The 72,089-nt window shown below is 45.6% G+C and overlaps 1 long non-coding RNA gene across 1 annotated transcript; it reads right to left on the reverse strand.

Annotated features, from left to right (window-relative positions):
* Nucleotides 1-15,896: 15,896 nt before the first annotated feature.
* Nucleotides 15,897-58,470, reverse strand: LOC120827769 (uncharacterized). The gene is made up of 4 exons (XR_005713445.2): nucleotides 57,825-58,470; nucleotides 29,401-29,462; nucleotides 18,702-18,767; nucleotides 15,897-16,755 (listed from the first exon to the last, which is right to left on the reverse strand). It is a non-coding gene; the product is annotated as an uncharacterized LOC120827769 (long non-coding RNA).
* Between the last annotated feature and the right edge of the window lie 13,619 nt (nucleotides 58,471-72,089).

Raw genomic sequence — 72,089 nt, forward strand, 5'->3', positions numbered from 1 at the left:
ATTATTAAAGAAAACATTCAGCAGTCACCATGGCGATGGCGGGGCTCTGAGATGGCTGCCGGGAGTGCTGACAGGCCTGTGTCAGAGCAGAATTCCCACCCGGCCATTAAGGATCACTCCGTCTCTTCACCCCTCTTGACATTTCTTTTGTCAAAGCGCTGAAGCTTTCGCTAATACTATATCTGCTTCCTACCCATTCAGGCAGTATATTCAGTGCAATCCTCTCTGTCCATACGGTCCCAACTTGGCAGCACTCCAGTCTCTGCCACACATACGAGTTTGAATAAACACGCACTCACGCAATTAGTTTGTGCGAGACAGGCAGCGGCAGGTAGAGGTGCCTTCGTTTTCACACTCTACCCGGGGCAACAACCATGTCTTCATATCTACCACATAGTCCAATTATTTCACACTAAACAAAGCTGTCATCTCCATAAGCCTCCATGGATCGGACACACGGGAAACAAGTCTGTGCCTGAAAGTACCACAAATGTTCAAGTGGACTCACATGAATGCACCTGATATTGCGGAGGAAATTTGAGAACTGCTGTACCAAATGAGATCAGTACAAAATGAAGCTTGCGCAGTATGGCCCAGTATCCGTACTGTCAATTCTTGTAATGTTTTTCTAAGTAGGCAAATAGGTTGCTAAATCTACTTGTTTGAGCGTGGCAAACTAGTAGCACATACCGGTTTATGTGTCTCACCCACCCAGCACAGTCTACTGGGCACAAACTGTCAGCTTATGAGTTCTGCATGACTCAGATTTTCTGATTAGTGGCCTGTTTGCCTGGATACAGCACAACAAGAAGCAAATAGGGCAGAAGAATATCTAAAGGCACGCACAAACACAAGAAAGGATTTAATGAACCTGAAGGTTGAAAAGTTACAGTGAACTTCTGTAAATAGAAACATGTTTGTCCGTCTGCATGTATGTCAGAGCGACACAGAAACAGTTCAAATGAATACCAACAGAACCAAAATGTCAGTATACACATGAGCAATGCCATTATTTTCCTGCATGCTTGGTTCATATGAAACAGACATTTCTTTGTAAATTACTAAGCAGTGTAATATAATATTTAATGGAGCATGTATGTATGTGCTGGTACATGTGTAATCTACCTTCAACTTGTCTTGCTGTTGCTCTCTTATGTACAGACAAACACAGTGCATATTTTACCGTAACAATGTGTTCAGAGAGCTGAAATCACAAAAGTGGTTCAGAAGAAACTTGACAACTTGAGAAACTTACAAAGCATGTTGTAGTTATGGCAATGTAGCCGGAAAACACTGTTGGCTTATTGCACCTGTAAATGTATTGACATGTTGCTTCACTGAAGTCTCAACCCCAAACTGCTCAGTATGCATCATATATCCCTAAAACATGTACGGCTTTGACCAAATTACATGTCTACGGGGCCGATGAATGGGGATTAAGAGCAGAGCTGTACCTCATTGTAAACAAAACCTGGACAAACAATGCATGTCCATAAGCTGCTTATCCCTTTCGCATATGATGTGACTGATCACAATACTCAAGGGGGTTAAAGTACATATTTTCTTTCTTTCTTTCTTTTTTGTGACCCATCAATATTCAACTTTTTCTGGAATAAGGGTTGGAGACTATGTCAAAGCTGACATAGTCCTGTTTTGTTATGCCTTGACATCCAGGACTATTTTCAAGTCATGGCCATGCAAATGGAGCATCAGAGAGATTTGTCATTGTGCAGATATGCAATTTAGGAATACTTTTCCACCCATGTAAAACTATCACCAGTGGAATTATACGAGCAGGGTAATATCATAAATGGTTTGCACTCCCACTGAAGTTCTTTCTTTTTATTTTCTCATCCCCTCTTGATTTTTTTTCCAAATGCTTAAAGCACATATTAAAAAAGCAGCAAGTAAGAATTGGAACAACTCGATCTAAAGACAGTTTCATGGTGAATTTAGAACGAGGCTCTTTAAGTGATGCACGATCAAATCTGGACATTTTTAGGCATGAATGGAGTTCGGAAACCCTGCTAATGAGCCACAACTGTCAAAATACTGGACGCAGAGCAGCTTGTTTTGTGCTTTGCCAACGTATAAATTCAGGGCATCTCACACGGTCACACGAGCACACACCAACACACCAACACACACACATTATTTATCTCAAACGCTCACCCTCGCTCTCTTACCCAGCTCACTCACATGCATGCCAATGAATGCAAATGTGCAAACAGACACACACACACACACACACACACACACACACACACACACAACATGCACAGAGCCATCCGATTGAGCTGCTGACAGTTACTTAAGACTGATACTCTCCAGCTACAATGACAAGCCAAACAAGTCAGGGCAGTGCACGTTCATATACTTTTCATTCAACACAGCAGGTAGTTGCAGCCGGGTGGGGCTCGCATACCTTTCTCCTGTGGCACCAGACCTGGCGAGGTGGAAACAATACTCATACAAATGCAAAGCTTTGTGGTATCTGGTGCATTGCGTCAAATGTTCAATTGCTTCGTGCTCCTTGACACAAATGTACAGTACCGGTCAAAAGTTTGGACACACTTTCTCATTGAAGTGAATGGGACAATGTGTCCGAACTTTTGACTGGTACAGTATGCACCCTAAATCACTTGGCCGAAAAACTTTGCAAAATACAAGAGAGCAAAGAAAGAACTGTAGCATCCGTAGGACAGACCATAATGTGAGTCCTGACTAATCTTCAACTGGTTGTGTATCACCAAGACAACATCTATAAAGGCCTGTCCTCTCAGTGAACTGTGTCTGTGCCCTGTTGAAGCGAAGGGGAACAACAGCCCTCACGGCTATTGGACAGGTAAATTGCACGGTGAGACAAGAGGCTGTTTGTGTGAGACAGAAACATGACACGTTCTGATGCAGGAAGTGAGTTTTTTTTTTTTTTTTTTACCACTGTGAAATAAAGAATTAAATCCTGGGAAGAAGGAGCATTAGAAACAATACTGGCACCTTTGTGTCTGTGAAGGTGTTAGAACAAGGTAATATATGACTGACAGGCAGTACGTTCCCAAGCCGTGCAGGTCTCATCATGCACTGTATAAAAGTGCAGAACAGTTTGTACAATAAAGGGATATTACCGTTCAACACCGTATAGTACAACAAAATTGCCCTTGGAACTTGCCCAAGCAGTAATTGAGCTGTGGAAATATTGCAGTCCTCTGTGTGCAAATCACTAAAGAGCAGACATGGGAGAAAAATCTTAAGTTCTCATCTTCCATATTTACAATAATGCATGGCATATGTTGTCGCAAAGGGAAACATTTTCGGACCAAATACTCAATAGCAGGATCGAACATGCCTGACATCTAATTTGCATGATTCAGCTATTTTATTTGACCCCATTGCCACTTATCAGTTTCCTCTTTCCCCCAGAGAGAAGTGTCTGTGTCTCTGAACATGTAAACCAACACCCTCACCCGTCACAGTAAATCTCTGTGTCTTTATGCCTGTTTCATAAAAAAATAATTATGTCCAGTTTAACAAGACAGAAATTACGAAATGTAAGAGATATGTTTCCTTCTCAGAAAGCTAGGGTTTGGCTGCAGAGTTGATACCCTTATGTGACATGTAACAGCATCTGAATATGAAATCCCATCTGCCCAACCATATAGCCCTGATTTGGCACCACTGTTGTTATGCTAACATATCACGTCATAGAGCCATTTTGTAATGCCAAGATGGAGAGCCACTAATGATTTGTGCAGTGTGGGAAAGCTGGCCCAACGTTCGTGGATGGGATCTTGAGAGGTTCAAGGATGAGTAATATATGACTATGATATAGATACCATATGTCCGTACAATAAGGGAAGATGAGGTGCTACTACGTCTGCTGGATTATAGAGGACAGGAAAGATATGGAGGAGAAAACAAAGAGGGGATAAGAGGTAAGGTGCCGAGAGAGGTCCAAAGACAGTTCCCATGCATCATGCCAAGCGTTAGGCTTGGTCATACAGTCAATGACCACATTGCTCTGCGGCTGGGTGGAACTGCTCAGCAACCTCACTGCATTAGCCCCATCCACTTCTGTGGTTTTGTTTGGGATGGATCAAGAAAGCCCAAATGAAGCACAGAACATGGAGGTGGGCTGGCAGCCCAAAAATGAGCCGGAGCCAGCCAAGTGCTTGTGGTCGTCTAGTCGGGTGAACCCCAGCCAGGGCAGAACATCGCCCCATCCATCCATAAAGAAGGCTCACCCTGGCTCTCTGGAATGACTGCGTCACAAGAGAGAAGACCCTCTCTCTGACCCAGACCCTTTTTCTGAGCAACCCCCCTTTTGGACAAGCTGCCATGCTGCTGTGCTGGTGCAGATGCTGGAGACGGATCACAGCCAACTGGCAATGGTGGTGGAACCACTACTCCTAGCCTTACGCTAATGTGAAAAGTAAGGCCGCGTGTGAGAGCAAGAGGACGGATGGTTTTGGGAATGAGGGCATAAGACCCTTGGTGGATGAAGTGAAGTGGTTTGAAATGGAAACAAAAAGAGGTAGAAATATTTGAGAAATATCCTGGCCCGGAAAAAAAGGTGTTTCAATGTGGATTCCTGTTGTACCAACAGTGAGGGTGCTTTGGTGACAAGATGCAATGGTGTTTGTATCGCATCCAATTTGGAGCACGGTGTCATTGTAAGAGGAGATACATTTGAAATATGTAGCTTTAAGCTTAATGCCAAAATCATAAACCGGGGATAAAATCATACTTTTGAAACATTTTGCACAACATCTCTGTCTCTCTAAAATTGTGCCTACATACCATCATTACATTAAGTAAAACAAATGTATTTTTCTTGAAAGAGCCTCTAGTTTTATACTAGCTATATATTTTGATATTGAGGTGTAGGCCGGATACCAGAGAACTACTTGTGCAAATTTGAACAAAGCAATAGGTGAAACATTAAATGAGATTAAGTAGATTAGATATGGTTTGGCTAATACAAAGAGTCCATTTGTTTAGCATTATTTTCAAGCCCTGCACATCTGTATGCAATGGACATGCCTTGACAAAAATGTGAGTCTGAGTGTGATGCCTCTGCACCTACTGTATATGATGTTTAAAAACGAGAGAGATTAAGCAGAGTATGTGCGCATTGATTTGTCGAAGGGATTTGTGGCAACATTCTCCTCATGCTCGTATTATAAAGCCCTCTCTCCCTTTGTAACTTTTATTCCTCTCCCACAGAGCTGAACTTTGTCCAGCAGCTCGATCTGGCTCAAGCCAGGATGCTAACCAGACCCATGTGCTGTAGCAGTTAGGCTAACACAGTAGGCCCACCTAGACTGCCAGGCCTTGCATTACACCTCAAACCGCAGGCGGTCCTCACTCAAAGATCCAAACTATAGCATAAAAGAGCTGCAGCTAAATCGGGGGAGTTATTTTGCAAGCACGTCCCCTGATGCATTATAAATCCTTTTACATACCCATCATGCACAATGAATCTGAATCACATTTCTTTGGACTAACGTTGTACTTGTTAAGCCCCCTGTAAGCTTTGAAATGAAGGGATTGCTCAATGCTCCCTTTAAACCAAGCAGCCTCTTTCAAGCCTACGTATATTTGTTATCTTTTATCAATCGTGATCTTGCCGAACCAGCAAGCGGTTTAAAAGAGGTTGTCATCTGAAGTTCCTGTATTATAATACTTCCTATTTCCTTTTGAGGTGTACTGTATGTGTTTAGCTGATACAATTTTAGAGACAGAACTAACCTTTTGAGTTGCTAGTCTGAGTGATATTTTGACTCTTTAGAACTTCAGAAATGTGTCATGGGTCAACAGTTTAACATGGTTTATTCTGTTAAAAAGGAAGGCAAAGCAACGCAGCTGTACTTTGTGCTTGTAATGCTTTATCCCCATTGTTCCTAAACGGTCTGTCTGGTTCGGGTATTCGGCCATGTGGGCAAATATGGTCTGCATATTGGCTCTATGGCATTCTGCCAGCAGTGTGCAGGGGGAACGTGGTTGCATACACAGGCAGGTGAAGGGAGGGGTGGCTACGTGCCTGCAGAATGTTTTTTCACAGGGGAGGGAGGCAGAAGATGTGCTATGATAAATCTCATATACGGTACGCAAGAATCTGCCACCATGCTGTCCGTATAGATATGCCATACGCATTATGCACAAGTGCATACTTGTGCATAATACCAAGAACCAGCTAAAAAAAACATGTAATCCCTTCAGTATCACATCCATCAAAGCCCTCAAGTCCACCTCAACAATACCTACCTCGAGCTCCCTCCAATATCTCCCCTTCCTTCCTTTCCTCTTCTTCTCAAGTTAAAGTGGCCATGAGAGCATTGGTCTTGATGACATCATTTCTTTTCACAGCAACTTTCGCCCCCATCACCCAAAATCCTGTTCGCCAGTGTCATTATCTCACCTGCCATCGGGCCCATTTTTTTTTGTGCTCCCTGCCACGGCCCCCGCATTGCCCTACTAAAATACACAAGCGTGTACGTGCACACATGCATACACACAGCCTGCGAGGCCAGCCTGCAGCAAGCGGGCGCAATAACAACATGTCCCCACACATCCACATTAGAGTTTATGCCTGAGCGGCGGGAGCCACTAAGAAGCCGTAATAAATCTGTTTTCTCATACGACATTTTTATGTCACTTTACATCAGCAACACCACGCGCAATCGCATGCACTGGGAATTGTATATGTCTCCTGGACTTCAGCTTTAATACAAAAATGGTGACACCGGCCGAGGAGATCCCACCCCGCAGCTGCAATGCACATGACGGTGTAAGAAATTATGTAAATGAATCATTGCGATGCCGTAATTCCCTAATTTTTACATGTATGCCTCAGCTGTGTCACTTTATCCTATACGTTGATGATGAATCTGCTGGCTTTAAATCTCTCCTTGCTTTTTGTTGCAGGGTCAGCCACAGGCTAGATGATGTCACCCAACTATGATGGCATTCCTATTGTTGTTTGTATCAGTTGTCATCTTATTGAGCTACGGTTTCCTTCTCAACCCTCATGGAGACAATCTTGTCAACACTCAAACATGAGATCATGAGTGAGAGTCGGCCTATTAAGGTGCAAGTTGGGTATGTCGTCTATGTGTAAGACAGAAAGAGAAGCAGAGATACAGTGGGGAAGTGAAAAGAGTCATGGGAAAATGAGCCGTACAGGCGGACAGGTAGGGGCCTCTGGTGCCCTCAGTCATCTCTTTCACATCAAACATCCATCCGTACATCGTGGCAAACGCAGACAGAGGTCTGTCCAATCATGCACACCGAAAAGGCTACACTGCTAAACTATAAACAACCTAATTAACTGTATTTTAAAGAAATACCGACATCAAATAAAAGTTTTCACACTCAGCTGTGTTACATTCTTAAATATGTAACATGCCACAGGTTCAGTGTTTGGTTCATAGAAATACAAAAATAAAACACTTCAAAAAAGACTTGAGATATCTACCTTACATGTCATCTCCTTGTAAATGCAATTTCAGTTGAGTTCAGTGAGTGATGACAGACTGCGTGGGTGAACAACCGAGGAGGAAGAACGTGAAAAACCAGAATTGTTACCTGTCAGTCACTCGTGAGTTTTACATTTAAAAAAAACAAACAATCAAGCATTTCCGTTCACCTTTGGCAAACATCCGTTCATTTAGCAGAAAGCGTCAGGCCATGGAGGCTGCCGATAAGCAGGAGATCAGAGCGTGGGTGTGTTTGTCTGTGACATAACAGCAAGAGAGTTGAATGCGTACGTAAAATGATCAAATCAATAACCAAAAGCAAAATGTTGCAGTCCTGTGAGTGAAGTTGGTGCGTGTGCCAGGTCCGACGTCCTGCAGGTGTAAAACTAAGCAGCGGGGAGGGAGGAGGTGGGGCTCTGCATGGTGTGGCGTTGCGTGGGTGGTAGGGGTGGAAGTGCAGTGGAGATAATCCCCGGCTTTTGCCCTAAGTCCTGTGCACGCTGGGCAGATCAGCGACTGAGGGAGGAGCGGTGCTACCTCGTGGCAGTCACCCAGCCCCGAGCCTTCCACCTGACCAACCTGGCAACCCCGCAGCCTGCAGGCCGGGAGGCTCAGCCTTCAACTTCCATTGGTTGTGGCCATCTGGCTGAAAAGACTTTGAGCCTGCTGTTTCGCATAACTGTGTCCCAAACTGCCCCTGTCCACTGAGCATCGCCATTGATCTGAGCTTTTCCCGGTTACCCTCAAACAGTTTGTCATACGTCATACTCCAAGTATCCTACTATTTGCAAATGAGTGTCTTGAAGCTTGAAATAATAGCTATTGTTACTACTGAGGGAGGATGCAGTGCCCTTTGTATCAATATACAGGACAGAGGAGGGGTTAGCGGGTTAATGTGTTCAGTATGGCTTTGCTTTCGGCCCTGGGGAGAGATGAAGTTGAGGGGTTAACCAAGGGGTCAAAAGGTCAGGTAACCCCAGTACACCACTCCAGGCCAAGCCCAGATTCAGCTGGACACCCTGAGGAGAGACCCCTTCAACCCACACATTACCCGGGCCTGCAGTTGGGAGCACCAGCTGTTAAGAGGAGCAACGTAGGGAAGGAGGGAGGGAAGGAGGGAGGGAAGGAGGGAGGGGGCGGTAGAGAGCGAGCTCAGCTGACAGGATGTGCTCCAGTCCCAAGACAGTCCTTCACTCCCATCCATCCATTCCACACTGGGTTTGTTATCAATCACGCAATGCAGTTTCTATTTTCTCTTCAAACTATTTTTACGTAGTTAATTAAAAGAGTTATAAATAATGCCTTTAAATGACAAAAAGATTGTTGTAAATTCTGGATGGGAAACCTGAAAAAACATTTTTGTTTCACAGTTAATTAGTCTTCACCCCGAGTGGCAATAAACCGTGTCTCTTCCTCAGCCGGTGGTAACCTCCTGGTAACCCCACCACCACCGGTGTCATTGTGGTCATCACGAGAGCTCCAGTCATGTGATAGATGAAGCTCGGCTTCAAGCTTTGAGGCCACAACATTATAACCATAACCAACCAAGTAAACATGCTCGAGAGATTCTTTAGATCATTGAGCTGAACATTTCCTCATTCTGCACCAAGAAGGATCTCCCAAATCCTTCTCTCTATAACACTGACTCTCAGTATATGCCAAGTCTGAGAACAGTGTGATCAGATTTATTTTCATGCGGTCGCTCAGGTGTACTCTTTAAGAGGGGAACAAAGGTTGTGTAATATAACTTGGTGAGAAGAGGTTAGCTATGCTGCTCACAGTGCAAAGACGCAGACACATAAAGAACGTCAGTTAGAGTACCTTTACGCTAATTGTGATGTCTAATTAGACCAGAAGATATTTGCATTTATCCCATAAGAGGCTGCGCCTGATCCCATCCGGTGCTAAATTACACTCACCTGCAGGTTATCATTGTCAAGTGCTTGTGGAGGAGATGGGACTATTTGCTTCTCAGGAGGATTCAACGTGGGAAGGCTTTTCATCCACCAGCGAGAACAATGAAACATTTGACATTTGCATTCACACAGAGAGCTTATGCTACCATGCAGGCATTTGTTAGGACTGTCCATTTAAACACACCTGACCGAAGCACGCAAAGCGGTCAGGTTCGCTCTGCATTTCCTCATGCTGATCGATGTACAACAGTAGGCAGCGTTTCGGAGTCCTCCGTACAGGCTGGGAAGCAGCACGACCCTTTGTCCCGCTCTCACACACTAAGGTGTAGCGAGAAAACACCAGCCCCCACCTAATACACCAGCCGCTGTCAGCGATTGGTTGTGGACATGACGGATTCAAAACGGGCCAGTGCATAAGAGCGTGTTAAACATAAAAATAATATTCAGTGGGTCTGGCCTTTTGGGGTTTTTTTTGTGCTACACCTGATTGTGTTGCCGCTGCACTTTACCCCATAATGACTGGACGCACCACGCATATTGAATAAGAAATGAAATGATAGAGTTCATGTTTGTTTTCCAGCATATGAATCTCTGGAGATTAGTTCAGTAACTCTTTTGTCGTAGCAAATGTACCGGTCGAGGCGTGTCCAGACATCGGTTTCAATTGCCTTCACAATGTCTACTCAGACTGAGCTACAGGTGAAGAGAATTTGAAAACAAAGGCATTGAAGGAAAAGACTATTATATGACTGTGGATGTAAACAACGGTTTAAAATAAAATTTAAAAATGGCCTCACAAAAAGAAAGAGGAGGCAAATGCGTGCAATGCGACCTGCTGGACACGCTTAATGTAGCGTTATGAGTGACACTGAATGTAAACAGAAACTTTGTTTACCTGAATACAGATAAAAAGATAGACATCTGAGATGCAAACTGTGCAAACTCCTTATCATGTTTATTTACATTGTTCCCCTATGATAAACTCCATGAAATAATGAAAGTAATAACTTAACTTCATGTAAACAGATTATGGATTTCAAATTTGTCAATTACTGTCAAATATTGTCAAAATTAACTCCATAGACTCAAAATACTTATGAAAGCTGTTGACCCATTTTTGCTGAAAAAGGAAGCGTTTTGAATTTCTGGCTGGACAAGACCATCCTGGGACATGCTGATAAGATCCCATGTCAACCTTCTGGGCTACATTTCAAGCCGGATGGACAGGAAGACCAAGTACAAAGAAATAAAAACACAAGCGAAAAACAACTATGAATCTGCAGTATTTGGATCATCCGCTGTTTCAAGATGAAAGCGTGCCCCAATTCTGATTCATGGGTGCCTGCTGGGTTTAACATTGACCATCTTTAGCAGCCTAAATATAAACTAAGTAAAACGTAGACTCATAGCAGGGGTTTGTGTGGAAGTTGAATATTTATTTTGGCCTCTTACACAATCCCTTTTAAGCATATTGAACACCGGTGGATTGAAAGTCGACCATCACAGACCCAGGAATGAAAGGTCTTGAAGTAGGATTGGCAATGTGAGATACATGTTTGTGTGTGTGTATATGTGCAATAACTACATTGAGTTTTACTTCCTCTGTTCAGACTTTGTTCAGTGAGACATGAAAGAAATTACCACGTTGCACACAATGCCACTACTGCATGATTGACATACCAGCATCTTTGTTTGTGCTACATTGTGATAGATGGCCATGTGAGTTCTTCTTGTTCCGCACCCCTCCGCCAGCTCTGCACATTGACAAACGAAATTCAAGTGGTGCATGCAAAAAGGAACTTTGAGAGTGTGGGTCAAGGGGTCACTGCTTTCCTCGACCAGAGGATTGCTGCAGTTTAGGAGGCAGAACACTTCTAGATAGGTATAGACGGAAAAAAATAACGGTATATAACAGTGAAATCACATCTCGCATTAAAATAGGCAATTACAATTAAAACGTATTTAAAATGATAGTTTTATCTTCTTCAGCTTAGAGGTAGTGCTTAAAATATAATTTTAAACATTTAAAAAATATCTAGCAATGAGGTACATTTGTACAAATAATAATGATGATTGTAACATTTCTTTCTTTCCTTCTTTCTGACAGCCTCACATGAAGACATAATTCATTCCTGCAACCGACAGCTTGACACCCTCTGTCTAAATTCACCAGAGGCATAATGAGACATCTCTATCTGACTGTTTCCAAAGTTAACTCCAGAGTACAACCAGACCTTCTAAAGAGGAAGACAAGTGCTGACCTGACCTTTGACACGACCTGCCTTTTCACAACGAGAAGAAATGAGCACAATTGGGAACGCACCTCCGAAAATGTTTAAACTGAGCCTTCCTCTTTGCTAAAGAAGGTCAGGCCACTAAAACTGCGCTGCTGAATCACCCGTAGCTGGAAATTTTTCTGCTTTCCAAATGAAAAGGGGAGAAAAGAATAAATCATTTCTCATAACTTATTTCCCCCGTCAGACAGACTCGGCTCAGCGGCCAGTTGTCAAAAGTACAAACTTGGTGTTCAGCCGGCTTGGAGTGACGTTCTCACCAACCGGGGATAAACCAAAGTGTTTGAGGTGGTCTCTCAGCTGGAATTCTGAATCCAGGAGTGAAATGGCCTGTCAGCGTGATGTACGATGTAGAGGGGACAGAGGGCTGGCATCCTGGACTTGGAGAATGTCGACCAAGCCACATAGTTTCATGCGGATAGACAGGAAGCACACATGCATATGAATTATTTTCTCCCATATCTGTGCAAGAAATGACGATGCACTCGCTTGATTGATGTGTGATTAGGAGGCAAATACTTCTAAATGAATGTTCTAAATGAAGTTGTAATTCTAAAGTATAAGGACTTGCTGCTCATCAGCAATGTCTGCAGTTCCTAAAAAATAACTCAATGCCTAACCTAAAACGAAAATGGAATAGAATGACTTCTTCAGAGATAAAATCATGACCACTGGCTTCACATTTGATGATGTATGGTATAGTTCCTCTGTCTATAAATATTTCTTCTCTGGTGATCACTTCTCTAGATACCAGGAAACGGAAAGGCTGCCTTTACGAATGCTGCTCACATCATCTTTGACGTAAATGTAAGAACCTCTTCATGTTCTCATTACAACCTCTTGGATCCTCCGGTGATTGATTTCCATCTTGGACTGACAACTCCCCCCCCACCCCCCCTTTCCCCTGGTACCCCACTATCCAGCAGGACCCCACCCCCAAAACTCTCCCACACCCCCTTGCCCCCGCCCCTCGCCTTGCGCTGCCTCTTTGCATTGATGCTAATAATTACGAGTGAATGGATCTGCAGATTCCCATGGATGTCAGCGGAGCCTTTGGCCTGTTCTCCTTCTCCCCTCCTCCTCTTCATCCTCTCCTGCTTCCCGAGTCTCCCCTTCCCCTTCTCAATGGGGATTAAGGGAGAGGGAGAGAGGCGCGGGATGGAGAGGGTGAGTGAGGGTGCTTGCCCAGACTGAGCGATGGTTTCCCATGCAACGCTATATGTCACCTTGCCAATCAAGGCAGTCAACGGGAATAAACCAGAAATACTGCTGCGTGTTTTATTATTTTGGGGAAGTACATCCCCTTAATGTCACTATCAATTTGCTATCGCAGTACTGATATGTTTCTTACTTAAATTATGGTCGTTAAAAACTCAAGGTAAATCCCGTCACACGGTAAAAAGTAAAAAGCTTTTGGAAAATAGGTTACCTTCATAAAGCCCAATTGTGGAAAATTCAGAGAAAAGTAGTGGATTCCCACCATTTCTCCTGTGCAAGCAGAGCTGAGTGGATACGTCATTGGGAGCCCACGCACCCTCAGCATGCCAGCGGTAACCGATATCCAGTCAGCGCTCATCCAACCTCAAAAAAACCCACAAAAGTTATGCTTTCTTCCAATAAAGTCCAAGGAGGGGCCAACCCGGCACACCACAGTTAATCACATCACACCACAAAGAACGGCAAAAAGAAAAGGCATGAAATCTGTGAAGAGGTGCACTTTAAAGTGGGTAAGAAACTTGGCACGATGACCTAGATAGAGACAGAAAACTGTACGGGAAGAGCAAAACAATCTGATGACAAAATTATTATTATATAATTCTTTTTTTTTTCATAAAAAAAACAGAACGTCCCAGCGCTTCCTTGCGTCACAAGTCAATTTTTAATGCAATGAAATTTGGACATTTTTCCTAAACCAAGTAGTAATTGTGTCATTCTTTCGGATGCAGCTCCAATTTGAGGAAGTGGTTTGGAGTGTGTTTAAAGGCGACTATTCTGCAGGGGTGTTTGGAACCAACAAGCGTTGGCTCCAGGCTCCATCTCAACCTCACTTCAAATTATCCTCATTAATGACATTTCTAAAGGGTAAACGGCCATTTGAATGTGTGTGATACCACTGGATTCATTCCAGCATGAAAAGTGGCATTTATTAGTCAGGGTCACAGGTTCTACTGAGCTGAGGAAGCCAATAGCAGCTCGGATACTGTGAGAGAATCCAGGATTTGTTAGTTGATGTCATAGACCGACGAATGGAGAAACACCCCAATTACTGCACTTTTTTACATTGTGCATACATACAAAGAGCAGGAAAGAGAGATCTGTATCTGAGAAAGCATGTCATGCATCTTTCTAATTGTGAAACGGGGAAAGTTGAAATCAAACTCGACTGTACGGTATGAAGATGAAAAAGAAGAACAAATTCACCTCGAGTTATGGAAGACTGAGCAGGCAGGAATACTCTGCCTACATTAATCAAAGAAAAGTAATTGTGACGTGTGGGCTGCGCATGAGCCCATGTCCCAGTCAAAATACCCCCCACCCAAACACTTTTTCGCCCACCCCCCCTTCCATCCCACAAACACACGCACTGCCTCCTTGAACTTCATGAGAGCGAAAGTGAGACACAATGAAACTTGCACCAAAACTTGGCGCAGCTTCAAGTGACAGCGCGGCGGCTGACACAAAGCTTGTGCTTGACATTAAAGGTTTGTGGCGTCACACTTCTCACTGGAATACTTTTAACAGGTTTCTTTAAGAATTTCTTTCTGCTTTACACCAATGCTCCCTTTGAGAGAGGTCAACTTTTATATCAAAGACAGTGTTCTGCATCACTCCGCTTCCTAGATCATTTTCCAAGGCTGTTTACCGCAAACACAAGAGTAACATCGGCTGAACTCCGTGTGGAGATCCAAGCCCGCGATTGCCGTGCCAAGTCCTGCCCCAAAGCCTCTGTTGTCTTGGGAACCCAGCATCCAAGAACATGGCGGGGAGGGTTAGTTGTGATCATGTGTGTGTGAGGTGGGGGGGGGTGCATGATGTCATCCTGTGGCATGGAGGGGGCCAATCAAGCCCTGAGAAAATTATGTCACCTTTTGTTGAGCTGGTCCATTCAGGGCTATAGAAGTGCAGTGAATTGAGAGCTGCAGAGAGGTCATTTTTCCCCCCGAGCTGTGTATGTGTGTGAGAAAAAGCGGGTGAGGAAAATAAAGGAGGGGGAGGCAGGCAAGTAAGGAAGTCTATTGTGGATATGCTAATGTTGTTGACCATAAGCAGGGCCATAAAGATGTCATGAAGCTCAACTTCCAAAAACATCAGCGCCGGGGCTTTCACACCCCTTTTCTTCTACAGATGGCGATGACCTCGTCCCCCCCCACCCCCCCAAATTTGATTCTTAATATGATCCCTATGATACTTTGAACAACTTGTCAGCGGCGGCATAAAAGCCTGAGCAAACTGCGATGGAGTCTAACCCGGCCTGCTTTGCTTTATCGCAGAGAGAAAGACGACAATAAGCAACCCCTTCAGGAATAATTACCCCCGTAGCAACTCTGCCTTGCCGCGCTCCCGCAACGACACCTCCGCCCCCGCCGCTCCCCCCTTCCAGCCCCAACCTTATTGAATCACGTCTGAATTTGACACTGAAAGACAGTTGAATGCTGAATTGTTGAGCTCACTTAAAATAAGCCAAAGACAAATGCATTTGTAATAAGCGACGGAATGTGTTTTTGGGGAAGACGAGGAGCTGCAGGGATTTTCAAGCAAGAATTTAAAACTACTTACAGTTTCATTTGTGTTGACATGAACTGTGCCATGAAACACTTCTCTGTGCAAGTTTACAGGAACTAAACTCAAGCAGACGCATTTTACATAATGTCATCTCTTGCAATGAAATGAATTTTTTGGGCAGTAAATTGTTAAACCAGGATGAATAGCCTAATTCCATGATTTACACCGGTAAAGTGTGTACAGTAATCATTTTAAATTGATTTAGCCTTTAAATCACGCGCTTTTTGCTTGAGCAGGAGAGAAAAAAAAAGAGCGAAGCAACCCCCGATAGAGCTCCTGCATCAGACACTGGGCCAACTGGTGATTGAAACCAGTACGGTTAACAACAACACACACACACACACACACACACACAACGAACACAGTGAAAGCAGTTTTTGGCTATTAATCTCTCTGCAGCTGCAATGACATAATAAACGGACAGCAGCTTGATTACACCTTTTCTCTTTTATTTCTGTTCGAGGGTTACACAGACAAGTCCGATGAAGCAATACGTCTTTATCAGATCAAAGAGTTGGAAAAGATTCCTCAACCAGAATGAACAAGACTCCCAAAGAGTTGTCAATAGTTGTATTCATAAGCACCTTTGGTTCAATGGCTTCATTGTGAAGGCAATTGTTGTAATTTCCCTGCTGCTGGACTAATAAAGGATTATCTTTTCTTAATTGGAAGATGTTGAATGTTTATTGATTGAGTAATCCCTGTGACAATTCCTATGTGTGTTAATTAATTCAACAGGAAAACATTTAGTTTGCTCCTTACGAGATTGGTGTAAGTGCTGCCTTCCTCCTGTAAAAATAATAGACCTAAAGAGGAAATAACAGCTGATTATTTTCCGTTTACTGTTCCAGCATTTGTTGATACTGTATCCAGAATAACACAGTATATAAGTGCAGGGAATGAGCAACAGCGGGAATAAACACTGAATATCAAAAGCAGATGTATATACAGGGAAATATTAATCCAGGTTCAATTTAGAAAAAGTCAAACAATGTGTAGATCCATTGTGGTAACCGCGGTAATCGTAGCCTCATAGAGCTGATTTTCCTATCGAGTGCCTCTCCAGACGAGGTTGACCGGTCTGTTCCATAATATCCGAGCAGCAGAATACACTCCACTGTCCTGCTGAGTTTGTGTCACAGCTTCTCCGTGTCCAAGCTGCTGGCGATGCATCCCGAGAACTGGATTGTCGGTGATGGAGCTCATGCAGTTTGCAGCCATGCCAGGAGCAAACATCTGCTGCAGGCGATGCTATGTCCACAGTCCAAACCAGGATTAAGTATGATCCTAGAAGCAAAAGACAGACACTAATGATTCAATGAGGCCAAAATAAAAAAACTTGAGACTTTAACATTGACACATGTTTGGTTTTCTGGCAATATTCCTTTTCAAACTGCTCAGCAAAGTTAAAACAACCAGAGATTTATGAAACACTCAGAACTGATCAACCCAAAGTTCTTCTCCACTGATGTCTTAAGCCGATTTGGCTCCGTTCACAAACTTTTGCCACAAAAAAGGGCTTCACTGTTCAAACTGGTATAAGGGAGATGAAGAGCCACATCGGAAATGATCACATCACGAGTTGTGGCAAAAGACGATACAAATCAGAGAGCATCCTCAAGTTGGAGCTCGACGTACCAGAATTTGAGATTAGATGTCAAAAATATTGCTTTAGGTCCAAAAGAAAGCACTGATTTGAAAGAAATGTTACAGAACGGCACTTTTATCTAGAATACGTGTTCGGATTTGTTTTGGAAAAAAAAAACAGCGGGACGAGTATGTTGTTGTCTAATGAGAGGGCTGCTGATCAGCGTAAAACATCTGCTTCCCCCCCCCATTGACGTCAGTACAACCAGAGGTGAGGTAATACAGGTAGGTGGCCTCTTGACAACCTGTAGCCTGCTTCACCCGGGCTCGTGCATACAACCACCCACACAAGGACATAACGTTTTCTGCCCCCCTCACACCATCCACTCAGCCAAAGCGGCGGGATCGGCCCGTCCCACTCCGCCCTGTGAAGCAGCAACGTGTCAGATGATAAGTAGACATCCATCAAAGTTTTTTTCCCGTCCTCTTTTTCCGCCTGTCTGCACCTCCGAAGGTGGTTTACCTGCGAGGAGTCACGTCCCACCGGTGTACAGGATGGGGCTTAACTCGCATGGCTTTTTCTTCATCTCGCTCCTCCTTTCAGTTCCCTCTTCATCGCCCGGCCCTCACACATCATCATCATCATCATCTCTCCCTCTCCAACCTCCGCCACAACCACTCTTTATTGCTTGTTGTCACTCTCTGTTATTATACATCCTCCTCTTTCGGGTTGCGTGCTCTCTCTCTCTCTCTCTCTCTCTCTCTCTCTCAGCTCCACAACTCAACAATCATCCTTTCACCGGATTTTCTCTATCGTTCCCTTTTACCCTGTATTCAGTTTTATTTCCCTTCCCACGTTTCTCTCCTATGCCTCACCTTGGAGCAGAGCCAGCGGAGCAGCATCAGCACACACAACCGGGTCCTAACCTGCCTATGAGTCTCAGCCTGCCCGTGTGCGCCGGTCTGTGCCGCGGGCCTGTGTCTGAGACCAGCCCCATATCGCCCTCTCTCATCAGCACATTCGCTGTACCTGTCTGCTGGCCCCCTGCCACTCACTCACACACCCGCACACAGTTCCCCCTCAATTACAGAGGGACCCTGAATAAAAAAAAGACACAATGCAAGCCGAAAATCTGTAAAAAAAACCCTACTCATGTTAGGGTCGAGCAAGTTTGACCTCCATCGGGAACACCCACGGCTGCCCCCGAGAGGCACACGTATACAGTACCATGCATTCAGCCTGCTGGCTGCCCCGCGCCGGCCCATCAACAGGTTTCTTTGAAGGGCACCGACTCTGCGGTGGGGCCATCAAAGCATATCTTCATTCATGTCCACCGAAGGGATCTGAGGCTCCTGAGAGACGCGGTGTTTGAAGTGATATCTCTATGCCACTGCATTCTTTACCGCGCTGTCACGACTTGAGTTACACAATCCCCCCAAAAAGAAAGAAAACGCCAGTGCCACCACCATCAGCACATCCCACATATTTGTGAACCACTGCTATCTTTTTGATCGGTGGCTGTTCCATACTCGGTTGTTAATAGCAACTTACAGTTTATAATAAGGCAGCGCTGTGTGTGTGTGTGTGTGTGTGTGATCACATGTCGCACTTGAGCGAAGATCAAACCAAAATCACTCATCCTTACCTGAAGGAATCTCTTGAGATCATGTTTCCATTAGTCAGGCTGTTTTCTGCGCTCACCTGAGATCATCTGAAAAAGATTAAAGATGGGGAAATAAAATGATTTAGAAAGTCGCTCATTCAAGAGTAAACACCGTTGACAAAAAAAGAGAAACCAGATGTAATGGCTCTGTCCAAACTTGCATCAATCAGCGAGTATTTATCTTTCTACGTTGCATTGTGAAAGTTCCTTCATCTGTTTTCACAGGTCAGATGGGGTTACAGTGCAGTCGTCTCCAACCGTTAAGTTGCTAAATCAATTCGAAGAGATCACGAGATGATGGGCCGGATGAAAAAACGAGGAGAATGTATGTGTAAGCAGTGATGACGGGTCGCACACAGTATACACACTGTGGAGGACCTACTGCTAGCACACTGCCAACACCGCAACCCGTGATCCAAGGTTGCAGTAGAGCTCTGCAGAAACTGGCAGGTAAGGAGAAGCAAAGCCGTGTTCTTCTTTTCACTGGCTAACAAGTTACAGGTAGATATTGTATCAAGAAACTTCTCTTGATCACTGGTTTCTTCTCACAGGACGCTTTTAAGACTTGAAGCCGTGCTCTCTGGTCCCTCTCCATCCAGTCACGGACAAAGGTGCTCTCTACTTCCAAGTTTCACTGTCCCAGACCTGTTACCTTGGTAACAAAAGCACTGTTTCCAAGTGACACAAAGCCAGAACCTAAGAACCTCTCTTTGAGGTCGAAGGCTCCAAGAGCTGAGGGGAAAACAGCAATAACAGGACGGCGGGGAGAGAAACTGAATAGCAGTGAATCACTTCCCAAAGTTTCTGGAGGACAAAGTAAAATGATTATTTCTTTCCTCTCCCTTTTTAAAATACCTTTCCCTGGCACCCGGCACCATAGGTAGTTGTGTGCTGTTCTGGTTCCATTTCTTTTCTATCCCTCCTTATATTTCCGTTTTTTTTGTTTCTTTCTTCTAAGTGAGTTATCATGTAGACCAGCAGGCCTAAGCAGCATGTGGCTCGGCTAAGCCTCCAGATGAGGTAATGTTTCGAGGGTTGGCGAGCCGAGGGAGAGGTTGGTCAGGTCTTGATTAGCTCAGGGGTATGGGGCTCTCCAATATTGGACACCCCTTTGTGTGGTGAGATTACCACCTTATGAAAAAATGCCCCTGCTGACACGCCTGATGGGATCAGAGCTTCCTGCACACTGCATCGTCCTTATGAGCTCTCGATACACACGGGAGGGAAAACACACAACTAAACATCAACCTTACACGCACACACATACACACACACACACACACAGGGACAACTTGCCTGCTCTGTGCATGCTTAGTTGTACAGTACAACAAACATTTACACAGACACACCGTCAAGCGTGTGGCCTCGTAGGGCCTCCACTCTTCCCCCTGCGCAGGCTTTTATAACAACCACAACTGATGACCCTCAGATGGAAAACAACCTGACTTTTTTTTAATGAGGCCAGATGACACACAAACACACACTCACTTGCTTTTGCTGTGGTCGTCACCTCCGGCCACTCTGGAATTGAAATCACATGATGGACCACGTCCAGCAAACCCCCCCCAACCCTCTCTGCGCCGCCGCCCCCCTCCCCCAGAGAAAACCCCATCAACAAACAATGTGAAAAAAACAGGATTCGGAGGCAAAGCTTTCAGGGGATTTGAACCCAGCAGTCCACTAAAGAGGGCTGAGGCAATAGGATGATTTCAATTATTTGATATAATTTCTGATGGTCCATTAGTTCAAAATAAAGCTCTGATTATTCGGGATGTGTATACAGAACGTTACAAACAAAACCTGCATCAGAGTCTAAAGCAGAGCTGTACTTTTTCCAGATGTGACTGTTAATAAGCAGTGGCCTTACGTTGATGAAATCTTTTTCCAAAATAAAGCTCATTTAAGAAACGGGATAAATGCAGCATTGTGGTTTCTTCAACCGCATAGCAAAGTTCAACACCTTTCTAGTTCTACTGTTTAGGAGCCTGCACCAACAAATGCCCATATAGCTGCAGTGCACTTTGCAAAAGCAAATTAACGTTTGTAGTTTCATAGTGACAAACATGCAAGCACACATGCATGCATACACACACACACACACACACACACACACACACACACAGAGCAGTTAGGGACATGGCACAACCTTGCGCCAGTGGTCCTTTAAACCAGTCATGTGAAACAACACGTTTATTTCTGCAAATCAGATTACATCTCCAAGCTAAGGTCTGCAAGTCCACTCGCACACATTTAAAGCTTGGAGCTTAGATTCCTGCAACACACACATACAGAGACACACGCACACACACACACACCTTAATCAGATTCTTTCTCTCGTCTTTGTGAATGTTCACAAATTGAAATTCTGCGCCAGAGCCAGGATCAAAGTGTGCACAAACTTATAGCTACAGCAAATATAAAACAGATATTAACTGTATGCCAAAATGAGTGTAGATCAGGCCACACACTCTCTGGAAGAACAAAACTAATTTTCTAGAAAAATCATACTCTAGTGCCGTGATAAGCCTCCTTTCAGCAATAGTTGACTGCTGTTTGGCAGCTGAGCTATGGAATTAGCACATGTGGAAACATGTTTATTGTGTGTCTAGGAGGAATGTGAATGATAAATGATTCCAAAATTACCATTAAGGAGGTCAGGATCGATTGTGAGTTGGCAGATAAAGAAGTGCATACATTGTTACAATAAGCACACTAAGAGTGATACGAATATTGAGCGTGCAAACATTTCCACATTGTCTTCTTCTATGTCCAACGTCTCTGTCTGACTTTTTGGCTCCACCGATCGGATTTGTAACGCAATGTAAAAGAAGCGGTTTGGCTGGCTGGCTGACGCTGGCCTAATTAAACCCAGACAGTTGGAGCGAGTACAAGTCTCTGTCCCAACAGGATCTACATTAAATCTCCACTTTGCTAATCAGAAAGCCCTTCAACTACATCAGCATGTCCCTCTGGCCCAACAAGCAACCAAATCTCATTGGTCTTTGCAACTTCTCGAGGCTGGAAAATCCATCGCGGCTGTCCCTTCGTTCATCGCGAATCATCGGCATCCTAAACGCATCAGCCCCGTTGCTCGTCGTACGTTCTTCTTTTGTGGTCGGCACCACGAAGGTCAGGAGCCGGGAAGCTGTGGGTGGCAGGGAGTTGAGAGGGCGGCGGCTCTGTCAGTCAGTCCAACTCAAGTCCGGCTAAAGCGGGTTGATTCTATCTTCGCAGTGACATCGGAGAAGTTTAGCGACGGAGGAGCAGAGGGGCCGCTCCCCGGGTTACGTTGCACCGAACGCTCAGATAAGGCGACAGGAAAGGGGGTAGATTTGGGCAGTGCAGCAGAAGAGGGGGGCAGGCTGGAGCCATACTGTTACCCCAGGAAGAGCTCACTCATTCCTCAGATCACCTTCCGCGCTCGGGATCCGATTCAGTCGCACTGTGTTACCAGCGGGGAGTCGGACTCATTATAGATTATCAACTGTACAATCAGTTACTGTCCTGGTTGCTTCACATGTAAAAAAAAAAATATATATATATATATACGAGTTGTAAATTTGGAACATTGCAGTAAAATATCTTGCGGAGCGACTTGAACCATAGGCTCTAGTAAATATGATTATTCACATTTACATAAGCTAAACAAGCAATCAATCAATCAAAAATGTTTTTTTAAACTACTGCCATAGTCAACAGCCGGATATGTAAATGCTGTGATGCAACTTGAGAGACATATGGTCGGTCCTGCAGCACACATTCCTGACAACACACACACACACACACACACTGGTAAAATAAACCATGCTGTAGTATCTTCATCTGGAGTGCATTTCCTGTCCTCTGGCTTGGCATATGTCTGCTTGTGGCTCCTTTACAACGCAGCATCTCTCTGTTGTTGCTCCCTACATGCACAGAAACAACTGTCCAACCATTTGAAACAACACTTCCACTTTACAACTTTATAACTTCCACTTTGGAAGTTAGAAGCACTTCTGTTCGGGGGTGTTGAAAATGTCAAAAGGTGAAATTCCTACATCTGGCATCTACGCGGTTGATTGTGTTGGTTTAGGGTACAGTTTTGACAAGCACCATTTCCAGTTTTGCTGAAGAGGAAGAGGGGGGCAATCATTAGTGACACACACTGACCAAAAACTCATTGGTGGACTGAATGTTGAAGAGCACAATAAAGTAACATCAAGCAGCTCTTGACAGCACAACCCGACTACCTTGGTGAACATGCTGTGTAAAAAAAAATGTGTACGTCAAATTTTACAGGGTGAGAAGTGAGAAGACACTTCAATTCAGGAGCCCCGGTGGTTACGAAACAAACGATAATGTCACCAAATGATCCACCAGCACCTTTTTAACCCAGCAGCGGCAGTAACCAGAAGTGGTCACAGGAGCTGTGAAATGTTAGTTTTAGAGTGAAAGTAAACAGCTCCTCCCATGGTGGGCCCGTACCCTACACAGAGTAAGCACATGTTTCCCATTGTGGTTAAAAGGGAAGGGGATTAGAGTGTAGTGCAGCCGGAGCCACAGCCATACACCCCATGGTGGGATCACAGTACGCTCAGGTCTCCCAGTACTGCTGATGTAGCCCAGTTGGAGGTGGCTGGTGAGTAGGGAGCGGCCACATCTATCAGATGGACTAGTCGGAGTCCTCCAGAGTCCAAATATGAGGCCTTTCTGTGGGTCTGGAGGAGGCAGACATGTTACCATGTTGACAGAAGTGCCTGACTGAGGCTGTCAGACACTGACACAAACACGGGCAAGGTAAGGGTTATGAGGAGGTGTTGAAACCGAGCGGATTTCGCTTGTCAGGGGCCAGATTTTGTACCTAAGAAAAATACATCACCTTCTAAACTTTTATTAAAGACAGAAACGCGTTGGAGTTAAAAAAACGATACATACTGAATACAAAACCAGAAATAACTGTTCTTAATGGTCATTGGTTTGGGCTGCAAGAGATGGGGTTTTCACCCCAAGGGCCAAATAGGCCACATTCAGGTGCCACAGGGGACAGTTAAAGCAGGCGACTGTGACTGTGCAGCCAATTAAAGGACACTTTATAAGGCAAATAGTGCAAGGGACATTGAGGAAGACATGCATAGTGGAGCATAACTGCACTGCCAATTAACCAGCACCCCATGAAGCTCAGTTGGACAGTTTCCATGTGCAGCGAGAAAAAAAACACTTTCTGAGCAAGGTAACAAAGCATGTAGATTTAGGGTCAGACACTCTTTGGGGGTTTACTGACCTTGATTAAATATAGAATTTGTACCCGAGTCAAAAAACTTTAAACTTGACTTGGACTAGACTGCTCCAAAACCTGAAAACTTACCTTGAAACTAAGCCAAGTGCTAAGAATCACGTTTTGACTTGATAAAAAACACACACACAATATGGCTTAATAATTTTATGGTCTGGCATGAAAATGAGAAAAGTTTCTGAGCTAATATGTTCATCGGAGTGGACGGGTGGGATGGACGCGTGGACAAACCGGCCGATCGGCTGGCCGACAGACATTACGCCTTTAACCACGCCCGTTGCCGGGGGCATCAACAGAACACAAGCAGTTGCTGGGGAGCAGGGATTTTGTGCCGGGCCTAACGTACGTTTTCGCTCAGAATTGCAGGATGTGCGTGGTCGTGTTTTTGAAACTGGAAACAGATTTATGTAGTGTTAGGGATCAGTTGTTTGAAAGGTCAAACCCGAAAGAAAAAAAACTAGGTCTGCACAGTAAACGCTGTTCCCTCTCCGATCCAGGTGAATTAGGGCCAACAGTTTCGCAAAACACAGCACAGACCCGTAAGCACTCTCACCACTGGATGACATCAGTCATATCCCATTTCCGATGACGGCAAGCTGACATTCAGCATCTTTGATTAATTACTTCCTATAGGGCTTCTTATGTGATTCCTTTGGGATTGAAATTAACTTTCTGGAACTATACATTTTAATATAGTATGCCCTGAATATGCCTTTAGCCACAAGCTGAGCTGCAGAGTACAATGCCTTGGCGTAACATCCGGCACAGTACGAGCCGTTTCTATTGATCACGTCGTTAGATGGGATGGAGTTAAGAGGGGATATCTGTCATACTCCCTTGATTACCATCATCCTTCAGCGACACGTGTGAAATGGCTCACAAACTGAAAGACACATTCATGCATTGACGCACTAGAGGCACGCCACTGCAACACAAAACTCCTTGTGCAACAGGACTGCAACGTAGGAAAAAGGTAGGACGAGGACCACATGAAGTCTAATCCAGCCAGGGATTACGACCGGGCAAATATCACCAATAATAAACAAATGATTAACGTTCCCGGGTCTGTGTGGTTGCAAGCCGCAGGGCTCCAGCTAGAACCCAGAAGGACCCGGACCCATTTCCTGAAATCTTACAATTTCATTTGTAAGATTTTAGTGTCAGGAAAGTCCTCATGCTCAAGGGCAGGAGAACAGGGTTGTATGACAAGTCAACACAAGAAAAAAAAAGCAGAGCAGCACACCAGTTTTGACAAACTGGCACAACATTATTGACAAATATTTATTACTTGCATCTGCATCGCCGCGGAGATTATGGCGGAGGAATGTTGGACAGATAAAGTGATGGGCCATAACATAACATAACATAAGTATTCAGAGGGCTGGTACATTAGCAAAGTGTGATGAAACTGAGATCAAAGGTAAAGCAGGAAAAGGAATTTGTAATTTGGTCAGTAGAGTTTATTGCTACTAGGAAAAGGTTCACAGAAGGTGAAAGTGTTTCCACTGGAACTGCAGACACAGCAGGTTTCCCTTCATTTGTTCTACCAGTGCTTTTGTCCTATGTGACATGAGATGAGATGCTCCAGTAAATCTCTATTTGGGTGAGGCCTTAATCTCACTCTACATGGCGTGTGTGTGTGCGCGCTGAGGGCAATGTCTTCCCCTTTGCTCTAATCCACCTATTTTGTTCCGCTCCACTGTTCAGATTCAAGGTGGAAAAGTGGCGAGACCACAACGTTTTGTCTTCTCCGTCTGTCTGGCCCAGAGTGCTTTACCTTGCTGAGCCCCGAGACTCACCAAGCCTTAAGGACTCTGTTGCTTTAACCCTGTCCCTAAACACGTCCCCGGGCCTGCACAAAAGCCATCTGGGGGTACGCCTCAGGGCTTTAGCAACAAACGAGAAAAAAAAAATAACTCTTTCAATCCGCTCTCCGCATGGTTCTGACTGCGCGGCGCTGGGGTCGCCAATGCCAAGAAGAATCTTCCCTGGACTTCCTCCCCCCCTCCTTCTCCTCCACCCTTCTAATCCCGGCCTACATGACTGACTCCAACTGAAAGCCCCACACGCCAGAGGTGGGAGCCAAAAGCACTGTGAGATTTCAAAAAAGACCACCTGCTCATCAAACTAAATTGCTCTCACTCAAGGCAACGGGGCACAGAGAGAATGAAAAGGAGGAGAGCAAAGAAAAAAAAAAAAGGTAAGAATAAAAAGAAATACAAGTCACTCTCCCTCTGTGATCTTGGCAGACAAAAGAACAAATTGCATTTCTGCATCATGGCACCCGAGGGTCAAAATCGGCATAGGCTCCCTCTCAGTAGTGTTTGTGTACGCGAGCATGCTGATAACGCTTCCATCAGTACGTAAGAGAGCCAGAGAGGTGCACAGGCCTGCGTTGCAGCCTTTCATCTTGGCTTCTTTTGTGTTTCGCGGTACACTCTGTTGTCTCTCTCCTCTACTTGTCGGAATTGACTGTTATTATTCCAAACAGCATTGCCTTTATTAATGCCACAGGTCTCAGGTCTGTGCACTCCCCGAGAGCCGGGTCCGGACAGAGCTGCAGCCAATCTCCCTAGATAAAAGCTCAGCGAGGAGCTGTATGCAAGCCAGACAGCTCCAGCAGGCCTTCATCCTCCCTCCTCGTTCTCAGAGAGAGGTATCGGCCCTACAAAGACTGAGATATTGCTTTAATCTAAGCACTTTTCCGTCAGAAACATTTGAACTGAGAGCAGCTCTCCGGGAGGATATCAGAAGCCACCGGTCACAACAAACAAATTGTATTTTGGTTGAATACACAAAGTAGAATTTGCAAGAAGAAAATGCTCCATAATGAAGAAGTTTTGAAAGCCTGGATATTGAGGGAAATGCTCAGGAGTCGCAAACTGTTCGGGTCATAAGTCATGAAACTTTATCTTGTGGTGTGCTACAGTTTTATGAGTGCGCCCTCCTTTTCTACTTCAGCTTATATTGTCGGCGGCTCGTATGGACTTGTATGGGAGCCGAGGCGGTTTCCCAACGTCAGCCAAGCGTGGCAAGTTATTCTAAAGGTGGTGTGGAGAGCTGACGTGTGGCCGGGCCGGGCCGGGGCAGCGGCTGGGGTCTCGGCTTAGTGCCTCGACCCCCCCCCCCCCCGCCCGGCCGCCCCCGCTCCAGTGGTCACAGAGCATCAGCTCCCGGCCCGAGCCCGGACACTGATTTATGGGACAGGGGGATTACCATCAAACCAGCCATGAGGACCACCCAGATGGTGGCACAGGACGACAGCCGCACAAACGGCCGAGGGCACCCACATTCAAACGCACCGAAAACATCCACACAAGCACTAACATGGAGCTTTTCACACAGATGCCCACAGAAATACAAACACTTAAAACAAACAGTGACTAAAAGGCAAAACAAAAACAAAAAGCTTAATAAGGAAATAAACAAGCATGAAAAGCTACACCATGCCGTTTGTGACGACACTGTTAACCGCTCAAGTGCAGTGGGGGGGATTAGTTTGCGGAGGCTTCCTCGTTACCACAAGGCGAGGGAGCCAACTTTGCTCATCAGGGTTCATATGTATCTACAGGATGTGCCTGTTCAGAAGTAATTCCATTCAATCACGTCATACAGTTTTCTCTATTTTTCAGCCCAATTTTTCAGTTCGCAAAAAAATGCTTGAGAGTGAAGGCTTTTGTAATTTTCTATCTCGACTGACCGAGGTCCAAAACCAGAGCGTTCCATGTAGTCACAGGTGGAGAGCCGGGCTCAAACCCCGGCTTTCATCAAAACCTTTGTGAATTCTCTGAAGCTGGTGGCATCCAACTCGATGACGATGAGCAATTCACTTTCCCCTTTTTCGCTCGATAAAAAGGTCTGGACACATCTCACTTTCACTCCAAATGGGTTTACCAACCTCGAGACTTTTCCATCAAGTCAACCGAGAACACGTGCAAAATACACTGAGCAAGTGAGGAAAAAAAAGAAAGAAAGGAAAGCACATATTTCTCACTTGCCGGGGCGCAGCACCGCTCCATCTCTAGGCACCAGTTGGATGAGCTGAACAATAAGAGTCAATGACAAATCGGACGTGGTGCATTCCTTTGGTAAACAGCCACTTCATAAAAGGAGACGGGTAGGCAAACACTCACCTGCCCTAAGCTAATAACTTGTGTGAGGGCAAACACAAACACCCACACACACACAGATACACACTTGATCTTTGATATATCGAGACAACGACGGGAATCAAACTACTTAAAACTGCCAGGATGTTTTTGTACCAAGGTGAGAAATGCAAGACATCTGTGTGTCTTTGTACTTTGGCACTGAGCTGTGAGTAAGGAAATACACCTGTATCTAATGTACAGTGTATTATACGCCTGCTCAGTTTAGGGTATTCATCATTGGAAAACTAAACAGCATTGTAGGTATTTCAACCAAAGGCCGTCACACTGGACGCAATTTTTTTTCAAATGCTATTTTACTTTACGAAGCTTTCTTCAAGTGAAGTGTTTCCATTTTGGATCTTCTGTTTAAAAAAGTCTTCATGCTTGTGTGTGTCGGGAAATCGTCAATGACTGGTTTGACTTTTCTGCAAAACAAATTACACACATTTTCCCTCCCACAGCTCCAGTGACAGCAGTGCTTCTCTCAGTGGGATGCACCCTCAGCACTTCCTGACCATGTGACTTCCTTTTAGCCGCCCTTTAATTGGACGCGGCGACGAGGATGAAGAGAAGAGGGGGGGCGTTGTGGCGGGCTGCCGGTTGGCAGCAGACACATGGGAGAAAACAAATTCCTGCACCCATTGCCATGGCGATGAGTCAACAGCAGGTCGGGGGGGTGGGGGGGTCACAAGCTGACCTGCTGCAGTTAACAATTCATCCCCGTATCCGGTTCCCAAATGATTGGGCAAACACGGAGTGCTGCAGAGTCAAAAGGGACCCAAGGGGCTGGGAGAGGGGCATCACCCTGGGGTGACATGCTGACAGGCACACACTGGTTGGTAGAGGGTGGACTATTTGAATGAGGGAGCAACGGATAGGGGGCAGTGGTGGGGAGCGTGAGGGGGCTGATGGGATGTGGGAGAGGGGCTTTAGTACATTGGGTACAGCAGGCTGGAGGATAGTCACAAAACTGTCCTAAAAAAAAGCTGCGTAGTAAAATAGTTTGTGTTAAAAGGCCACTTTGAGGAAGAGGTTAATCTCTTTGGCGCTTCACAACAAATATCCCACATGTTCTTCATGTTGAGCTAAATAATTCCTATTTTGGCTCCCAGTTGTTAGATATGTTCGTAAAAGTAGACCTCACCATCACCTTAAGGCAGCTAAGCCGGGACACATAAGCCCCCGGACAGTGTTCTTGTGCTGTTTTAGTGTTTCAGTAGACTATTTGCATTTTTTTAGAAACATATGGGCTACTCACCAGAAATTCCCTGGAAAGCAATTAAAGATTGGCCTCTCATTCCATGAAATGGGATTCCTTCACTGTGAAGAAAAAAAGAAATACAAAGAGGACAAATGTCACTTCATAGGCCTGCAGCATATAGTATTCGATCGCTAAAACAGCGTTAGAGCATGTAATCAGAGTTACAAATGGAAAACATTGACCACAGCGGAGCAGAACGGCGCTTAACAACAATAAGTCAGGGACAGAAATATCAGATGGGCGCCGGGCGGATCTCATCAATTTTACATCGAGCGGAAGAAGAACCACAGAGCTTAAACACTGTTATTTAAAACAGGCTGGACTCTGCAGTGTACGACTTTCTCTCGGCCAGTATGAGCTGTCACCTCATGCGCCGTCATGGCTCGGTTTGCTCCCGAGAGCGGCAAACCAAATCTCAACATCCAACTGGCTTTGAAGGGTTGAAATGCCACCATTACAACGGACCATTCAGCGGTCTGAGAAGGGTGTGTTAGCAGAGCGGACGCATTACTGGTTCTCCGCCGCTACTCACGTCAGAGTACAGGGTGTTCACAAACACCGCGTAAGCATGTCATTCCTTTAGTATCCTGTATTTATTAATACACCCAACAAATCTTTTAAATGAAAAGCAGGACCGCATCACTTATAGCGTCTCTCAGAAAAGAAAAAAAACTGAGGAGAGAACGGAACGAAAACAGTGGAAAAAAGTAAGATTGTGATAAAAATAGCAGATGTTGAGAGTCACTTCTCGAAAGGTGTGTCATTCAGGGAGTTTGGGGCGAACTTTTGGCCGCGGCTGAGCCCTAATTTTAGCACATTTACAAAAATAAAAGTGAGTTCAGTCGCTGGCATTGGAACTTTCTACTCCCCGTTTATGAGCTCAGTGGCGCAGCCGGCGTCACTTGTGACGATGTACAAACCATATAAAACAACAAAAAAAAGACCTCCTCAAAAAACCCTGAGCACACGAGGAAATAACCACAATTTAATGTCCCTCGTAGATGATCTCATTATTGCAGCCCAGGTCCAGATCAACAGGATAATATGGTTTTGCACATTCTAAATTTAGAACAGAGTTTGGCCACAAATTTCCTTTTTACATAACAACCCCTGAAACAACAGCCTCTTGTTCGATCTGCAGCCATTAAGAACTGCAGCAACTCAACTTCCTATGAATGCACCCTTGACTGTATGAACACGAACTGCATGAACGACGTATGAGAACAGCTACTGTGTTTATTTACCGTAGTTGCATACGTGCCGACAAGCCTGCGTATGTGTGCGTGTGCGTGCGTGTGTGTGTGTGTGTGTCGGGCTCGTCGGCTCACGGGGAGGACGCCCCTGGGCCGGGCCGAGGAGTAAGTGAAGCAGAAGAGTATCAGGCCTGTAACTAAAAACACAAGCATAAACACAGGCGATGTTAGGGATTACAGCATGCAACATCGCCGCAGGAAACCACAGACAAGACACAGGTGTAACCATCCATCGGCACGGACGCATTCTTCCCCATCTCCGCTCTGCCTCTGGAGGTCTGACTGACAGCTCATCATCTGCCCTTGTTGGCTGTGTGAAACTTGTGTAAACATCCGTGGGCGTTCGTGTGTGTGTGTGTGTGTGTGTGTGTGTGTGTGTGTGCGCGCGCGTGTGCAGTGTGGGGCCACAGGTGAGGACACACACACTCCACAAATCTTTCCTTCCAAAAACTGGTTTATTGACTATATTACTATATTTTGTATGATTTGTCTCCCTGAGAGTTGAATCTGATCAGATACTAAATCAATTTAAAAAAAAAGATTTTTGCTACTGTAGAAGCAGCAATGATTCCTTTTTCTCTAGAACACGAAGAAACAGATTTAGAGAGGGGGCCAGGGTTGAATGACTGTACATTTCCTCAGTAAACAGCTCCCTCTAGAGCAACACCCTACGTTCAACTCTGCACCCCCTTACTCTTTCAAAAATGTAGTACCAGAGATGTATATATAACAATTACGTCATGTAGAAATATTGCACATATAGCTGATTGTTTAAATGAAGAAAAAAAAGAGTCAGGCTCAAAGGTTTATTCATAAGCAGATTGTCTTATTTCTGAGCCACAAATGAAGGATTACAGCCGTGAGGTCAAACCGCAAACGTCCCCAGTGCGAGTCGACGGCACGCCGTTATGGAGGTGTTTGCTTTAATCGTGTGCAGGGTTACGAGGGGCGGGTTTACCGTACACAGGAGAGATCCACACAGGCCACGCATGACGGAAAGGCCTGAGGAAAGCAACGATAAGGCAGCTACCCACAGCCGTGAAGCGGGCTGAGAAATATGAGCGCGCAGTAGGTCATGAAACCCGGCAAGACAAACCTCTCCCTCTTTCTCTGCCTCATTTGCCCTCTCTCTGCCTGTTCGCATCAAATCGCGTTACACAAGCAGAAAGGAATGCCTCGTATATCGGAGACAGATTTAAAACAAGCGGAAAGAAGGAGAACAGTAAAGAGAGGATCGCACGGGGACCTATAGAAGCAGCGGGTGTTGTTTGGTTTCTTTTTGAATAAAAGGACAACATGGCCGGGAACTTGGCAGTACTATAAAGACACACTGCAGTGACACACAAGTCCAGACATATACGCACCTAACTACTTCACACGTGCTTACATAAACTAAATCAAACCGAGAAAAAGTTGTGCGCACAAACCAGGGAGCACTATATGCTTCCTCTATGTTTTTCCGTGCCATAATGAAAATAGACACTGCACTGTTTCGCACTTGGAAATCTATCATTTTATGAGCTTTCCCACAGAATTCGTACCCCATTATTTTCCGTGCATTTAACCCAAATACATTAAAGTAGCACTCAATAAGGTCGACACGCTCGTATGCTGCTTCGACATGACAAATAGCACCCACCACCCAAATTAACGAGACCTCTGTTTTTTAAAAGTCTATTTCCTGAGACATGGAAAGTGCTTCATTAAATATTATAAGAAAGAAAGCGTTGTGAAGTGAAGCCAAAACCTAGCAGGAACACACTTTTATCAGATGGATCCACACTTATGTGTCAGCATTAGGGGTGTAACGATTCATTTTAACAACGATTCGACTCGAATTCGAAAGAATTCGATTTGATTCTGATGACGTCACAGACAGGCAGACTGAATCCAGTAACGTTTAACGTGTCTAAAGTGCTAAAAAACAAATAAACAAACACGCATCCATGCCGTTTTTGTACTTAAATCCAATGTGCTGTTTCCAAGAACCGATACAATCGATTATGTACCATTTCAATCGATTTGTAATCGATATATGTCGTCCGGAATGCCGATTTGCAGAGCACAGATCGATTCAATTGGATCGCAGGAATATAAATCGATTAATCGATTCAGTGAATGAATCGTTACACCCCTAGTCAGCATACATTCACTCATTCAGTTGCACAACTAATAAACCACCGAAAACCTGAGATAAGTCTGACTGTGCATCTGTGTGTTTGTGTGTGTGTATGAAGTTAGCAGAAGGTCACAGTGGTGAAGCATTAGCGCGCTGTTTGCTCTCTTCCATGTACTCTTGGGGACCAGCCTGTTTGAGAGTTTGAACAGTGACGTGTGAAACCCGTGAAAACAGGACATAGCGCCGCTCTGTTTGTCTAAGAACACCCAAAGAATGGACTGCCATTACTAAACAAATCCCCGAGCCTGCATTCCTCCTGTCCATCAAACCCTACCTGTTGAACAAGATCTGACACAGAGCGGAAGAGGCTGTTACAAGAAGTCTTAGGGAAAGGACTTTGCAATTTGTCAGCAATATTAATAACTTTGGATTGTTAGTCAGATTGGCTTTTGAGACATTTTCTATGCTAAATAAGAAACATATCATCAACAAATTAAAGTGTAATGTTTTTTTGTTTGATCTTGGGCTTTTTTCGATGAACCGATTAATAGTTTGACAAACGGGTCAAAACCACGAATATTATTTCATCTGCTATAATGCAAGATAAGGGGAGGAAGAAAATGCAAAAACTTGAAAAGCAAACAATGACTTTTGGCTACGTTTTGAAAAGGATATCTGACCGATTATAGCATCCAATTGCTTTTTGGGCTAAGTCTGACGTAAGCTGCTCTCCACACATAAAGTGGAGAAACGAACAAGCTTCCCCACAAACCGCATTATGCATTTGGAAAAACACAGAAGGCAAAAAACAGTTTGATACCGACTGGCTTCTGTCCAGTATTTCTTATATGAAGGCTTTAATGATATTTTACACTTGTCATTATGTAACATCATCCAATCATTCATCCAATGAAAACAAACTGATGGAAAGGACAGTTAACCTCCATCAATTTGAACGTATGAAAGGGGAGAGAGGCACCACAGGATGCACGCCCTCTCGCCTTCCTGCCATCATCCCGCCATCATCCTGCCATCATGCCATCAGAGGAGCCATTCGGAGAACTGGATGTGATTTGTATGTGTGTTTTTGAAGAGGGGTGCTCATAAACAGCCATGAAAGGGGCCCCTCTATTCAGCCCGCAAGCAAAGATGCGCTTCATTGGGCCGGTCTTTTGTTTTGCGCTGTTCACAAAAAACTTAAGCACAGAAAAAAAAGTGGGGGGGGGGGGGGGGGGTTGAGTCTCTTGATGTGTGCTGGCCCAAATGATGCCATTAGATTGGTGCCCGCTTTGGGTGAAAAAGGCTTCAGTAGCGCTTGAAGTGATTTAAAAGGTGCAGGAGAGAGCAGCTTGCAAATCCTGTTTGGGAATAACACTGGGGGGAGAATGGGGAGGCAAAATGCCAAGCTAGTAATCATTCTGTGCTATGCAAAAACGCTCTCAACTCCATGAGTGCCGTGGGTGTTAAAACAAAAGATGCGGTACATTCCTTTGTCACGTGATGAGGGTCACTGTGCTGCAGTGGTGCGTGGGGTCGGGAGGTTCACCAGAGTTCCCACGATGCCTCACACCATAAGATCTCCGTTAAAAGCCTGCAATAATCTGCATTTAATGGCACGGGGAAGGTTTTTTTTTGTCCCCGCAAACGCCAACGCCCAAACAAGTCATGAGCCATCAGAAAGAAAAAAAAAGAATATAGGCTACCGCATGACAAGGCTGAAGCGCCAAAGAAGGATGGAACAAAAAGTGACACAACAATCAAACAGCACAGCTCATCTAGTGATGCAGTTGCACAAAAATATTTATAACTTTTTTCCAGTCAAGCAACCGGTGATAGTGAGACAATAGTGTGACAGTGTGGCCAGCCGGTAGCATTGTGCAGGCCATGTCATGGTGGTGCCGTTCGAGGACAGCGGCCTGACAGGCATGAGAACCTTCGCAGTGTCAACAAAAGGGACAGCGCCAAACCAAACCACTCTTCGAGAGCGAGAGGGCTCCTGAGCGGGCCAGGTCCGGTTCCACGGCCTTCATTTACATTATTTACATTTCCTCCCTGACAATTCAGCTCATCAGGAAGCTTTCTTTTCTTTTTCTTTTTTAGCAGCCAACAACGCATAATGCCATGTTCTTCAATTCCTTTGAAGTTTTATTTGTTTAAACAGTTTGGACTATTTTGTTGTTTTGGTTGTTCACTAACTTTATAATTGCAATATTTAAAAGTAATAAGCAAGAAGGTAAAAGTAATGAGTGGTTGTCTCATTACTGGTTTTATGACTATTAACATGTAATTAGTCTTGTCATTACTTGACGGTTACCGCATTCCACTGTGCATGAACATCATGTCGATAGAAAAAAATGTGGTAGGAAAAGTGCGCGTAAAAACATCAATTATGGTCCCTTTCATTCCCCGGCTGCAAAATGTCAAGATGGCGACAACTATGATCCAAGGTGGCAGAGGTGACAGCGTTTCCAGAAACCGATGAGTGATGTCACGACCAACTCTATACTCGATTGTTTCAATTCAGCACCACAGTTGTTTGATTTGAGAAGCTAATCTTATCACTGTCCCCAGACATGTGTGCATCTGTCTGTCCACGGTTACTCTTGCACACTACCGGACCCAGGCTGATGGGTCGCGGTCCTTTTACCCCAATTTTTGAACAGACCTGACTGACTGTTTGAGACCATCATTACTGCTGACTCATCATTACTGCTGACTCGAGATGAACGATTGCATCAGTTTGGAATCTTGTTTCCGCCATAATACGTTATGCCCCAAAAGTTCGAACATCTTTCTCTCCAGCTGCTGGGCAAAAGTGAAGTGTGCTGCAGACTAGGTAGAACTATAGTGTGGAACCTATAGGCCATGACGTAAGCGGTAAGGCTTCACCAGGATGCTTGCTACTGCTCCTGTGGGCTCCTGCCGATAAGATTGAGGAGCAGGTCATTAGGAGACGCTCAGCCAAGTGCTAACAAGGCTGCCTCTGTCTCTGCTATCAGGCCACATGTGGGCTACAGCCGGACTAAGGTAATCAGGGCTACCAGCTCTTCTTGCAGGAAACCATAAACCACCATCTTCACCCTATTACGCTTTCTATACTGAACATAAAGGATAGAAACTTGTGCATGAAGACATTTTGTGATTTTTATTGGTAGGAAACAAGTCAATTCCAATAGTAGCTGGGCACTTTTGCAAGGATTCACCTTGTGCTTTGTGTCAAGTAAACATTTCCCGCTTGTCCTCTCTTAAGGGACCCTCCTTGCACAAGCATCGCCAGAGACTTTCTGTCGAACCGGTCGGTGGAGAAATCACTGTTCCTTGTGCTGTCTGTTGTCGTGGATACACCCAGGTGTTGCTCAGGAGTCAGAGCAGAAGAATCAGCAAGCCGGGGTGCGCGCTAATCCTCCGCCATACCAAAGTGTGTCAATAATCAGGAATGCACTGCATAAACTAAGCTATTGTTCCTCTGCCAAGAAAGAAATCACAAAAGTAAGTGCTGACACTGACTTCTGGGCCCGTCTTCTCCGGGACTGCAAAAGAAACGCGCTGAAGAGAAATAAACATGATTCAAAGATAGAGCAAGGAAGTTTTAAAACCTCTGCGGACAGCTTAATACGATCTAAATCATGAACCTTTCATCTACAGTGCGTGGGGAGATGCATAGTGTCGTCCTGTCGGGGATTGACTAAAGCTTCTTTTTTTTTCATATACAGTTGGACCCTGAAGTCGGAGCTCCTAAGAAGACCGGCTGCTGTTAACAGTTGGAAGGCTTTGAATCAACACTAAGTCCTCAGACAGCGGGACATGTCCTCTTCCTTTCTTTGAACTCAGCCCCATTAGAGATCAATTCTGAACACGAAATGTAATAGAAAAATAATCTCACAAGGATTTCTACAGACACCCACTACAATAGCGTCTGATCTTTGAAGGACAAAGAACTCGCTGATACCTGCAGTTAATCAGCTATGGAGTTTGTTTTTTAATTAATATGCCCCAGAGAATGGAATGTGCCAAGTTGCCTTGTTCGGAGTGACAGGGGACACTAAAAGTGATGTGTCTCCTATGTCTTTGCTCTAATGCAGCTCACGTTTTTGCTTGGTTGAATGCATGCAGACATGTTAAGGAACCACCTTGACATAAAGCACCAGCAGCAACAACGGTCTTAAAACCACAGCTTATTCTTCCAGTCCACCATGTGTAAGAAAAGACAATAGCTTGCCTGTCATCTCCGCTCTGCACACGTCTGTGTATTTCAATGTTCGCGATATGACGGCACAGAGAAGCGGTGCGGCTGCGGCTAGAGTGGTAAGACCAACGTGGAACGTCCCGGCACAGAAAAAGGTCCTCCTGAGAGCTTTACTGTGCGGGGCGGCTAGCCGCAGCAAGTTGTGATGGAAGGTCTCAGTGCAAGCCCCAACAATGAGCATCTTTGTGGTGCGACACTATTATCTTCTTTCCACATTACTGTAAATGTGGGTTGAAGAGCCCATTTAATAAGCACCAGGTATGTGCTTGTCATAAAATGAGAAACTAATCTCAACATCCGCAGCGCTGAGCTCGGGGGCCTCGGTTGTCAAAGAGCATCTGCAAAGCTGCTCCTGCAGAAAAGCCTTTTTGTAGCAGAAAATAAAGTAAAAAATATAGCATCAAAAACCCCTTTGGGATATTAAACTGGGATCTATGGGGAATAATCTAAATTTAACAGAATTTGCTGTAATTATAAACTGTTTGGGTTGGCGTTTACAGGTGAAACAGGTTTTGAAAGCAGAGGTTGTTTAAATAGACGTACACGTTACTTATCCATTGTGCAGCATTTTGGTAGCCCTTCCTGTAGTACAAACAATTCAACCATAGATGTGTCACTGTGGACAAACATTTTATTTTCAATAAAGCTGGTGTGTGAATCCAACATTTCACACCACAACAAAGAGAAGAAAGGCGCACTAATTCAGGAAGTTTTAAGAAGATGTAATGTTTCTTATCTGTGCAGATAATACATTATAGAGACTGGTTGAATCATCCAATTGATTGAATCATACTTGGTGCAAATGTAACTGGAAGAGGTATCCTGCCAACACGTGGAAGACAATCAAACAGGCAAAAGCACTTGACCCGCTCTGCTTGATTATAGCTCAACCTGAACTTGACCCCCATGTCACCCAACTTAAGAGCCTGCATTTCAGACAGCGCCGGTTGGTTGAGGATCATCTGACCCCAGACTTGTAGAACTTGCCTCCTCCTCTCTTGGCAAGTGCTCACTCGCCCTGATGTCATGCGTCTAATTGCTAACGATGCGTTGGATGTGAAGTCTGATATAAAGTACGTTGTTGACTGTGTGCACGGACTTGTGTATGTCATCAGGAGCGCAGCTAACGCTCGCCTGCGGAAACACACACACACACACACACGTCTTCACTCGCCACAACCTATCATTACCGCTGTCACGGAGCCACCTCCGCAGCAGGCCGCACAAGCCCCGACGAACCACCGGCTCACACACCTGGAGGGCCAAACGCTAAGTTTCCCAGCCCTGTGCTTCGTAAACACACACACACACACACACACACACACACACAGAACTATTCATTACATCCTGCAGCCTCAGCTTCTAACTCGGCCTTTCCATTCACTGGAATGTATGTCTGACTTTTATCCAAAGTATCTCTACTTTGGTGCCGTTTCATTTATTTCCCTTTGTTATCATTTTCGACACCAGCTGAGTGAAACCGCACGCAGACTGCAGATACAGGCTGGCAGCTTCGCCCCGGCTGCTCCTGTGAACAGACACACTACAAGTCGCGGTAGTGCGCTTAAAAGCAAACGCAGTATGGAGAATTGGGGTGGTGAGAAGCTGAACGGCCCAGTGGAACAAAGGAAAAGGAACTCTCTAATCCAGTTTCGCCTCAGCAGATTATAATTCCTCGAGCACGACATTCAACTGCAATTTCCTCCCGCACTTGCGTGTTCATCTGTGTTTGCTTCAGCCGGGGAAACGTTAGAGTGTACACGGTTGAATAAACACACAAGACCACTGAGCAAACATGTGGATGCCGTTACACACCTTTGCACACCTGAGCGCAGGCTGCCCGCCACGCATGCGTGACCTTTACAGGAGCTGTCACCGTGACAAATCAGAAAGAGGAAAAAAAAAAAAAAAACTTTGGATGATCCCGGGCTGCCAGTTCAGGGCGGCTCAGCACAAACAGACACTTGAGTCAAAATCAACGGGAAGAACAATGCAGGGGCCACTGGAACGTGTTACCCCAACAGACGCCTTTGAAAAAGACAAGAATCAGTGTGGTGTTTACCCTCCTTTGTCTTGTTACATGGTTGGCTTGGGCCTGGGCTTGCTCTGCACCCTGTCCCATTCAGAGAGGGCTTAGCGTGTAGCAGGTTACTCCGATAGGTGTGTTGCAACCTGAAACCAGCAGGCTTCAGAGGCAAACTGTGCAAATGGAAAATCCTTAATGTAGATTATCTAGAATAGCAGATGAAGAGAAAGAAAAGGCAACTTGATAAGATGTTGAGATATAACATTATTTCTGGTTTTGCTGCATCGGCTTTGATCGCCTAGGTTTAATATCATTATTATATATGTAGTAATGCAATGCTAAGTCCTTGTAATGCTCGTTTAAAACCACACTCCGTTTTATAGATTCGTCCTGACTGACACAAGACGCATGTGCAAAATGAGGCCTTTTTTGTCGACCTCGCTTCTGTGCCCACAATTATGTTTGAGCTTGAGTTGCATGTGTGCGTTTATGCGCCTGTGTCAAATGACCTCATCAAACCAAAGAATATACAGCAGAGGGGTCTGGGGAACATCAGGTTCAAGATTCGCCACAGTGGGCCGACGGGCTCGGCCCGCTTCATATACATACAACAATATACAGGTCCACAGCCCACTCCCAAACACACATACACAAACCATTCACGGCACGCTGAACTCAATCTCACTCAGAGAGATTCTGCACACCGACGAGTGCGCGTGCACGTTTGTTTGTTCGCGGGCAGAGGAACCGGAATGGTTCCCAAAAAACATGGAACCTGAATTCAGTGTGGACGAAGGGAGAGCGTTAGAGAGGCATGTAGAAGGACGATGCAGCGGTTTTGCGTTACAAAATCCATTCAAAAATCAACCTTGTGGGTTACAGGGAATTTGTTTCCTATATTGTGGTAACTTATTCAAATAATATGAACACTGATGCAGCAGATTTGCCCCTTTTCTTTTAAAACTATGCTTGAGAAACCCAGATTAAGTGACACGAAACGATAACATTAAAGAAAATGTGGGCGAATTGAGATCCCAGGAGGAAACTACGGGACATTGGAGAGGTATGCAGAGGTGTACCCAGTGGAAGAGACTGAGGAAAGATTCAGCCTAAGGATGTGTGTGTGTGTGTGTGTGTGTGTGTGAGACTCAGGCATGATCAAACAAAGCACATCCAGGTACAGTATGCCATTTGTACTTACCCCAAGCTCCCCAAAAATGCACCCCCCCCACCCCACCCCCCCGTCTCCCCTCCCCGCCGCCGTATGCCGTGTCACAGTCAATGAGGCCTTGTCTAAGAGGCTAATCCTTGTGTGATTAGTCACTTCGTCTTGATTAAAAGCTGGCAATGCTGACGCGCCCCCGTCCCTTAACCCCAATCCTCAGGTGGAAACGGCGGCCCACAGGTGTCCATACAATCTCACTCATTAGAAACGAATGGGCCGAGGAAGGAGCCGGGCCCTTAACAACCCTGCAAACAACGTGACTGCAGATGCAGGAACGACAATACGTGGCAGTCTTTTGTTTTTGTTTTTTTTATGAAAAGAGAGTGAAAGACTGAGTGAAAGAACGAAGAGGCACATGTGCTTTTGACAGATTATACTCAAGTCAGCCGGTGTTTTCGGTAAACAACGTATTGACTTGGAAGGATTGAGAGCAGACGGGTATTTCACCTAAATCAGCCTAAATCAGATACCTCATCTTAGGGGCATTCCCATGTCAGGACGTGCCGGCGATGACTACGGCAACTTTGACGACACTGAACACACAGTGGGATGCTCGGAGGGAGCACAAAGAGACAAATATACTTTCTTTGTGTTTAAATACATTTTTTTGCTTTACATACGTCAATCACATTATGAAGTTACATGTCTTAAGAGTGTTGAGGGATGTGTACGAGCTGAAGGCCCTTATTTTTTAACACGAAAGAGGAACGTAGCCTCTCGCAAGGTAAGATTAGCAAATGATTGTTGATAAACACACGTAATGATGTCTGACTCAAGAGTTAGTCACCATTTCTGATCAGCGTATTTAGTTACTGTGTAACTGCGTAACTGTGAGTGGCTTAATTCCTCCTTTGTCATTGTTGGTTTAAGATATTTTTCTTAATCTGCTCCTAGTTAACCTGTGGCAGCTTGAGTATCAGGAAATGACCTTTGGCCCTGGGGACAGACTACTGTACTTCCCCAATCACATCCATCGTGTGCCTAAACTGCCATGAAAGGTCCAAGCGAGAGGGAGGGGTGCGTCTTCGGAGACCGGATACAGAGAGGAATCGTTTACCACTTTCCCCAAGAGACCCCAACGGAGTTACACAGAGGGGGGATTCAAATAACAATGGCAAGAGGGAGGGACTTTATGTTTCCTGAGATCACATGTTGTTAAGAAGACCACAGAACTGGCCAGCCAGCCGAGGCGAGGCCGGCTGTGTGCGGAGGTCCACAGGGTGAGAAACACACATGGTTTGAGTTTGACTCCGTGTAGGACCGGGAGGAAAGAAGGGGCCTGGTAAGAGGAACCCTCCAATTCTCACTTCCTGCTTCTGCTGGAAAGGCGATATGCGCGCCCGCCGTCCCCGTCAACACAGGGCGCAGTGTGCAACCGGCAGCCGAGGGGATGGCGCGTTCATCCGCAGGGCACCCCATCACGTCCAATCAGCCTGTCGGCACGCCGAAACCCGGCCTGGTGTTCCCCTAACGAGCTGGTGGTGCACGAAGGTGGCGTCAATCCTCTTTTCCGCCTCAAAGCCGGGTTAAGTGACATTTCTCTTCACGGTGATCATTTTTAAAGCATAGAAGTTGGTCATTGAATCTGTATGACGTTAAATGAAGAGCTAACAATTAAATCTTGAGCACCACGAGTACAGCACTAAATATGAAGTACGACTGATAATGACAGTAGAAGGAGACGGTGTACATTGGTGACGCATGGGGAGAGGTCATAATTATAGGCTTTTGCAACAGTCTTGATTACCTTTACTACCTGAAAGCCAAATTAGTGTCACTTAACTGCTCCCACAGGAAAGAACTCCGGCTGACCTCGCCGTCCCTCCTTAACAGCAGACAGTGACTCAACTCAGAACACCTCAGGTTACATTTGGTCGGTTAAACACGCCACAGCAATAAAAGCACTCGAAAGGACGCACGATCCTGCGCAAATGATCCACGTTTGAACGAATGGCGATAAAACAGCTGCGAGCTGTAACCACGAGGCTTTAGGAAAATTCTGTGAAGCTTTCGGGCAACAACAATAGTTGTTGTAAAGTGTGTACTGTTGTGTGTCCATGCGTGCCGAGGCCCCGATGCTCCATTGTTTATGCTCTGCTGTGCCTAGGTCAGCAGGGCACTTGACGGAATTCTTGCCCCAGCGTGAACAACGTTTTAACGGTGTTTTTGCAAGAGGAGGAATGATTACATTATAAAAATACACCACACCATATGTCCCGGTGAGAGCCCCCAAGCCCGCGATGACGTAATGTAGGATCCTTTAACCCTCCTCCTGCACCTCACTACCTCACTTTGTGCGATCCACTCACCTGACGCCACGGAGGGACTTCCAAGACACCAAATGCGTATTCTGCAAGGGGCAATTTCAGCATAAGAAAGCCTTTGGTTTGCCTTATTGTCTGCTCTTCAATCACTTAATTTCCTGACCCCAAAAGTTCATAATCAAACCAAACACATCAGCAGCAGCTAATTCTAATTCTATTTCCACACGTCAGCTGAGGTGGCGTGGTGGGTGAGGGTTGAAATATGCTCCTGGGTCTGGACTATTAAGCCACAGACTGAGCCACTGTGGAAACGGTGCCGGCAGGGACCAGTAAATGCAAAATGTGGCTTTGGCAGCAAAGGTCATCGGCGCTACTTCACACATGCACAAACACGGTAAAACCAATTTAGAGATGGCTGCACAGGTTCTGCATTCAGCGCTGCTCCCTCTGTGTGAACCTTTCCCACACAGGATTACGCTGGTTTGGAGCCAGCCGGTTAGCTCGAACAGAACCTCGCCCTCTTTCTGCACGTCTCCATTTCACGCTCTCTGTACTCTCCTTGTGTCTCATAACAAGACGTAGCATGCTCACTGTAAACCTCGTGGGGGGTGAAAGGGATTGGGAGATTACATTTATTTTGAATTCCATCCCCTAATGTGGCAATTACCCCCCCCCCCACCTCTCTCCCTCACCGCTTCTCTGCTCCCCAGCAGCAACAGCACAGAGCCTGTTCCGAGGCACGTCTCGTTAATGTTTTGTACACAAAAAAAAAGTATTTATTTCACCCCCCCAGCCGTATCTCAAACTTCACAGCCGAAAAAAGGGTATGCCAGTCATTCAACTTAAGAGCGGCTTAGATGCACCTCTATTGCGGCAATAGTGAGCCCTGAGAATGAATCCCGCAGTTTGAGAAGGATAAGGAAAGATACGACCAAAATGATTCAAAAGAGTTCATTTCACTTGTTGGATAATATTTTGAACTGGTTCTTGTGCTTTTCTTACTGAGACGAAAGTAGTCGGCTAAAAGCCTTAAAACCATCTTAAGCACCCATTTTTGCTGCGTCATAACCGGGGTCATTTGTGTCTAATCTTAGTAAGCAGATCAACAGCCGTGCATGAGTGTGTGCGCGTCAGTTTGTAAGGTGTGCGCAGCGTTGCTGTGACGTTTTCGGCATCCCGAGACAAATGTCAGAAATCCCAATGTTGCCAATGCTACACTTACAAAAGAGTCGAAAAATCTAAACCACTTGTGTAACAAACCCCAGCCGAGCATGTGAGATTCCTCGGGCCAATTTTTGTGACACTTTTCAACACTCAGTGTTTAACCTCTCAGAGGCAACACAGACTCTCCTTTGGTAAATGAATCCCACAGAAAGGCTCCATTTCCCTCTTTTCTTTGGTCGGATTTTCACATATTCAATGCGTCCAAAAAGGTCTCGTTTTCTATCAACTAAGCTTCTTAATTGACCCTTCTATATAGGGGCAGGGGGATTAGCAGATAAGAGGGGGTAAAGAAAGAGAAAAACAAAAAGAGGAAGTAAACGGTCAGTTGGAGGGAGGGGGTGGGGGCCGCCACAGCAGAAGTTTAGCCCATGTCATCTGTTCTGGGATAAAAATGCATCCTCAGGTGCGCAGGGAGAGGGAGCAAAGACCTCGTGAAAAAAACGGGTGCACTTCGGAGGCACCCCGTCTCCGGGAGAGAACAGAGGAAGGCCCCCCCCCCGCGGTGAGGATTCAGTATTTCCACCCCCAGCAGCTCCAGGTAAAACACTCCGAGGACCTGGAACTCTTTCTGAAGGCGTGCCGAGAGATTGGCCCACGTCTCTCCTGCTCACTGGTGTACTAAATACACACGTCGTGCTGCAAAGCAGTTTCCATTGTCTGCAGAGTTGCCAGCATGTTCTACGACTTTAAACAAGGAAAGTTGAGTTGTAAAAAAAAAAAAGGTTCCATGCTGTTAAGAGATCTCCAAACTCTTAAGAGCAAAGAGTGACTCAGTAGAGCAGGGACTGATATGGTCTATAACCTGAGTACACACACACACACACACACACAGTCAGACTGCCAGCGGTGCCACTGACGTAGATGGAGTCCGAGTATCAGGCCAACACTGGCCTTTATAAATCCCTGCTAGATTTATAGGTGTGGTGCCTTGTGTTCTATATCTAATTACAGATTTTTAGAATGATCGCATGTTCAGCGAAATGAATTACCAGAGCGTAAGAGCCACTGGCCTGACCTCGGCAGAGCAGTCTGCGAAGCCCTACCTTTTCATTTCGCCATATAGGGTTTCAGCAAAAAAGGGCTGATAGGCTTCCTCCTCAGGGGTGAAGCGGTAATGTCGGCAGACAGGAAGGTTTTTTTTGCTTCTGTTTTCTGGCTTCATCTCGTCATTCTGTCTAAACTCAGCCCCCCTCTTCCCCCTGTCCTCTTGTTCTCTTCCTCATTCTCTCAAAAAGGTGAACCTTCATCTCGTATTAGACAAACAAATGTGCCATGAAGCGGCATGCCCTCGAACAATATTTCATTAAACAACTATAAGTGGGTCGACTCCAGGGAAATTCCAGTTGGGGATGACAGGGGCTGCGGGGAAGTGGGAGGGGCTTTGGTGATGGGGGGGTGGAGCTGTGCGATAGGAGTCGAGCTCCCTCGCGTTTCGAGGGATTGGTGCAGACACTGGGAAACCGGAGACGTTTTTCGTTTGACCATGCTTTCCATATGCACAAAAATATTTTAAAATCCACCAGTGTCGGGAGAGGAGTCCGAGGAAAGAAAGAAGGAAACGCTGTTGGGGCCTATTTACGCTGCGGAAAACACACGAACGCACATGCACACCCACATAAAAACCCACTTAAAGCAGCTACCACATCTGTCAGTTGCTGTCGAAGTCTTCAAACTGGCGATCAGCAAACAATTCTAAAGCCGTCAAGCAAGCAAATCCTGCTAGTGTTGAATTCAGGATAAATAGGCAACGAAGTGGAACCGAACCACATTGTGGTTGTTTTTTCAATTTTTTACTCATCTCAGATTTTTCAAAAGAAGCATGTATTTTACCCCGGACGAAGAAAACGAAGCAGACATCTTCATTTCTTTCTTCGTGATATCCTCAACAAACGAAAACATACTGTTGTATTTGTCATTAACATTAAACGTCACAATACTGGATTAGGTCCGCAATGATGATTAGCGGAGAAAAGCGAAGACCACCCGTGTTTGCTCATATGAGAAAATGTGCCCCTCATGTCCAATCACGTATCATAGATCAGACTGTTTATGAGACAACCTGTAAAGACCAGAGGCAACGGCTCAGCCACATGTTTTACTGCTCTGTTTGAATAATCAGGTACAAGTAAAACAAACAGCTACAGAAGGGATGTTTAGCAAAGAGCTCAGGATCCAACTCGGGGTAATAAGTGTTCATTAGTTTAAATAGCCTGGCTCCTGGACCAAATGAAATGAAGACCAGGAGACCATAACCAGCTAATGTAAATAAACCAAAAATCTACCCCACTGTCTGTCATGACACATTCTCTCGCTCTCTTTCCTTACAAATTGCGTAAGAGTCAGGCAGGAACTGGAGGATTATACCGCCCTGTGACCCCAAAGGTGCAGTTTATAATCTAAAATACTGAAACATGTTCATAATCATAAAACAATAACAAATCGGAATATTTAACTACAAGACTGCGGAACCTAAAAATAGGGAAGTAAAAGATTGTTTAATCTCCGAAAACACTTGTAAAGAAAGAAATAATGTCTCCAGTGACCCAATGGTTCGGTTTTAAGCCTATGTTAGTCCGTTAAGCAGATGCTGGTGTTTGGTGGCACATCTTGATTCCACCTGAACCCGGAGAAAGGCGGGCGAGACCGGCCCACTGGTCCAGATGGCCCCCCGACACCGGCCTGAACATAAACATGGCTTGGGTCTGGTTGAGGAGAGGGAGACCCCGTTTATTTATGGACATGTCTGGGTCTGGGACACAATTATAGATAGAGGAGTTGCGGGACAAAGGAAAACGGCAGAAGGCGTCCAAACTTACACACGTGGGACGGCTTCCGGCTACGGTCAGACAGTGGTGCGATCTGGCCCACCTACACAGCAGTGGCTGGATACGAGTGTGTGTGTGTGTGTGTGTGTGAGACTGGGTGCCAGGTTAGATGCCCTCATGCTCCTCCCTCACCACGGATCCCGTCCCACGTGCAAACCACAAAGCCAAATACATTTTGAAAACTGGGAAGGGGGAGGCCACAACTGGCCCACCTCGATAGAAGCGATAGACGTCAAACGCGCCACAAACGCGCCCCGTGTAGCCAGAGGTACTGGCTGCAGTGCGGCAAAAGTGGAGTGACGGTGTGAAGCCGGGAGAATTCAAAGAATTTTTTCCCGTGTGCTCACCGGTGACAAAAACCAAGCCCACTGTGGGTTTATGAAAGTATTGCTGAGCAAGGCCCTTTTCATCTTCGCTGCACTCTCCTCGAGTACATCAGTTAAATCTAGAGTTTTTACAATAGGGTTTTACGGCTTAATAACCTGCACACAGAAAAGCCCAGACATCGTAAGGTGTTTTTATGGCTCTTATAGCTCTTTTATGACTGGGACAAATGTCAGTGCTTTACTGTACAGCGTTCGGGAAGGTAGTACTACAAAAATAAAGAACGAGACAGTTATTTTCATTTATATATTCACTGTTGGATGCCTGACGTAAACCTGAGACACTGTTGTCATGGTGAGGAAGCCTAGACGGTAAAAACCGTTGGCCCCGGCGTGCACGCAGTTTGCATGAGTTTATTGCTTCATAAACTCTGCAAGCTCATGTGTTTGTTGTTGCTTTTCACAAAACAACCATCTCATATGAAAACACAGCGAGTGCCTCTGCAAATCTGCAAGACGTTTGCTTGTTACGGGAGACAAATCTGCGTCATTTGTTTTTTTAGTGAGGTCGGGGTAAGCGTGATGTTGCACAAACTAAGACTTGTGACTTGTGACTTAATAAGACTTAGGTGAAAAAACAACATCCCTATTTTTTCCTCGGTGTCATTAACAGTTATCAGTCACTAATGTCACTGTGGTGGGGTCTGTCTAACTTCAGCGTTGTTAAGACAGCGCATTCGGCAATAAAACGCAGGATAGGTGATTAGCATGGTGGCCTGTAACAGCACGCACACACACACACACACAAAGTGAAGAATAAACATTACAAAAGCCCACCAAACATATGAGCGGCTTCAGCTAATTAAGACCATGCTGCTTTTTAATGCCTGTTTATATCTGACTCTTGTGACTGAATTCTGCCCCTGGAGCTCCCGAGACGATAGGCGAGTTGGGATGAAAATCATAGTAGGAAGGGGCCTGGCAAAGGGGATTTGACAGGCCCCTTCAAAGTAAAAGGTTTCACAAAGACAGGGAGAAAATTGTAGAATTAAAAGATTGTTGATCGGAAAAGCAGTTTAGCAGAATGGTGTTTATTCTATTTCAGCAAACCTGTTCATCGGGTGATTTGACAAAAGCAAGACATTTGAGGCATGAAGGTTATCATACATGGCGGGCTGCTCCGATTTCTTTCATCTTCATGATTCCGTAAATGGGTGAACTCAAGCAAAGGAAACTGTAATACCTCGCAATCAGTACCATGTGGGGCTTTACTGGTGTGCCGCTGCCATGCTTGCTGCCTTGGCGGGCATGACGGGCACAAAGACCCCGGGGGCAGAGGGACGTCGTTAAAGTCGATAAGCTGGCAGCCGGCGAGAGGGAAACTTGCCATCAGTAACCACCAGGTCCCCGACCACTTCACTCACATTTTCCGAAACCTTTTCGTTCTGCTCGGCTCCCCCCCCCCACCCCAACCACGGCTCCCCGGTTCGACTGGAGCCCACGCCAGTCGCTGTGACGCGCGTGCAGCCGGGCACCGGCTCGAGCGGACGGAAAAGTCCTCCCCTCACCTGGGCGACCTTTGACCTGCCCTCAACTCGACCAGGCTTTCCATCTCAACCTCCGGGCAGCCGTGAAGCAGCTGCTCAAACGCACCGCCCTGCCGCCACAGGCCACACAATGTACATAACGAACAATTAACACATGGATTACCCCCTTTTGATATGCGCAGATGTTTGGCACACATGGGTTTGGATGTCAAGTTGCAGCTTGTACGTACTAAGGGATTAATTGTGAAAGTGGTGTAGGCATGTGTGCGTGCGTGTGTGTGTGTGTGTGTGTGTGTGTGGCTGTGGGTTTGTGTTCGACGAAGAGACAGATGTCTGGAAGGCCGGGCTGACAAAGTTTACAGTGGAGGAGTGCAGGCTCTGTTAACGGATGAAAGAACACACACAAACAGTCGCACCCACCTCACACAAACTGCCCCCTTTACGCCGCACTGAAACCCAAGCCCCCAACAGCCGCGCACTGCTGCTAATGTCCTCCTCCAGCGTTCGTGGGCACGCACACGCGTCCACTCCCGCTACGCTGCAAGCCGAGCTGCGGACTACTTTTACCTCACAGCCGCACACGTGCACCTCGTTTAGGCGCCGCTGATTTGAGAGTCGCCGCGGCCCCCCCCGTAGCAGCATTAGGGGAAGCCGTAGCTATTCATTCTCATTGCGCTAAGATCCCCCCCACCCCTACGGTTTTGTTTAATTGAGTTACTACCAATGTTACCCACGGAGGCCACGTGATACAGTGGGTGGGACGGTGTTGATTGGAGAGGGGTGGGGTGGCTGTACGTATACGTGGAGAGGGCCGGGGAGCGAGCTGCTGCCACCAACAACACCCCATTAGCTTCAACCACAGGGAGTAAAGACAAAGAACCTCACGAAATAGTTTGGGAGAAAGGCTCGCCGTGTAATGCTTTATTGCACCGCGGCTAAGATGTGGTTAGCGCAGCAGCCAGCACATGCATTCTGCGGTTTGAAATGTGAAAAATGGGGCTAATGGACAAATGGTTTCCTAAAGCCTCGCTTGCCTTGAAAGTGCACGGAGTCGGAGTCCAGAGTGGATGATTAACTCGGGACAGTAGACCGAGGTTTACCTGAGCCATCGACTTGACTGATAACGCTCTCAGACTTCCCCCTCTGTATCTCCACCAAAAGATCCACCTTGACTTCCCTTTTCTCGGCCTTGCATGCCTCAACGTAATGTCTTCAACAAACCACGACTACGGAAAAGCACGGCGAGTGAGCTCCTGCAGCAGCTGCCCGCCCGCCCGCCTTCATCGCGTCTGGTCTGCTTCTTAGAGCAGCGACCTGTCATCAAAAGTTGACCAATCTTTAGGAGAAATTATTAGAAAGAGATGAGTAATTCTGGAGAGCTTGAAAAAATGGAGCAGACAAGCAGCTGGAGGAAAGTGTTGCAACCATTAACTCCTGTTGTGGGTTACTGTGAAACTGAATGAGATAAAAACATACTTGCACTTTTGCAGGAAAATAAATACGGAATAAATGTGAAATTTGTTGACAAGTTGACATACTCTTTTACCAGAGCAAGAGGTGTTGGAGTCTAATGCAGATCTGGACACATAGAAAACGCTTGCCAAGACAAACACATGCATGAAACAATAACTAGAGTGGAAACTAAAGTGTAAGTGGTATTAAACTCATGCTATTACTGTCCCCGATTCATGTCCCCTGTATCTTTCTTTTTTCATTCTTGGACCTGTAAAGCCGCAGAAAAAGTGTCTCGATGCCGACAAAGAGCAAGAGGACGTGCCAAGTTTCAGTATCGCCATTCAAACAGCCGGGCTAGTTGCCGATGTTTATTTTGCCGTTTTCCCGCGTTAATATTAAGCGCTTCCGTTGTTTGGTTGCAAAAAGCTCAGTGGCTCGACTTGTAGGTTGAAATCATATCCCCGACTTTGCTGAAACTGCTCTGAAATCTCTAACTTGGAGCCATCCGCACGAATCGCTCCACAACATTTACTGCCGGTTCAATCGGATTTCCACTTGTCGGGCCAGAAGAGGGTGAGGAGCAACGGACGTACGGAGTGAACAGTTGGCTTTATTGAAGTTCACGCTGGGTTTATCAGCGGCGGTACCGACAAAGGCTCACGGGACACTTTGATCTTCAAAGAGAAGTGAGCTAGAACGAGGAGCAATAAGAAGATAATAATGCCAATCTGCGTCAATTACTTCATAGATCACAGGGTTACCCCGACAGGGACGAGCAGGAGCAGGAGCAGGAGCAGGAGGAGCCGTGTTCCATGTTACCACATTGCCATCTGGCGATACGGCTGGAGACTAACCTCTGCTCCACTAGAGGGATTTACGGATGCACCGAGAGGTTCCTGACACAGCGGACCTACAAAATAGGAAACTAATGGATCCACAACACAACCAGTTGTCCGTTGTGGAGGAAAACGAACTGCTGGAGATTGCAAACGACGGAAGTCTTACAAGTATCTGAGATCAGAAACGATGAAGAACAAGCCATTTCCATCATCCTAAACTTAAAAAAAAAAAAATATGACGCAGTAGATATTAACAGGTGTGATCGTCTCTCATTGGCCCCAGAAGGGACCGTCTCGTTTGTAATTGTTTCCATGCTTTCTGTTTTATATATTTTGATATCTTCATTTGTTTTTTATGCTGGTCTAATCTTTGGATTTGCTCATATCCGTGGACGTCCATGGTGCAAAAAAAAATGGGTTGGGGGACCCATTCTTAGCTTTATCCAAGAGCGCCACCTTGTGGCTGATGTAGCCAACTGTCGTAGCTTTATACTGGGAAGTTGGCGAGCTCACCCATTTTTAAAAGCATTTACGTTGACATAGTGAATTAGTTTCCAGGGTGAAATCCTGCACATGTATTTTTGACAAGTTACTCCTTTATTTATCACACAATTTATTTTATTGTGATTATTCAGTTCTCCCACGACATCTTTCCAAATTGTTTTGTGCAAGCAACTATTCAACCGCTCATGATGAAATGTAAACAAGATGAATAATGTTGATCCTTTATCACTCTACAATCACAGCCCAGTTACTAAATCACCACCTTTTATCTTCAGTGCTGCAATTTTTTACCATATTATCCGTTTCGAGAGCAGCTTTCAACACAAATCGATCACTCTGTGCTCCTGTACCGTCTGGAAACCTGCGTTAGTACAAAAGGAACCCGCTGCGTTCTCACCTCTCCAATAGAACTTTCTCTGCTATTAAATGTCCTTTCTTCTGTGACTCATTTTCATCTTGTGGCCTTGTGGTGGGTTGATTATTGGGCTTCTGCTGTTGTCTATAAACATGATTCTCCCTCAGCCAGATCATTCTGAAGCTTTATTTATGTGCATGACACACGGCTATATGTTCGTACTTAAATACAGTTTACCGAAGCTCCCTTTGCACACGCCAGGCAACCGTACAAATGTTTTCTAAATGTCTACTGATGACATTATAAGCGCTTTAGCCTTTGACCAAATTACTGACATTACTGACGACTTGGACTTTCCTGACATTGATGGTTATGGTTTTTACTTTGTTATTTGGAGGATCCCGACTGTGGAACGATGTCTATCTTGATATATTACTATAAACAGTATAATATCCACACCATTAGCCTATTTTCATTATCATTTCTCAAAACTTTACTTATAGCAAAGCGTTGACAAGTGATATGTTGCTGGGTTTCATTATCGGATCAAATCCAGCAACACGTAACATGTTCCACACTATTCAGTTCTCCCAACTAATGTGAAATTTAAAAATAATAAAAAAAAATATTATATCATATTTGATAACCAGGGTACATTTAATTGTACTTTGCTACATTAAGTAAAGAAATCAGTGGATTCCTCTTGCATGTCTCCAAACAAGGATCCAACACTGACCTCTAGTGGTTATTGAGGATTAGGACATGCCTCCGTTGCCTAAAGGCGTGTAGGTGGAAATTATATCGAAATGCTTATATATTATAACATTAAAACGTCCTCCTGAACAGGAAAACCAACGCCAGGCATTTCATATACTAACACACGTTACAATGAGTAACACAAAAAAGTATGTGAAATATAAATATTACAGTTTAGACCTTGCAAACATTCAGAAAAGACTTAATTGTATCAATTGTTTTTGCTTTCAAATTAAATGTGTAGCTCATATAGGCGGCGTGAATAAACATCTAATAAAGTTACTGTAAAGTGACCTAAATGTGGTTCCAGGGAGTGTACTATATGTTAAGAGATCCGTACAACGGTGTGATGAGTTGTACACGTACTATTATGCTTAATCTTATAATCTGTCAACAGTGCTGTTAGAGAATGTAAAATGAATTATATTTCAAGGTGAGAGACATTCCTTATTATGTAGTAATATAACAGCACAATGTAAATGTAGTGCAAAATAGGAATTATGATTAGATTCTGTGCAATTTAGGCAAACGTTTGCCTAGAATAAATACATAACTGTTTTCCATATGACCATGAATCATTCAATTTGTGATTATTAAATAGCTTCACTGTTATTATTGTAAACACAAACGTTGATTCTGTCCTTGCTCAGGTTGTCCATTGGCGCCACAGATCTTTAGTGGCAAACAGAGAATATGCGACCCAGTAAAGTATTATTCTGTCACCGCCTACATTGTCCACAAGGGCGCAGCAGACTCCAACAAATACACAAACCCCAACCCTACACTAACAGTCAACGTCAATATGTTTGTTTGGCCTGACACTATTCCACGCAGCCTATTAGCCAGTGCAGACATTTCAATCCTCATGCCGATGAAGTGCAGGATTGTCTTGTTTCTCCTTCACAGCCCGTTGGACGAGCGACGCCTCGCGATGACGGCCGACCTCCGGAGGCGTCACAGCGCTTTGCCCCAGCGGGCTTCTCTGTTTCCTCTGGTCAGGGACACAGACAGCCGCTTCCACGCTGAGTCCGTCAGAAGATCAGGGACGACCACCTGACTCACAGGCCTACACACCGGGGGGGCGCCGGGCCTCAGGGGCCTGCTGCTTTTATCGGACACGATCATTTCTGTGCACCGCTCCGACACAATTACACTTCTTGTGTGAGAAGCAGTGCAGCTCAACCTCATTCGGTCTCCCTCAAAGAAAGAAGTGAAACAGAGACATTCAAATCTGTCGCAGAGCTTTACACGGATCATCCACACTAGCACTGAGACGTCGCGTGAGGAGCCCGGTGGTCTGCTGTGTCCCGGGGAGGTCACAGAGGGAATTTCACGCTCCTCTTCACACTGAAAATGTCTCTTTTATCCTTCACACTGAGAACCAAGGAAACGGGAAGAATGAAAGGGTGGAGTGAATGGAATTGTTTTTTAAACGGGAGCAAACTCCTGAATAAGGATTGCTAACTTGTGCAGGTGTGACTTGTCAGAGTGGGGGGGGGGGAAGCGACACCCAGCAGAGTAAAGGACATATGTGGTCACCGGTTGGGTGGAAGGGGACGTATTTGAGAGGCGAAATGGGGAGAAAGGAAATTCTCCTGCCAGAAGTGTGGTCAGTTTGCGCTTATAACGAAGCAGGTGAAGGACGGCCGGGGGGGGGTCACAGGGTTTAAATGACAGTTAGACATGGCGGGCCCCGTACGGCACACGGAGTTAAACGTGAAAGAGCCTGAAGACCCGGAGCAGAGGGAGGCTTATCAAACAATACATGCTTCCAGTGCCAGAGCCAGAAGCATCATTGTGACAAATCTTATTTTCATGTTCACCACTTTGTCTTAAGCGCGCCTCCCACCCCCCCCCCACCGCCGACGCTCTCACTCGAGCACAAGCTGTCCGTCTCTCTCAGCATCCCACTTCCCGATGACTCCCAAATGGGATAAACACCCTCATTTACACAGAGGGACGCACACACACACACACACACACACACACACACACACACACACACACAGGCACGCACACCAAGTTGCGGTTTCCCGGTAGGAAATCAGCAATCTGCTGCCATAACCCACCAGCATTTAAACCACCTTCCTTCTATTTATTCACCCCCCCCACCCCCCTCCTCTCACGCCTGTTTAAACACCTGATACCTCCCCTGTGTGCATCATTAGGGTGAGAAGACATTAGGAAAAAAGAACAGTGAATTCATTTGAGCGGGTGGTCTGGTGTTGCAGCATCACAGAGGTCGAGAACGTTGTGCAGCGAGACAGACATCCTCCTCTGTTTTCCATTACTGTGGAAATTGAACACCTCGTTTAGCCATTTTTGAAAGCACAAGGTCTCAAAAAAATCATATCAATCCATGTTAAATTCCGAGGAGTTACACGTGAGACGACCGGTTAATTTGACAGCACTTCTTTGACATGTTCCTCCATAATCCCAGAGGAGAAAATCACAAACGGAGGGAAAAAAGAGTTGACACAGTTCGCCCAGCTTTTCAAACCCTCTCTCTCTCTCTCTCTCTCACACACACATAAACACATATGCACAAACACATACACCTCGAAACAAAGGTGCCATTTTACTCAGGAAGGGTCAGCAGTTCTCTCCATCAGACAGGGGCTTGTTCTTGGTCAGAGGCTGCTGCCCAATCTCAGGCCACCCTCCCCTGGCTCCACCGGCCCCCTCTGGCCCCCCTCTGGCCCCCACCACCCTGGAGACAAGCTCCCCATTGTTCCTGCACGACTAATAAATGACAGTTCTCCTGTTCAGACAAACTTTAGAGCCCATTCTAAACACACACACACACGGTGTAACTGAGTGTAACTGGTGCTCTGAATGAAAGGATTCACTAAAGCTTTTTCTTCTCTTTTTACTACCTGATATTGCTCACGGCGATCGCCTAATGATCGAAGGATATTTTTATCGAGTCTTGCGCCCCGCAGACCTGATGAGGTAATGCTCTGGCGCACTGGCTACAAGAGGAGGGTGTAATTAACCTGTAATAAAAGTGTTCTATTGCCTTCCATTTGCCTGCCCACAATACCGAGACACGGTCACAGGAGGACATGCCACTCAGTAACCCGCGTGCAATGTCACACACACACACACACGCCAGGTATTAAGCTTGATCGGGTTTGGACATGATAAATCACCACTCGACTTAAGCCCATAAACACACCATTAACACGCTCGACCACAGCAACTCAATCTGTTTACCTTAACCACCGTGCTGGGGGGCTATCGCGCGGGGGTCAGGCCCGTATTAGCATGCCTAGGGGAGGGGGGGAGGCTGATGCACATGTCCATCACTGCTGCTGGCCAGCATTAGCTACTGGCCAAGCAACATTTTAAAGGAAATGCTACCCAGAGGAGCATCATCTACTGTCAATAAAGAACAAAACACAGCTGAATCGGAGTTCAGCTGGATTGCGAGTGCTGAGAAAGTTCCTCGTTGAACTTGTTGAAATGCTGAATGGAGTAAATACACGGTTGTTAAGTGACTCTGCCCCCCCCCCACCCCCTCCGGCCTTTATGCGGTTCTCTACCGCGGCGGTTCACCACAAGCATATCATATGACAGCTCATCCAGCACACTCAGCCCTGCCAGAAAGCAAATTCCTGCTTTGCAATTCTCACGGAACCGAGGCATAAACTCAAAGTATCCATTAGAGAAAAAAAAAATTACATTTACTCAAATATCCTTTTGCGGCTTTGCTGTCTGAGAGTCGCGGTGGGGGCGTGCGGGGCTGCATCCGCGTTTGCGTGGTGCTATACGCGGCGCATGGGGCGATGCCGGGTGAGCGGGGGTCACGTCAACACACATGCTCCCGCTCCGTCGTTCCAACGGCAAGAGGAGGAAGAAGTGGCAGAAGTTGGAGTAAAAAAAAAAAAAAAAAGCCCCAGTCTATAGTCAAGGCCCGCTCGCTGACAGAGTCTGTCTTTGTCTGCCTCCCAGGGTGCCAGATAAAGGAATTCTTGTGTGTCGGGGGCTCTGACCGAGTTTATTTGACACTTCAGCTCCTTTTGTGCAGCAAGTGTCCCACCGTCAATGCTGGCCATGAGAGTCACTTGGCATTAGACAGAGGGTCCCTCTTCAGTGGAGAAAGGGGGTCTTGTTTGGAGAAGATTTTGGAGGGTGTGTATGTGAGAGCGAGGGGGGGGGGGTCTGTGCTCTGTGTTGTGTACAGACGTATAGTGGGGCTCTGTCCCTTACCCCGACAATAGATGGAATTCTTCGTCGCGAAGGGAAGTGGACGTTATTGGGGAGGAAGCTCGGAAGCTTCGGCGGACAACTTCCGCTCCCATGAACGCAACGCGCCGCTACGTCACCGCGTGCTCATTGAGGATGGAAATGCCGACCGGCGTTGCAGGCGCGAACCCCCTTCCCTCACATAAATCTGACCGTGCGTGGTTTACGATGGAGTGAGATCACGTGCACCTGCTGGTTCCACTCAAAGGAAGCGCCTGCACACCATCCAAATGTGTGTGTGTGTGTGTGTGTGTGTGTGTGTGTGTGTGTGTGTGTGTATTAAGCAGAGCACAGCAGTGATCTCTGATTCATGCCATGTGGCAGGTAGCGGCGGCATGAGCCACTGACAGCTGCCTGACATAACAGGCCTAACTGTGGGCCAAGTTTCTGAAGACAGATTTGCTCCCACCTGAATGGAGTCACTGTGGGAGAGGTGGGTGGAATTGGTTTCTATGGTTACTGTATCCACACTGTTCATTTTCTTTACTTTGCTGCACCTGGTCTTTCACAACTTGTGACAAGTCGCGGCTCTGTGAATGGTCTCGGCGCTGCAGGTGGACGCCAGCGTCGAGGTAAGGAAAAGTTTGTTAAAAAGTGTTTTTTAAAAAGGTGTCAGTTTGAAAATGACATCAGTGGGAGTCAGTTTTGGGGGCAGATCAGGGCTAAAATAAAACACACACACACACACTCCACAGGCACAGTACAGCCTTACTTGATAAGAGATGCCCGTTGGAATCCCATGTGAGAGGAGTTGTAATGTAACAAACGGGTGGATCGGGATATAAAGAAGGAACTTTTGGTCATAACAGCCTTGTTGTTGCCAATGGGTTTATACGGTTTGTGAGATAGCCGCTTAGTTATTCAAATTAAATGAGAACATTGATTTCTGACAGCCCTTAAGACATATTGAAGCGACTCTCGCTTGTGAAGCTCTGCAACACGTTCTTCTTAGGATTTTATTATTAACAAGGTAACACTGTAGCACATATACGCCGAAACATAACTCCAACAACCCTCCCGCTTTCCCTCAACCCACCCACAAACATCACCACAACACACCTCCACAGGGGGCACTATGATTGACATACACAAGATGAGACCTTCACTGACCTCCTAGCCTCAGGAAAAGTGTGACCTCACTCACAGAACACGTCCCGCTATCATAACATCTCACTGACAGAGAGGTACAAGTCGGAGGTGATTCTCAAATACCTGCTGGATGAAGGGATGCGCCAAGTCACCGCCCGAACTGCTGGTCATCTGTTGAGCACTTTCAAATTATATTCCGGAATATTCCTTTTTCCCCAGTTGCCAAAATCCAGCTCAACGAATATCGATCTCCAAAAACCGCATCATGGTGTGGATTATTTGTGACACTGGCCGCGCGCATCGCAAGAGACGCTCCTGTCCGACCAGCTGCTTGTAGCGCAGAGGGACAAATGGACACTGTTCATCCCGTGTCGGAGACAGTATTTCCTCATATCCCACAGGTCGATGCACAGCCCGGCGCGTTGAATCCATCACAAAGTTTCACCCGACGTTAGTAACAACATGAACTCCTCCACTGGTGCCACGGCTGTAAAAGAAAATAGCGTGTAATCGCGTTAAAGTCTCCAAAAGAATCCTGGAGTAAATCCTGTCCAATCAAGGCGATAGATCGGTGGGATTAGTTCCGATGAGCAGCAAAAGTAGCCGGTTTCGTCCTTGTGGTCCGGCGCAACGATGAAGCTGTGACCTGAAGCCGCGGAGCTCGATGCGCTGCGACGCCGCGCACAGCCGGAGCCGCACTGAGCCATAGTTGGAGAGCCGCAGCGCAGCAGCGCAGCACATGCTGCTCCGCGGCTGACGTCAGCGCGCAAGGCATGATGGTACGTGGAGTTTATTTGCTGTGGCTGCAAAATATATGTGTGTACAAGAACATTGGCACTGGGTTAAAGAAGTTTTAAGAAGAGAAGAAAGAAATCCATAGGAAAAAAAGGAATGATATTTTAGCGTGACGGCAGTAAAGCGAAATGAAAATACTGCACGAGTCCTTGGTTTGGTATAATGGTTAATTATATTTAAATTATTATTATTTTATAAATATTATTATCGCTATTAGGTACGTTATTCTATCACTATTATAGGCTTTTATGTTTGTGTTACTGTCACTCACCTGTCAGTTTGATCTCAGGTGTGCGTGTGAGCAGTGTGAGTGAGTAATAATGATTTGCGGTCCTTGTGCAGGGATACGGGGATGTTGGTACCATGAATCACCCTCCCATGAAAGAATCTCTTGTCTTTCGTTGCTCACTTTCATGTTCTAACCACCTCCAGGCTTGCTTGTATTTCTGGGATCACAGCTTCTCTTGAACTTCAAAACGAGAACTGGATTACCGGGCATGGAGTAAAAAAAAAACCTGAGGCAGGCTTGCTGTGCATTCAGATGGTGGAGTGGAACACAAACTGAAGTAGAGTTGGTCGATAACGTGACATTTGCTTATGGTTTTGTCCTTTGTTAAACCGTTAAGAGATTATTTCATTGTATGGAATCGCACGTGATGAACCCATTGTGAGCATATAAGGTCATGCATACGACTACGCCAGCATCCCCGTTGATGTACGCAGTGTGGCTGAAAGTGATCAACAGGAACATCTGACGTATGTTAAACAAGAGGGAAAACTTTCACTTCACTGGCTAAGAAATTGGTCATCTTAAAATGGTTATTATCATCCTTGGATGATTCGCATGCATTATAAATGATTACATCTGAACTGGCTTCACGCTTCGCCACATCCCTCCTACTGATCTACAATCATCAGTGTTTGAAGCAGGTGAAGCTCCACTCCAACTTTTACTTCCCTCCCCATTTGGCCTCGCTCCAGTGCAATCCTGGAGTACCTGAATTGCACGCGATTCTATCAATTGCAGGTACTTGATGGCTTTCTTGTGTGCTGGGGTTGAAAAGTTGCAGGAGGTTTTGAGCACACGGCATTGCGTGACTAGAGCTGGGAATGAAAACACAAAGACATTGTTAGCAGTGATCAAACCCCCTTTATAGTAACTCAACAGCATTCCTGTCTCGCATTCCGAAACCACCGCTGCTGTGCGAAGGTTCATTTTTTTTTTTTCCTTTTAAGAAAAAAAGAAAGAAAAGGAGGGTTACGCATTTTTATCTGGTTGACTGTGTTAACCTCCTTTTTTGGGAGGAAAAAAATATTGCTTCCTTGATTAATGGTCATTAATCATTAATCAAGGCTGAATTAAAGTGTTTGTAAAGGCAATTAACAACTAACTTGTGTCTAATTGAGAAATAATGATCCTGAATCTTAATCCAGTGGGTATTTCCTCCTGCTTTGATGCCCAGCAATTACTCCACCTTACGACAGAGCCGAATGAGATGAAATGCATTCTTTGTGTCTGTATTTCCTGCACACTGCATGTGTGCGCGTGTGCTTGTTTATAGTCCTACTTTGTTCCTCCTCCATATTCCTACTAACGCCAGCGTGTGTTCCTAGGTATGTGCTAATGTGCACACAAATGTTTTCCAGATTGGTGTGACAGGGATAATCACATCCAGAGAGCACAAACCCATTTTGAACGCTGCTCACACAGATGGGAGGAAAAAGAGGAATGCCTCAGACAGGGAAGCGAGGCTAACCGAGCGAAGAAAAAGGACTCAGACATTGTAAAAGCAGCAAAAACAAACCCTCTCACTGTGCACATATCAGGACGCACAACCGAGCGGTGACGAAACAAATCTAATATTTACTGGTAGCAACGGCCTCTACGCCTTCTGCTCTCAACATACAAAATGTAGAGGACAAAGGATTCAGTCATATCTCCAGTGTGCGCTCTGAGAGTGATTAAGACTAGAGGACATTCATTACTGGACTGGCTCAGACAGAGAGGGGCTTCAGAGCCGGCCTCTTGTGTTGGACTGTTTAGATGTCCTATCCCCTTGTATCTCTTTGACTACCTCCAACACAAGGCTCTATTCAACCGCACTGGGAACAAATGTTTCCTTATGTGGCTCTGAGTGCCCGAGCTCCAGCGACAGGAGAGAGAGCAAGAGCCCCGTGAGGCCGAAGGGCCGAGGGGGTTACCAGTAGCGCCGCCGCCGTCGCTATTTTACTACTAAGAGTCACGAGAGGTGCGTCGGTATGCGGATGCAGGGGAGGGTCGAACAGCAGAGAAAACCGTGAAATGAAAAATGACAAGTATTTCCTTATCACAGCGCGCCCTTTCTCTGGCACGGCCCCCACCGCACGCTCACTTGTCCCACACACTCGGTTTCCCCTCCAGTAACTCGGTAAATAACGGCCAGGAAGCCTGAGGTTGGAGTCCGTGTTCGGCGGGCTCACCTCCGTCAGCGTTTCGACCTCCGTCAGCTTTTCGGGCCTCTCTCCGTGGGAACGGGTGAAGAAAGTGAAGCTAGGCAGAGGTCACGGGGTCACGGGTTCAGCGTAACTCGGGTGATGATTATTTATTATTATGTGAAAACCGGTGAGAAAAATGGCTTCTGCGTGCTTCATATAAGAAGGCATAATGCGTTGTGTACCTCTTTTTGAAAGAATCCACCCGGATAAAGAGCTAATCCTCTTGTGCTATGAGACTGATTGGTTTGGACTCGTTCCAGCACCGCAGGGAGTCAGATCTGTGGAAGGGAGGCTCTTTCAAACGCAACCCCTCCCCCGCCCACCACCTTCGTTGTTTTTCTTAAAATTGAACTGTAATATTAAGATTTAAGTAAACTCCCTTCCTTCGCTCCTTCCAGGCTTTCCCCCTCTTGCCTCGTATTAAAAAGTCAAACTGTAAGATGGTACTGCTGTTTATTTGAACATGTTTTCCTACTTAACCAGAAATTAAATGAACTTTTGGCCTGGACTGGCTGTGCAATACCACTGACCTGCAGCGCATGACTCATTCCCCCCTTTTTTCTCCCCAGTGCGCACTCTTGCTGAGCATAGAGGGAATTTAGTTGGACTTCCTGGAGCCTTACTATATGGTGACCATGGGATTCTTTGAACCTGCAGGTGCCTCCGTTTAATGGATTTTCTGTGTCAAAGAAAGACACGTCACGTTTAAAGAAGTAACTCTCAACAGAACACACGTTAACTTCCTTCGGGAAGTTACACGGGTCTCCATCGTAAGCAGGTACACGCCAGTCTATCTGCTCGGCGTGTGTAGGCAGCTGGGAGTGTGGCAGGGCTGTGCGTGACTAGAAGAAATACACCTGTCTCTGTGCTCAGGTAAGGAGGCGGAGCCGGCACGCACGGGCCCGCCAGCCGAACAATGCTCCCTATTGTACCTGCGCTCTGACTGCAGACGCTCGCAGGCGAGGAAGCCCTGAGCCCAGTGTGTATGTGTGTGTGTGTGTAGTTCTCTCTCTCTCTCTCTCTCTCCCCACTCACACAATCGCAAAACACACACAGTCGCATTATTTGTACATGTATTGTGTTGACCGCAGACGCCCAAGGCAGAATCCCCAAAACTTCACACGCAAGCTGCCAATCAGAGCGGTGGCAGCCCGAGATTTTGTCTCATCAAAGCCAAGAGACACAGTACTGGAAACGGGCAGAGCTCTATGCGTAATTTCTTTGGAAAACATTTTGCGTGTGCATCATTGTTCAGTTGAATGACACATGATAGTTTCTTGTTAAAGTAAAAACAGATGGTAGAATATTTATATATGCACGTCTGGGCTACGTTTACAAATGTATCATGATGAATAATATTACTATAGCTACTGTATACACACACAGTCTACGGAGCGATAACAAGAAGCGTTGCTGTGAGCGTCTGGTGAGCTTTCTACACAAACCCATACCCTGACTATTGTTAAGTGATCTATTTTTAGACTTTCACCAGCTCTGCTTTTTCCAGACGTTTCTTGCTCCAGTTAAAGATAAAGCAACCTCGAGATGCCGAGCCAAGATACTGTAGATGTGGACAGACGGAGAGACGGACGGCCCGAGAGAAAGCGAGCGAGAGGGCCGCCTCTCTGTAAATCACCGGGGCACTCTGGGGGTTTCCACAACAAAACCCTGACTCTCATTTCGTCTTGATTTGTAGCCCAATTATGACAAAGTAAATGAACAGTTCAACCGCAGAGAGGGCCGCTGATGAGAGGCAATGCCGAACATCTGCTTTCAGAAGTCTGGGTTCGGAGTTGAGCTCCAATGGACACAAGTACCCTTTTTTTTCTTCCTTCCCTGTCAGACAGAAACTCCAGCTGTTCTACAGATGGGGTCAGCCATTCGGTCCCGTTTGGAGGATAACGTGTAGCCACAAAGGAGTCCGAGCTTCTTTGATCTCATTATCTGGAAGTCACCAAAGCTTTCTACACCTCTTTCACCCGGTTTCCCATGGGTAGCCGCAGCACAGCTGCCTTTGTTCCGCGTGTGTGTGTGTGTGTGTGTGCAACACCAGCGGTATCATACGTGAATAAGTGTGTGCTTGTGTGTGTGTGTGTGTGTGTGTAATCACTCACTAACGCAATACAGTCTTCATAAAGGTAGTATTGTTAAGTTGCGTGCGAAGCTCATGCTTTAGGCTCCCCGCCCACCTCTGTAAACCACGGCCTCTTTTTTTTTTCATATCCTTTTTTTTTTTCTTTCTACACCTTCCCCTTTCTTTTTGTTACAGGTAAACATTTGATGTCCGCACGCAATCCCCAGAGAGTCTCCTCCCCTTGTTCTCTCCTCGGCTCCCTGGCTTCCACCAGGCGTTACGCAAACTCTCTCACACACACGCACACACGCACACTTCTCTGGTGCATACTGACACGCTACCCTTCCCACCCGATTCTTCTGGCATTCCTCTCCTCACTGACTCAGCACCTGTTTCTTTCAGAGGTTGTGCAGTTTCTTTCCTTTGCGCCATCGGGCTTCACCAGCATCCTCCGCTCTCTGCTTTTTCCCGCGTTACAGGGAACACAAACCTTTTATTGCATTTAAAGATTCGGTTAGACTCACGTGTAAAGCTCCTTTGTCTTGCAAGAGCCGGGAATGAAAAATAAAAGATTTCATTGTGTCATGATATGAGAACAGTGTGTGTTTCATTTAATTAATACATTTGAAACTTTTGAAGCATACTTGTACAAGTATATAATATATGTACATGTTTGCTTCATCAACCCTTAAAGTGGGAGTAGTGCTTTTAAATACATATTACAGTCACAGCAAACGTTGCGAAATGTAAACATTTTGTCCCAAACACATATACTAACTTTATTGTTGTAGTTTTTCTCAGTTTATGACCTCGTCAGGTTTAAGAAGCATTGGTTTGGTATTTGATACACAATCTCAGTAATAAATACCCATTTACGGCAAATATGTGGCGGTCATTCAGCTTTTTCGTGGTTTCACGTTGCACACAAACAAGAGCACGTTTCAGTCACTTCTGTATTATAGTTTCCATGTGTGGTTGCTACATGGCACCGCTTTCAAAAATACAGTATATGTGAACAATATTTGAAATATTTACTTTTACATGTGAACGACTGGGACCTAACAGATGAACACAGAGGGAAGGCAATAAAACAAGACCAAATCTGGTCTGTGTGCTCCAGCTGTGTTACCGATGCCAATCTCAGTCACGCACATCCCTCGAGCGGCACTCTGGCGCTGAGGAGGCCGAGACTGAGCGAAGGTCTGACTGGTTCCGACACATCGCAGGGGGAATCATGTCGGAGCAGAGAAAAACGTAACCCTCAGTGCTAATGTTACGTATAACTTCCCTCAGCCTCTAATGAGTGTGGGCAGAGAAGGATCATTTGCCTATTAGCAACATCAAACACACACCCACAAATGGATGCGTGTCTGCACAAATACTCACATGCTGCCCATTGACGAACACAGACACGAGGATTATGTCGGGGCTTGTGGATTTCAAACAAATTAAGATTGCATGGTTGCCAAACACTTTTCATTGTTCCTTTATTTAACGTATTGTGATTAAGCCAAATATTTTTAGATCTTTGATATCATAAGAGTAGATTACCTTGGAAGGTTGGGCTTTGTTTGAGTCTTCCTCCTTCTCTTAATTTGGGAAAGTCAGACTTTCAGAGAGGAGAAGAGAGTCTCACGCAGGCACAAAAGAAAATTATTTCAATCCCCACATTGTTGTGCCTCTTGCAATAATTGTGGCCGCTGCTCTCTTTCATCAAGGGGCCTTTTAGCGCCTTCCAACCAGCCCAATTAGCCCTGCCGAGGTTGAGCGTATTATGCAAATACAAACAGTTACTGTACAAGTGAGGTCCGCCCCCCATGGGTAAGGCTACGTTAGATGAATATTAGAACTGTTGTGCCTATAACAAGTTCCCTATTGTTGTGCCGGCCTTCTGGTGCTCTGGAAAAGCCATTCAAACAAAATAATCTGTCTACGACTCGTCGTTGCAGTGCACTGTTTCCCCGTACGCTCAGACAAAGGGGCTGTTTGATTTGGAGTGTGGAGCAATTGGCGTATATTGGAGTCCCAAGGGGACGCTTCTTACCGCCTCCACTGTTTACTACTGGACTCCTCGACTCCGGCAGAAACACCCAGAACCAAATGAGGAGTCGAGAAGCTCTCGATTATCTCTTATCTCATACTGTAATTTATCTTAAGATTTCAAATCAATCCGGCTGTGTCCTGTCTGTAGTCTCTTTTTTCACGCCCAGTTAATCCCAGTCGGTCGCTGCCCTCATCGGGAACAATCGCTATTGTCCATTTTTAGCCAATGGACGTCCTGGATACAAGGTGTGACAGCTGGGTCGCCGCTGTGAATGAGCCGTATTGTCCAAAGGCAAGGTGTGTTTTGAGATAAACCAACAGTGTAGCAGAGAAACGATGGAATACATTGTCTATGTAAATTGATTTTCACATGGCTGCTCAAAGAACCATTGTTTCTTTATACTACCCACATAGACTCTGTAGGTAATGCGTTTTATGTTTTTGGGCAGTTGGTAAGCAGATATAATGGCATGTCAATTATAAATACATTACGTTTTATTTGTTACATGTGTATCATATTATTGACTCCAAAACTCAAACACAATGCCTTTGTCCGAACACTATGATTCTGAAATATAATCAGCACATCACATAATGTCATTCCGGCGAACCGAGGCGGACCAGTTTGGAGTGTGTTGTTCTGCGTAGCGTGTGAGACTCTCTCTGTGGGAATGCCAGGTGTTTGTAAACAACTCACCCCACGCCCCGGCCACATAATGACAGGGTTGAGCTGGGATACAATGGCGGCTTCCTGGCACGCTCTAACGAGGACGAGAGAACAGCTCTGACGGAGCAGCTTGAATACGAGGGGGCTCGCCTGCAACAAAAGCGCCCCCCCCCCCCCCCCCCCCCAAAAAAAAAAAAGGTTTGATTGTTTTAAACTCTGTGACATTTCGACAAGTGAGTGATCCCCCGTCGACAGGATCCACTCGAAGAGTTCAGAAGCCTTAGTTAGCTTCACATCTGAGCTGAGGGGAGCGATCTGACAGGCAAATCCAGCATAATCCGCATTAGCTCTTGGATTGGCATTATTTCTGTTACATTACACTTTACGATGTGTTGTTTGCAGCAGGAGACGAAGTGTTCAGGGAACCGCTGGCTCAGTGTGGAGTCACGTTAGCCTCGCTTTGATGTGTGACAATGGTACGCCGACTCACTCAAACGGGGACGGGGGTCAGCAGGACAGCCGACGCAGGTAAATGTGTTCCCCCCCGTCAGAAGAACACAATGAGCGACTGACTCGGGCTTTGAGATAAGGACGTGAAGATTTGTGTAACATTTCAGGGGTTTTATTAGGCCTTTACTAGCGATAACACAGGGCTTATCTTGTCCTTGTGTGAAAGAAATCTGAGCAATACACACGTGTTGCATGCACATGAATGCACACATACGGAAAGGATCAATTACAACACCATTTGAATCCACAAGTGGATGTAAAACTATCTTGCCCTTGGGGGTTGAAAAGGGTGTCTAATATTGATTTCACCACTAGCTCTACGATATGTGACTTCAGGGCCTCAACTGCACAGCGGACGTTCGTTCACATCAGCCACTGGCTTTTGACACGCTTAATGTTGGTTTTATGGTGCCGAGTTACTCCTAAAAATGCATTTTTAAGATAAAGCTGAGGGAAGTGGGGCTCTTTATAGTGGATAGTAAAAACAATCAAATGTAATGTTGCATCTCTGGCTCTTAAGATAAAAAGTAGCTGTCTGCCTTTGACATTGTTGCCGTCAAGCCTCTCAGATGGAAAGTCACATACTTTAAGGGAACCATTGGCTCAAGCCCAGATCACTGCCAAAGGTATTGCACCGACGGCAAATATTTGATCTAGAATGTGTAAGATAAATGAACAGCTAATGCAGGTTACAGCAACATAACAACATATTTAGTCCGATACACCGCGCAGCACATCAGCGTGCACCCATAGAGAGAGATACAGCTTCTTTCTTTGGTGCAAAATGGCAAACCCATTACGACTGGAAAGTTTTTCAGGACTATTTCAACTTTATAATGACTTTGTTTATTTAGCCAGTGGTGGTGTAACGGCTGCGTAGTTCCTGTTGTGGGATCACCACATAGGTGGGGAACTCTTGAGGAAAAAGCACGGTGGTCTGGCTACATTGAGGGGAAGGAGCTGTGAAGTATCTGAGGGCAAAGGGATGTGGGTGAGTTAAGTAGTGTGTGGTGGTTTGCAGAGGTTATGGCGGAAGGGGGGGGGGTGTTTTGGTGTGGTTGATGGGGGCTAAATAGGGCACTTGTTGATAAAAGGAAATTTTGCAATCCACCCGCTGCCAGTGAGTCTTTTTTTAATGAGCTCTTCTAACAGGAAACGAGAAACCTGGCAATCAAGTTTGGAAAAAAAGAGTTTGTGATAAGACAGCAAAGAAAGACACGATGCTCATAAGAGCCCACAAAAGGTGTTGCAGCTGAATTTGCACTCTCCTTCTCACCTCGTTCCATTGACTGACATTTACAGCGCCAACAATAGGCCGTTAACCTCACAGTAGCTCTTTACGATGGCAAAGGACCTGCGGGTTTATTAGGGGCATCTGTGGAAATTACTGCCCATTCTTCTCCCCAGCGCCGCGATGCGTGATTCCTGCCTTCGAAACAAAGTCCACAGTCCGCTGCCAACGCACTGAGGATGACGCGGCGGTTTGGTTCACCTATTGAACACCAGTCAGAGCCTGATATGCTGGAACAGCGAGGCAGTCGGGTGACCCCCAGTTTCTCGGTTTCAAAGAGTAACAAAGCTGTGATCACTGATCTTGATCTTGAATTTATATGCGAACAATTACGGAGAAAAATATTGAACATACAGACAAAATGAAACTGACAAAATTGTTTCTCAAATTAATGTATGTTTTGGTTGAAGGGCTTTTTCCTCTAACCAGTATTATTACAATTACATTACATTTCACACTTGTCAACAGTGGGTATCTGACTCTTGTGCCTGTAGTAATTCAAATACTACTTTTGTAGATACAAATACAGGAAGGAGTGAAAATAAAGACATTGATTGCGTCATCAGTAATACATCCACTTTAAATAAAAAAATACCCCTTGACTTATTATCCCCTGACACATTAATATATCGGTCTGAGAGTAACGTGTGGAGCTGCATGCAGAGTCATTCCATTGTTGTGCAGACCAGCATGGCCCCGAGTGCTGCAGCAGCGTGAGTGCGACTTACGTGGTGCTTTGGAAACAAGAAAAGCGGCTCGGTTTTTGGATGGCTGTCTTGGCTTTGTGTGCGCGTTATCTGGCACGCAGTCAAGATCCTGCCCCTAGAGAGGGAAGATTAATGACAGCTAGTCACGGAAAGGTTTTACAACAGCAGAAAGAGGGCGAAAGAGAGGAATAGAGAGGGAAAGATGGGCAGAGATGGGGGGGGAGAAAACACAAGATGAGGAGCAGTTGTGTTAAGTAAAAGAAGTGTGACTCGCATGAGCCCAAAGACAGATTAATGACCATAAACATTATTGATACAATCACTGAATGCATTGTTCCTTGAATGACGTCTCTGACATCCAGTTAACGCACCAAATCCCGGGGAGCCGGCTAATTACACAGGTTTTGTTTAGTTACGGTCTAGACATTACACCTACCCACTGTTTTCCCTGTCTCGTGCAGTGACACCCTGATGAGACCATGCTGTGAATCCTCCTCTAGCATATTGTTTTTCCTCGCTAAGTGCCACATGGACTTTGGCGATTGACCATATCGAGCGTTGTTTTTTCCGGGTACCATCGGTTTTGGCTGTAACAGAGGTTTTTGCGCGTGTTTTATCTTGCGCAGCAGTGTTTCTTTAGTGGGGAGTACGGGGATTGAGAGATGAGGCAAAGAGAACAAAGAAGCGCTTGAGCAAGAGTTGTTCCTGAACGTAAGTAACCTGTATCACAACGAATGAACCAAGAGTCTCTCCTCCCAAGCCAAACCCCAACACCCCAAACCAAAGAAACAAGGCTTCAGGGCAGACGTAGGTCATAGTGAACTCGCTCTCCTCATCTCCACTTTCATTCCTTGACCACACAGCTGATGAATTCTGTGCTTTCAGAGTTCCTAACATCCTTCAGTATTTGTATCAGAGACAAAAAAAAAAAGATCCTGATCAAAGTTTGCCTGACGGCAGCAAAGATTCCTCAAATCGGAGGCGAGGACGAGAGTGTGTGTGTGTGTGTGTGTGTTTGTGTGTGTGTGTGCTTTTCCGAGCAGTTTACTTCATTCTGGAGACATGCTGGATTCCACCATAATAACGCATGGTAAATTGTTCCATTTCATGGTGCCAGAGCTTTTGCCCAAAGAATTAAGGGAAAACATCTGAATCCCTCAAGACATTTTGTTGAAAATACCAAACTAAGAGCAACGCTGTGTGGGAATACCCATCGGCCACTAATAGAAAGCAACATTCACTCTCTTTTTACTGAGTTTTTTCTCTATCGACTCCCGAGAGAAATGGCTTATTAGCTGAAAATGACGTCGTTCTGTTTGTCACAAATTGTGTCCAATTGATTTTTGGCACTGAGCGGGTAAGGTCTTTTTGTCATGGTGCCTTGTTATAGTTGTGGGGCATAAGTTACAAAAAAGGATTTTAAAAAATGGAGTTGGGTTATTTCATTATTGTCTTTTGGGGGAGCGCTTGATGATGAATCTATTACCGGCATCCTCACATTAGGAGTGCGGTTTATGAAAACTGCGTGACACAGACATCTTTGGTACATTACTTGTAGGGAATGAAGTCAGCAAACCAGAACAATGAAAGCCAATGTCAGCGTTGTTTTATCAGGCACACCGCTACATGCTCAAGTATCGAGCGATATGGCTTTATCATCGGTTACATACAGTGCATCTACTTATTTGTTGTCTTAAAGAGATAAGACTAGTCCATAAAGATGTGTTTTAGTGCTCTATGAGAACTTTAAACTGTTTTAAAACACTTTTGAGCCAGTTCCTGCATACTTCTTACAACCTTTCCTTTTTACCCAAACACCTGCCCCCATGATTCTTCCAACATGATCTGGGAGGGAGCAAAGTGGCGACGGGGAGAGAAGAAATAAGGGAGGGGTGCTATTGTTGGCACACTCCTAATGTTGTGTAGGCGAGGGAATGTGTGCGAGGTGGAGAGGGGGGATAAAGAGAATAAATATTATTCTTTTACTGAACTGCTCTGAATCAAGCGTGGAACAGAATATTTAACTGTTTGGATCTGATGAGATCATTCAGGGAGAAGTTCTGCAACAGAGAACCATAAAAACAGAAAGGAATCGCTGGTAACAGGAAGGGATCGGAGAGGCAAAAGGGCAGTCGAGTACATCGTGAGACCGTGATTAATATCCCATGCTTTTCATCACTGAACTCTGCTGAATGTTTTGGAGACGGGTACAATTTGACGCTGTGGTCTGTCAAAGATGTTGTAAGCTAAGAGGCATTTCATCAGTGAATTTTTTTACATGGGTACATAGTACACATACACAGCTTTAGGGGGAAAAGTAAAAAACACAGATCAGCGCAACTTTGACTCTAAAACAACACATGAAAACAAATAACTAGTGACTGTACACCACAACATCCCCAAATCCCCCTGTGGGATTATCCATGCTGTAGAGGCGGGCAGCGTTGACAGTGGTCACGTGGGGGGATGCAGTCCACAGCAAGTCCCTCAGCCAGGGGGAGAGCCGATAGGTGGTCCCGGGTTGCAGGGCACAGAGAGGGCAGTGTCTAGGGGAGAGAGGGACTCCGATAGACGGGCACAAAGGGACCATTGGTTTGGCCCGAGACGCAGCGGGAATTCAGTTGGAGTTCCGTGGGAAGAGTTGGGCTCAATGAGACAGATCTCTTTCTCCCATGCTCCTTTTCTCCATGAGTATTTGACGGCAAAGATTAGATTGAGACGTCAATAAAGGCCTCCCAAGCAGGCCTCGATAAGTTATTTCAATCAAACATGAGATCGTACTGTTACAATGCAGGAGACTAAAACAAATCAAGCACAAGGTAATAAACACACATAAGTTAACAAGAAAATAAGCGACACTTCTGGAAAACATTATTTATACGCACATGCCATTAATTGAGTTGTGTTCATTATCTGTAATGCTGAACAGACATGACAGAAAAGAAAAAAAAACACAAACAAAGAGACTAATGAGACTTGTACAATTGATCCTTCATCAAAACCAGGAAACGATCATTTCTGCCAAATCCCAATTTATAAAGAGAAACCAGTATCCACATAGCCAGAACCCCCCTATTCATATGATCTGAATCACAACTGAAGGCCAGCACATGTTGCAATCCAAGGCACACACCGATTCCCATGAAAAGAAAGCAACAATGTGATCCAAAATCTACTACAGAAATGCTATAGTTCCTCTTGATTCAACGCTGACCCTCCATTCCATCAAGCTCAAGTTCTCTCTCTACCTCAATAGCCCTGCGATTCACTGGCGACCAGTCAAGGGTGTAACCCGCCTCGCTCCTGATTTTGGCTGGGATTGACTTCGATCTTTTTGGATTGTGTGGGGAAGCCGGAGTACCTGGAGAACCCACACAGACACCGGGGGAACATGCAAATGTAGCAGGATGACTGCTGTTCCAGTGGCTCCGCCCACTCGCAGTATTGTCCCCCTTTAATTTATTATATAAGGAGGGACCTGTAGATCTGCTTGCTCTCTGACAGCTGATACGCACCTCCCCCTTCCGGGTTTACCTGGCTGCAGGTTCGGCAGACGCTCGGCACTCTCTGCAGGGTTGTGCAAATTGTTCCACCATGCAGGTACGTTGCAGTCTATTGCGCGTCGGCGATCTAGTCGGCACCGTAATAAACTTGGCGTTGCTGGCAGGACTTATACTGAAAAAAAAAGGCAGAGACGTGTGTTCCTTTGTTTTTTTGTTGTTTGTTTTTTGTTTTTTTGTTTTTCTGAATAAGACAAAGCAGCAGCAGTCCCCTGGCAACCATGGAGGAAGAAATGCAAGAGTTGCGAGCTCTGGTTGCGCAGTTA

This window comes from Gasterosteus aculeatus, chromosome 11 (genome assembly GCF_964276395.1).
Source record: "Gasterosteus aculeatus chromosome 11, fGasAcu3.hap1.1, whole genome shotgun sequence".
Taxonomy (NCBI): domain Eukaryota; kingdom Metazoa; phylum Chordata; class Actinopteri; order Perciformes; family Gasterosteidae; genus Gasterosteus; species Gasterosteus aculeatus.